This window comes from Amborella trichopoda, chromosome 12 (assembly GCF_054954075.1).
Source record: "Amborella trichopoda isolate Santa Cruz 75 chromosome 12, AtrichopodaSantaCruz75HAP2 v2.0, whole genome shotgun sequence".
NCBI classification, from domain to species: Eukaryota; Viridiplantae; Streptophyta; class Magnoliopsida; order Amborellales; family Amborellaceae; genus Amborella; species Amborella trichopoda.
Window position 1 is genome coordinate 42,569,392 of NC_142347.1, and position 69,779 is coordinate 42,639,170.

At 35.0% G+C, this 69,779-nt stretch overlaps 3 protein-coding genes across 20 annotated transcripts; 2 read left to right on the top strand and 1 right to left on the bottom strand.

The window, feature by feature from the left end:
• The first annotated feature begins 21,798 nt into the window (after nucleotides 1-21,798).
• On the top strand, nucleotides 21,799-23,396 carry LOC18435248 (early nodulin-like protein 17). Its single transcript, XM_006845298.4, has 2 exons — nucleotides 21,799-22,049; nucleotides 22,799-23,396. Exons 1-2 carry the CDS (start codon nucleotides 21,878-21,880, stop codon nucleotides 23,122-23,124), a joined length of 498 nt encoding a protein of 165 aa, XP_006845361.1. The 5' UTR covers nucleotides 21,799-21,877; the 3' UTR covers nucleotides 23,125-23,396.
• Nucleotides 23,397-30,042: 6,646 nt separating this feature from the next.
• On the top strand, nucleotides 30,043-49,877 carry LEW3 (UDP-Glycosyltransferase superfamily protein). 12 transcript variants are annotated; one of them, XM_006845299.4, is made up of 7 exons: nucleotides 30,043-30,679; nucleotides 31,805-32,091; nucleotides 33,632-33,818; nucleotides 40,030-40,098; nucleotides 40,440-40,633; nucleotides 48,810-48,919; nucleotides 49,384-49,877. In XM_006845299.4, exons 1-7 carry the CDS (start codon nucleotides 30,374-30,376, stop codon nucleotides 49,626-49,628), a joined length of 1,398 nt encoding a protein of 465 aa, XP_006845362.2. In that variant the 5' UTR covers nucleotides 30,043-30,373; the 3' UTR covers nucleotides 49,629-49,877. The 12 variants fall into 12 exon arrangements, 9 of the variants coding, with proteins under 9 accessions (XP_006845362.2, XP_088709608.1, XP_088709609.1 ...); XM_088853484.1 differs by having other exon boundaries at nucleotides 30,044-30,679; nucleotides 31,805-32,087; XM_088853486.1 differs by having other exon boundaries at nucleotides 30,185-30,679; nucleotides 40,030-40,300.
• A 3,643-nt stretch (nucleotides 49,878-53,520) lies between these two features.
• LOC18435262 (APO protein 2, chloroplastic) lies at nucleotides 53,521-60,434 on the bottom strand. 7 transcript variants are annotated; one of them, XM_088853491.1, is made up of 4 exons: nucleotides 60,142-60,226; nucleotides 56,296-56,353; nucleotides 55,584-55,942; nucleotides 53,521-55,141 (listed from the first exon to the last, which is right to left on the bottom strand). In XM_088853491.1, exons 3-4 carry the CDS (start codon nucleotides 55,736-55,738, stop codon nucleotides 54,022-54,024), a joined length of 1,275 nt encoding a protein of 424 aa, XP_088709617.1. In that variant the 5' UTR covers nucleotides 55,739-55,942; nucleotides 56,296-56,353; nucleotides 60,142-60,226; the 3' UTR covers nucleotides 53,521-54,021. The 7 variants fall into 7 exon arrangements, with proteins under 7 accessions (XP_088709617.1, XP_020523636.1, XP_088709619.1 ...); XM_020667977.2 differs by having other exon boundaries at nucleotides 56,224-56,353; XM_088853493.1 differs by having other exon boundaries at nucleotides 59,691-60,226.
• Nucleotides 60,435-69,779: the final 9,345 nt, after the last annotated feature.

Genomic DNA, 69,779 nt, shown 5'->3' on the forward strand with positions numbered 1-69,779 from the left:
TCAAAAATTAAAAGGTACAGTTTGCATACATACGGATGCATCCGTGGGTGTAGGGGTAAGGTACACCTTCAAATTTTATCATGCTATATAATTTTCATGTAAAATATTCTTAGGATTATCTCAAATCTATTTTTATATCTAATTATAAAATTTTAAATTTCAAAAATGGTTAAAATCAAGTAGATCTATAAACATATGAAATTATTGAAAATGGGCAGTGTATATAATATGTTGTAAAATACACTATTTGTAAGATTTAAAATCTTTTTATTTTTCATAGTCATACATCTCGATGTCGAGATGATCAATCAAAGGGTTTTTCAGCATTAAAACTATCGTTTCCGATGGATTTTTGAAGGGCATACATAGTTCTACATTATAAGGTAGCATCCTTATATAAACTTTTTTCAAAATTAAAATATCTATAAATTCAAATATATTTCATGGATTGGGACATGAAAAAATAATGTGCGACTTGGACCCAGACCAAAGACCCAAATACTGTTCGGGTCCAAACTGTGGACCCAAACCCAGCCTACCGGGCCCATTTTTTAGACCTATACCCGGACACAAGTTGGGTCTACCCACTAGGTCCCGGGTCCATTGCCACCCCTACCATTTACTGCATTTTACCCATATGTGAGGTTCCAATCCTAAGTTGCATTCGTATATAGCGACCACCAGTTCTGGCGCAACTCAGTTATGCAACTAAAACCGGCATTTCCTAACAAGGTTTTAGTTGCTTATGTTATTGTGAGGGTGAATTTGGATGCAGTCGCGTAGTAATTCTTCATAGTAAAATCGTTGAGTAGAGAAATAAGTTTCGGTGTTAAAGAGTGGTATGGTTGAGTTTAATAATTCTTCCTAAGAATTTTTTACACCAAAATTACATCTTATAATAAAATTTGGAGATACACCTTATTTTTAGTTTTTTTTAGAGACAGTAACATTTTATTACAATTACTGAAGCTGCATGTTACCGAGGTGCACTTTATTTGATTGTTTATAGTTGCAACCTTATACAAACCACACCTTTTATGATTAGGTCTTAAATTTATAAGATTTTTTTATATTTATTTTAAGCTCAGTTCTAAATTCAAGAAATTGATAATTTCAGACTGCCCAAAACATAGAACAAATATTGTTAATTCGGATCAAAATCGCCTAATCTGGATAAAAAATCATCCTGAACGATCCGGATCCAAATTTTGGCCATGTCCCCTAGAACCGATTCGAATCGGTTCGTATCAGTTCTTTGTCAGGAAATTGAAGAGATAATTAGACAGTTCCTAAATGGATCGTGTTTTTCCACATTTTTTCAATAAAAAATATTGTGGTAGCCCACCCTTATATTGCACGTTGTATTTTTCAACCACTCATGGTCTAAGAAGGGTGAAGACCTAAAACTTTCTTTAACCTATCCTATGGTTGTGTTAGGTAGGTAGCCAATGTAAAATTTTGCCAAAACCCATCATGAATCTTGATAAGTTCAAGTGGAAGGACGAATCCCGATAAGTTCAACCACTCATGGTCTAAGAAAAGTTATTGACCTTAAACTTTCTTTTAACCCGTCCCATGGTTGTGTTAGGTCGTAAGCCAACTGAGAATTTTGCTAAAACCAATCATGAATCTTGATAAGTTCAAGTTGAAGGACGAATCCTGATAAATTCAAGTGAAAGGACTTCAGTCTGTGGTTAGAAGTTCAAGTGGAAGGTTTGGAAGGACTGAAGGACGTAGTTAGAAGTTCAAGTGGAAGGACTGAAAGAGGATCCCATGGTGACGTTACGTAGGCAACCAATGTAAAATTTTATCAAAATCATGAGTCCTGATAAATTCAAGTGGAAGGACAAATCCTAATAAGTTCAAGTCGAAGGACTAAAGGAAGTGGTTAGAAATTCAAGTGGAATGACTTAATGATGTGGTTGGAAGTAATCTGAAAAAATATAAAGACTTATGGTCATCAAGATATGGGGACTTATAGTCTCATACGACCCTGACTAGAGCAAAATGGAGAATCAAAAGAATCAAGATTTAATTAGAAAAAAACTATAATAATGGTAATAACACTATCACTCATGGGAGCCACCTACCACTCATATGTGCACCTACTATGAGGCTTACCTCATGGGCAACAGGCTCTCATGCGTGATGTTGGAGAATACCACACAGTCATTTTTCTTGCTTATACAAGAGCCAATTAATTAACTTTGAGAGAAAAATGACTGTGTCAACCTCATGACGGTTTGTAAACAAATTATACAATGGAAAATTAATTAAATTTGAGAGAAAATGACGGTGTGTAAACGAATTAATCAAAGCTAGACCTGTACGTTTCCATTAACATCTCACTCTTGCTTATACAAAGGCAATTTTTATAATTTATAAAAAATAAAAGTACATATAGCTAATTTTTAATTATATAGAATTACAAAAAAAAACTAATATAATTAATTTACAAAAATTAGTATAATTATATTAAAATTATTATTATTTATTTGTGCTGATAACTTAATATAATTATGTTAAACTTATGTCAGTATAATTATGTGAATATATTACATTAAAAATTATGTAAGTACAAATTATGTATGAGATATTAAAAATAGTACAAACCAATGTAGATTAACACATTTTTTCAAAAAGTTTGAAACGCCCAAAAATATAATTAAAGAAATTAATTGTTTCTAAAAATCTCAAAAAATAATTTTTTTTTTTTTTTTCTAAAAAGCTCAAAAATTTGTGATTCAACCCATGCTTTGAAAAGGTACTAGGTAGTTATGAAAGTCAAAAAGAAATATCGCTAATAAAATGGAAAATCCAAACCAATGTATGTTTAAAAGTATCAAACATAAACAAAATAGGCATGGCTCATCAATGTTCAACCCATAAATCAGTAAGAAAACGTTAAAAAGGGAAATAACAAAAGCAAAATTAATAGAAAAACAAGGGTTTCATTAGGAACATTGTTTTGTTTTTATTAATAGAGCACATTGTTTTGTTTTTATTACATAATGTATTTCTTCCATAAAAAGGCCAACAATTATTGATTGTGAATTGCATGTATTGGACAACATACAATCAGACATTAGAGAAGCTTTCAATATTTACATATTATTGGTAAAATAATGAAAAACCATAATGTAACACTAACATTTTTTAGAAATATAAAAATTTATATTTTTTAAGAAATTTTAGTGATTTTTTAAAAATTTAAAGGCTGAAACTAGTAGATCCGATTCACCGATCTGCCTATCTAACACATTTTTGTGATGGCCGATCTGGGTCACCGATCTGTTTTAAAACCTTACATAAAACACTATTTGGGAAATTCAAAAGTACAACTTTGGAAACGATGAAATATTAAAAGAGCAGGCTTTCTATGCTTCTCCTATAGCGTAGAAGTTTTATCCTCCCCCTTATCCAACCGTCCATTCTAAATGGAGGGTTAAGATTGTCCCAATCACAATACCACATCTCTATACCATTTTATTTTTAAATTTTTTTCTATAAACTATTTTGACACCAAATTTTGGACGTTCATTACTCTATTACACTCGCACTAGTGAAAAATATAAAAAAATATATATTTTCAATAAAATAAAATGATCAAAATACCCTTGAAAGTTTCAAGAGATATTTTGATCATTATATTTTATCGAAAAATTATTTTTAATATTTTTTATAGATGCACCCCAATGAGAAGATGGTACATACCAAATTTTCTATTCATACAATTTGTACAAAAAATAAAAATAAAATACTTTGAGATGTCGGATCTAAGATCAAACGGTGAGTGGCTCTCTTGATCAAAATTGGACGGCTAAATGGTAGGAAGAAGATGGCACTTCTATGCTATAAGCGAAGCATACAAACCTTTCCCATATTAAAAGGCTTAAAAGGCTAGGTGTTTGGTCAATTTGAAGACAGGATAAATGCCAAACACACAGTTTTTTGTGATTTCCAAAGTCCTAATTTGATTATAAAGTAAGAAATGGAAAAACTCAATAATTTAGGACCTCAAAAGAATATGGATAATTCATCAATACCGATACTTAATTTGGTTTTGTACATTATTTTTTGTTGGCAATCCAATACAGAAGTTTTCTTTTTTTAATTGGCTGTTCTCAAATAGGTTATTAACAGTGTTAGAGAACATGATCGGGGAACAGAATCCAGCCATGGGCCGGGTCCGGACAGCCGGCCTAGCCAAGCAAATTTCGGCCGGGTTAAAAAGAGTTAAAAAATCTTATTTTTTTCTAAAAAATCCCAAAAATATGAAAATTGTCTAGAGTATAATTTTTTAAAAAAATAGATCCAAATGAGATAAAATAACTAGTGAAAAAATGAATTTTGAAAAATCATTTTATGCGCAGGGATATTTTAAAAATAATTTAAAAGGAAAAAAAATGTAAAGATAAGAATTTTTTGCTAAATTACCTCCTATTTTTTCTATACAATAGAAAACATTAAAAAACTTAAGAGAAACAAATTTTTGTTTTTTAAAATTTTTTATATTTTTTTTAAAATAAAAAATGTTCTTTTAAGTTAATGGGTTGACCATTCTAACCTGCCAAAATTCCCAATAACGCCATTAATAGGAATGCCAACTCCCATAGAGTCGCGCATGTTCCCATTAATATGAATGTTGCCCACTCCTAAGCAAATACTATATGCATCCCCATTAATAGGAGCCCCCACTCCCATAGAACTCTAAACAAAGGACGATGCAAAAACGGATGAGCACAATTTTCTTCATCTTTTTTTGCAACTAATACAAACATTCACCAATATCTTTCATCTCTTCTCTTCTGCAAGTTGTCAATTGTTAGGGTTTTTCCTTGAAGAAGAATCCAAAAGAATGCTCGCAAGTTGTGAATTGTTAGGGTTTTTCCTTGAAGAAGAATCCAAAGGAATGCTTGAATTTGTCAGGGATCGATCGGAAACTTCCATACCTTATTTAAATAATATCGCACTTGGATGAATTTGTCATGATTTCTGTCATTCTCCAATTCTAATACAATCGAATCCCCCATATTTGAAGATATATAGATAGAATTCAGGTCTAAGTTTAAAAAATCCCACCTTTGAAGGACTACATTCAACACCCTGTTATACAACAGCTCTACACTATGCTTCTTATCCACGGATGAAATTGCTCATTAACCTTTCAATTTCCTTAGAAACTGAAGATGGCATCACCAATAAAGACATCAAGTAAATGGGGAGATTGGCTAAAGAATTATTTACCAATGTAATACACCCCTCAACAAGAGCACTTTGGTCTTCCACAGATCTAATTTAATTTGAAATCTGTTCACTATTGGGTCCCAAACCGCCTTCTGCAACTTAGAGTCAGAGATGATGGGCATACCAAGATATGGAATGGGGAACCTATCAACCTTACATCCAGCAGTTACTGCCAAAGACTCAACTAACTCACTGCAAGCATTTCATAAAATTTCGGATCACTTATTTAAATTGATAGTAATCATGATTAAAACACACAATATTTGTCACCTTAAACAAAATTTGTCGTAAAGAATGTTATAATGGTATTTTTTAAAAAATGATTGAAATTTCATATCATTTTACCTCGGAAAAATAGTACAAAAAAATAAAAATGAAAATAAAAATTAATGATACTAAAAAAAAAGACAATAATTCGATAAATTAGAGCTTTGTGCAATGCATGTGATGTTATCTAGTTCTAGCATATTACCCTTGCACTCTATGGAATTGTTGATAAAGTGTGACTAGTTTCTTTCCCATAGCGTTCTTTCTCAAAAATTTTGCTCGCATATGCTTTAAGAATGTGAAAGACCAAACCTAGGATTACAAATAGGGGTGGCAGTGAATCCAGGATACGACATCTAGACCCGATCTAGGTCCGGGTATGGGTCTAAGAATTGGACCCGGCAGATTAGGTCTGGGTCTAAATATGGACCGGGTCTGGGTCCATGTGGCCCGGACCCATCCCAAATAGTGTATTATTATATAATATTTAATTAATATTTAATTAATATTTAAATAATACAATTATATATTGTAGTTATAATATTTAAATAATACATATATATATATATTTAACATAACATATATATATATACTTATTTATTTTTTTATTTTATTTTTTTGGTCTGGTCCAATTGGGTCCAATGCAATCCGGCTCCAGCCATACCCAAACCCGACCTCACCCGTTGCCACCCCTAATTAAGGAAGAGACATCCATGGGGACAGATTGCCACCTTAACATAGAAATGGGCATGGTATTTGCCTCCAAAGTGGGCATGGTTTTTTCTTGGTCATGATTCATGAAATCGAATCCCCATAATTTGAATTCCCTTTTTCATCTTTCTTCAAAGTTGGGTTTGCGCTTGAATTGGGGCATGAATAGTTTATATGGGCAAAGGTAGGGCCTCAATTCATTTTGGAGCGCCGTGCCTGGGCTGCCCAAGGCGCATGATTGTTCTCACTCTCTTGAGACCATAATCTCCTTCAAACATAATCATTTTCTTCCTTTTTACCAATAGAAAAAAAAAAGTTCTTTCAAATTCCAATATACTAACAAGAAATAATAACATTGAACAACGATCCAATACAACGGTTGTATCATAGTATAATGCAATGACACTTCTAGAAAACCATGTTTGTGGTATTTGTATAACCTCAAATTTTACACACACACTTTTTATCTCAATAATCAATCCTTCCAAAAAAAAAAAAAAAGTTCAATTTGAACCCTAGATATGGTTAAAATGAGTTCCTTCTAAAAACGAATCTAGACCATTGATTTTGTGAATTTCAAGATCTTAGCCTTTATAAACTCAAAATCATTTTTTTTCCTTTTTTAACATTGTTCATCTAATGATAATAAAGCCATCCAAAAAAATTGGAAATGAAAAAAAATCCTTCTAATGCCTAGATCTAAGCATATCACCAAAATGAATGGCCTATGTTAATTGGGCTAAAAAAATACTTTTTAGATTGTGTTTTCATTTTTTTCTTTTATTGTGATTATTCATTAGAATTAAAATAGTGTATATTTCAAAATTTTGACTAAATAAATTGCCATAAGATGGTTTTTTAAGATTGTTGTATCATATTACTATACAACAGTTGCATGAAATCATTGCCCAATAACATTACATCACTTTGTGTCAACACCTCCACCAAAATTAAATTTATTTTTGGGACCCTGAACCGTAAAGCATTCTAGCCTAGTGAACCATATGATACATTGAACCATAATCCACACCATGACTATAGTCAAGCTTTAAAATATTTACCAAACATCAAGAGAATATCACCCAAAAGCCCTGGTCGTAAAAGGAGATAAAACACATAGAACCAGAGGACTGGAGTTCATACAAACCCAAAAAAATACATTCTAACTCCAAACAATAAGCATTCACTTCAGCAATCAGGCTAAGGAATTTCTATGATGCTCCGCTTCCTTGTTTAACCATTTCACAATATTCATAGAATCCCTTTCTATCTCCACACGATTTTTCAAATCTTTTACCAATATAACCCCTTGTAGCACCCCACGAAGCTCTGCCTCATTAGCAGTCACCACACCTATTGAACCATGAAACTTCAGCAGCACTTTCTTCCCAATCCTTAACAATACCTCCAATACATCCCTAACCATGATTTCCCAAAAAACATCCATCAAAATTTAGTTTAACCCAGCCATTCCTATGACATTTCCATAATCCTATCCTGATTTCTTTATCAAACTTCTCATTCATTAACAAATTAAGATTATACATCATATCCAATCTTGGAATACGCCACCATTCTTTGTTAATGCTTACAAGCTAAGCTACTGTCACACAAATCTTTTCTATCAATTCACATTTAGATAAACTCTTATTATCAAATTTTCTCCTATTCTTTTATTTTCAAATTTCCCACATCACCATAGCTCTTACAATTTTCCAAATAATTATGCCTTTTTTACTTATCCATGTTATCAAGCAATCCCTCAAAAGAGTATCAATTGCCACAGGGTATGTATTATTCAAGCCCACCCATGCTAACACCCAACACATGGCTTCAGTATAAGAGCACTTCAAAAACACATGCTCAATGGATTCAACATCCTTTTTGCACAGAATGCACATATTTACAAAAGTATATACCCTTTTTTCATCAACATATCAATAATAAGGATTCTTCGCAATTTAACTAACCACAACCAAGCACAAATCTTCAAAGGAACATGCCATTTCCATAATTTGCCTGCATCTTTATTAGACCACCTTACTCTATCTCCAAACAATAATTTGTAACAAGAGCCTACCGAAAAACCTCCTGTTCTACTTGCCACCCAAACAATTTTGTTTTGTTTATCAGGATAATAATAGACATCCTTCAATACATTTAAACACTGCATATATTCATTAGAAACCACGTCACTAACCCTTCTACATGAACGAATAAGTAACATTCCATCTTAAAGAAAAACCTTTTCCATCCACCATTTCACTAATCATACAGTTCTTTGTATTTGTTTTGGCAAACAAATTCGGAAACTGAGATTTTAAATCATATTCCACCACCCATTTTTTATGCCAAAACTTTATAGTATTACCCTTCCCAATAATCTTTCTCGAATTGCTAAGAAAGAATATCCTATGTGCTAAGATACCTTTCCAAATATACAAGATGCCCTTTGTGTTGGCCCCTTTAGCAACCATACCCAAATTCCTCTCTTCCCCATATTTTCACCAAGAAGTTTTCTCCACAACTGATTTTTTTTCATGTGCACATCTCTACCACTACTTGGTAAGTAATACATTGTTTATAAGTTTCAAACTTTTTATCCCTAGACCCCCATCACTTGAGGGAGTACACACTTTTGACCAGTAGCTTACAAAACGGATCGGTGCCCCGATCGGGCGCCCAAAAAACCCATCTGGATCGGTGAATCTATGTTTCGGTTGGGAATCAATCAGATTCAGCCTTAAAAAAAATCCTAAAAAATTATTAAAAATTATTATAAATGTTGCTTTTTAGGAATCCAATAAGAAATGAAGATACTACATTAAAAACTTTTATTTTTTTCATCAATATGCGAATATTAAGATGTTCTGTCTCTGTATGAATAAATTTAAAATTTGTCTTATAATATCATCTAATTTTAAAAGAAATTATTTATATCTATAATAAAAATAATACGTTATATAATTTATAACATAAATAAATAAAGGGAAAAGTTTATATAAGGTTGCAACCTTAAAATGTAGAATCACAGATGCACCTCAAAAATCTATCGAAAATGTTGTTTTAATATTGAAAAATCCCTCTAATCAATCATCTCGACAACAAGATCTATGAATATGAAAAATAAAAAAGTTTTTGAATCCCGGAAATAGTGCATCTTGCAACACATTATCTAGACCGTCCATTTTCAAGATTTTCATATATTTATATATCTACTTGATTTTAACCATTTTTGGAATTTAAAATTTCCTAATTAGGTATGAAAATAGATTTTAAGATAATACTAAGAAATGTTTACAACAAATTACATGTTATGATAAAATTTTAAGGTGCGTCTTAATTGGATTGTTTAAGGTTGCAACTTTATAAAAACTGCACTGATAAATAAATAAATAAAATACAAGATTTGATTATCAATGTATAATTATTAATAATAAACAAAGGTGTGACCTTTACAAATAAATAAATCTGCAAAAATATAGAATTTAGAAACGTAAATTTATAATTATAGGATAATAAAATTAGAAAAATATATAACTATCATACTTACAATGTGGGATAATTGACGAAGCAACTCTAAAATAGATTTTAAAGTAGTTTGGGCTAGTGTTTTTTTTTTTTTTTTTAAATGTCCTATAAACTATTAATTTTTTTAATGGCCAATAAACTAGTATTAATATTATTTTTGTTGTTCTAATATCCTATGAGTTAGTACTATTTTTTTCTTTCTAATCTCTATTAACCAATAACTTAATGCCTAATATCTAATAAAAGGGTTATTTTTTTATAGAAAAAAGCTTAATTTAATTTTAATTATAGTTATCACATTAACACATGGTTTTTTGGCAAATGGTTAAGCCTAATATCTAATAAAATGGCATAGTTATCACATTAACACATCTATCCAGGTTTCCTAATATCTAATAAAGCGGCAATTGGTTTCTCGGCAAATGGTTATCACATTAACACATGCAAAATCTATCCAATTTAATTTTAACAATGGACGTCAATTTAATTTTAACAATGGACGTCAATATAATAGAGTGAATAGACAAAAAAATATTTGCCCCACATCGAAAACATGAGCGAGCTTTTCACAGCATAAAATGCATGGCACAGCATAAAATGCATGGCACAAGCAATTTGAGTTTATCTTTTAACTTTAAGCGGTGTGCAAGATTTTATGCATGAGTTGATGTTGATTGATTTGGGTTAATTAGTTATTGATTGATTTGGGTTAGTTAGTTTGGAATATAAATAGATAAGGTTAAATTAGAGGAGGTAGTTTAGGAGTATAAATAGGATAAGGTTGGATCTAAGGGGGGTTTATCTTCTCACCAAGGGGGCAAAACATGGGATATAAATGAGCTTAATTTTTGGCACGTGAATTAAAAAGAGGGAAAATAGAGAAAATTTAGCACGTGATTTTAAGAGAGAGAAAATAAGGAAGAAGAGATAAAATAGGAAAGTATACACAGAGTTTTTTTGTTAATGTTTATCTTATTTTTTAGTCTATTTAAATGGAGGTTTCCCTTTATTGTAAATAAAAAAGTGGATGAGTTAATAGAATTTGGTTTCGTGAAGAGATTGGGTGGATTCCCTTGCAGATATTGAGAGAGTGTATATTCTCTTAACCTTGGGGTGAGTTCCCTTGGGAGAGGATATATTCTTTCAAAACTTTTCTTTTTTTCTTTTTATGGTGTTATGATTGCTCTGATACTAATTAATGCAGCTCTGATATAAATTGACGCAAATTGATGCATAGTTAGATCTACAGAGACCAAGCTAGATCAAAGCAAGTTAGATCTGCTATGGATGATCGTTGGAAACAAGCTTGGGATCGTTGGGAACGAGCTATAGAAAAAAAATTTAACATCCTAAAGGATGTTCGAACTAAAATACGTGAGAAGAAACAAGAGATGCAGTAGTTGGAAAACAATCTTCCTCGTGAAGAAGAAATTAACAAGCTAGATTCATCGTGTTCTATAGAGAAGTCAAATCCACCACATCCTATAGAACGACCACGAGATTTTGACATTAAAAGCTATCTCCCAAAATTTCATGGTCAAGCGTGTTCATCTGTTGAACTTGGTGTTTTTTTGGAGCTAGACCCATTCCGGGTTAAGAATAATCAGCCCAAGCTCATATTCAATTACTCTTGGAACACATTTGCAAGCATCAGTCTTTTTGAGCTCATGATGAGACTCCATCATCAACTTTTGAGCTCGAGGTCGAGCTTCTCCCAACCCGGAGAGAATGATACAAATAATATTAGGGTAATTTTAATTTTTAATTATTCTTTTGTTTATCTCTTCTGGAATATGGTGTGTAGGGATAATTAAGTGGGCATGAATTTATCAAATTTATCTTGTGCATATTGATCAATTAGATTAGGTTAGTTTAGGAGTATAAATAGATAAGGCTATGTTAGGGGAGCTAGTTTAAGAATGTAAAAGGATAAGGTTAAATAAAAAGTAGTTTTTAGGCTTTGAATAAAAGGGGATGGTACGTGAGGTTAAGGGAAGGGAGAGAAAATATGGAAGAAGAGATAAAATAGGAAAATTGCAAGAGATAAAATAGGAAAAGTGTAGAGAGTTTTTCTTGTTAATGCTTATCTTATTTTTTAGTCTATTTAAAATGAGGTTTCCCTTCATTGTAAAAAGAATTGATGAGTTAATAAAATTTGGTCTCATGAAGAAATTTATTTTGAGGTGGATTCCCTTGCAGACCTTGAGAGATGGTATATTCTCTCAACTTTGGGGTAAATTCTCTTGCAGACCTTGAAAATGGGTATATTCTATCAACCTTTTATTTTTATTTTTTTCTGGTTTTATTTTTAACATTAATTAGTATCAAAGCAAGTCAGATCCTGAGAGTGAGTTAGATCAGAGCAAGTTAGGTCCAGAGTTTACAATGCCACCAAAAGCGAATGAAGCTAATCCTGCTCCTATAGATGATCGTTGGAGATGCATCAGGAGATGAATTAGATGTTGCAGCGGTGGGAGAATAACCTTCCTCGTGAAGAAGGTACTAGCAACCACATTAATCTTGTATCAGGAATTTCATGACAAATCCAGGGTGTTGATTTCAAGCGTAACGAAGATTACAGCTGAGATCCGCGTCATATATAACGACCACGAGAAGATTATAGGCCAGATCCGCGTCCTATAGAGTGACCACGAGAAGATTATAGGCCAGATCCGCGTCCTATAGAACGACCACGAGATTTTGGTATTAAAGTCGACCTCCCAGAACTTCATGGTAAGCTCCACATCAAAGGCTTTTATTGATTGGTTAAGTGCAATTGAAAATTATTTTGAATGGAGTGAATTGTCAGAGGAACGTAAGGTTAAACTTGTTGCTACCAAGCTCCGTAGGTATGCTGCGGCCTGGTGGGAGCAAGTTCAACAATCTCGATTTCGTAGTGGGAAAGGAAAAATTACTGACTGGCAAAAGATGAAAAAGAAATTGAAAGAAAATTTTCCTCTTGCGGATCATGAACAAATTTTCTTTCAAGAACTCCAAAATCTTCGACAGAATGAAAAAAAAACATAAGATTATACGGAGGAGTTTTATCGATTAGTTGCTCGAAATAACCTTCAAGAGACGGAAGGACAAACGATTGCTCGATATGTAAGTGGCCTTCAACCTACTATTAGGGATGAGGTTTTTCTACATCGTCCATGGACTTTAAGTGAAGCTTTTCAAGTTGCTTTACAAGTAGAAACAAAATACCAAAGGACCATCGATAAACGCTTATACCCACAGAAGGAAGTTTTGCGTCAACCGAAATTTAATAAAAAAAAATAAGAATAATGCAAAGTTTATGTGTTATCGATGCAATGAACCAAGGCATCGTTCATTTGAATGCCCAAAAAAAAGATTATAGTACACTTGAGTAAGGAAGGGGAAAGCGTTCCAGAAGATCAAATTCAACAAATCAACCTCGATTGTGATGAAGAAGGAGATCTGCTTTGAATCAAGCTCGAGGTCGAGCTGCTCCCAACCTCGGGAGAATGATGCAAAAAGACAAAAAAAAAAAAAATTGAGTTTATCTTTTAACTTTAAGACGTGCTCAGGATTTTATGCGTGAGTTGATATTGATTGATTTGGGTTAATTAGTTATTGATTGATTTGGGTTAGTTAGTTTGGAATATAAATAGATAAGGTTAAATTAGAAGAGGTAGTTTAGGAGTATAAATAGGATAAGGTTGGATCTAAGGGGGTTTCTTCTCAACAACAAGGATAGAAATGAGCCTAATTTTTGGCACGTGAATTAAAGAGAGAGAAGATAGGGAAAGTTTAGCTCGTGATTTTAAAAGAGAGAAAAAAGAGAAAAAGAGATAAAATAAGAAAAGTATAGAGAGAGTCTTTTTGTTAATGTTTATTTTATTTTTTAGTCTATTTAAAGGGAGGTTTCCCTTCATTATAAATAAAAAAGTGGATGAGTAAATAAAATTTGGTCTTGTGAAGAGATTTTTGAGGTGGATTCCCTTGCAAAACTTGAGATAGGATACGTTCTCTCAACCTTGGAGTGAATTCCCTTGCAGACTTTGAGAGAGGGTATATTCTCTCAAACATTATCTTTTTTTCTTTTTTTCTTTTTTATTTCTCTAGTGTTATTTTTATGGTTTTATGATTGCTCTGCATCGATTTGCGTCAATTGGTATCAAAACTGTATTAGATCCTCAAGTGATAGGTTGTGTTAAATTGAACTTTGATGGATCATCCTTTGGCAATCTTGGCTTGGTAGGTATTGGTGTTGTATGTCGAGATAGTTTGGGCAATGTGTCTTGTGTTTTATAGGGCCTTGTGGATGTGTATTCACTAATCATGCTAAAATGGCAATTTGGTTATAAGGTATTAAAATCTTAAGGGAAAGGCAAATTGAAGACTATTTTGTGTTTGAAGGGGATTCGCTTAATGTGATTAATTTGTATAATAAGGAGGCACGTCCACCTTAAAGACTAAGATCATTGTGGGTGCAAATTATAGTATTAACATCACAATGGATTGTGTCTTTTCATCATGTTTATAAATAGGCTAATGAAGTTGCATATGGGTTGACCAAGAGAAGGGATTTGATAGATTATTTATTTATCTCTGACGTTTTATTTTAATTGTAGCTTTGTAATCCTTCTATATTCAATAAAACTTCGTACTCTTATAAATAAATAAATAAATTGCTTAAGGGTCCAGTCAAAATAGGTCGATTAAATTAGTTGGACTATATTTTAAAAAGGGAAATGACCTTGTGAGACCCTCCCACACCCATGTGTGTAGGACCTCAAAGGATCACCATTAAGTTTGGCACGGATCTCTAGAAAAGTCAAGTCCTACACCCATGTGATAACTTTTCTAGAGATCTGTGCCAAATTTAATGATGATCATTTGGGGTCCTACACATAAGTGTAAGAGGGTCTCATATGATCATTACTCTTTTAAAAAGATAAAGAAAAAAGTAATTATTCAAAAATATAAAATATATCGGTTTAACATATCAAAACTGTTCCACTAACCAAAACCAGGTAAATATTTATTTAATTTGGTTTCTCAACCAAATTCAATTTTTATTTGAACCAAACTGACCAAGGCACGAGTCCACAATCCAACCAATGAAATCAGGGCATACAATCGTTTGACACCTACCATCTTGACCACCTTTGCCTCGAACCCATCCTCAACCATGTTAATGAATGTTGAGTCAAAATCTATTTTTTTCGCCAAATGCATCATGTCGTGGCAATAGTTAACTCTTCACAATTTGGTTCCCCCCTTTCGCCCCCTTTTTACATTCACTCCGTCCTCCAAAGGAGTGTTGCATGTAGTCCATTTTCTTCCTGATCCTGCCACTACTTTTGAGAACATAGTGTGTGTAGGGAAAGGTTTCTATATTTTTTCTACAACACCTACCATTCAGCCGTTCAATTTTGATCAAGAGAGTCACTCACCGTTTGATCTTAGATCCGATGTTTTAAAGTATTTTATTTTTAGATTTTTTTATACAAATTGTATGAATATGAAATTTGGTATGTGTCATTTTCTCATTGGGGCGCACCTATTAAAAATATTAAAAATAATTTTTCGATAAAATATAATAATCAAAATACCCTTTGAAACTTTCAAGGGTATTTTGGTTATTTTATTTTACTGGAAATATTTTTTTAATATTTTTATTAGTGCGAGTTTAATAGAGAATTGGACTTCCAAAATTTGGTGTCAAAATAGTTTATAGAAAAAAATGAAAAATAAAATAGTGTAGAGACATGACATTGTGATTGGGGCAATCTTAGCCCTCCACCATTCAAACTGGACGGTTGGATATGAGGAAGGAAGCATAGAAAGCTTGCCCTTGTTTGTATGCCAACCTGGTGAGTTTGAGTATTCTTTAGTTGAGTTGTCAGATTCAGGGATTTTTTAAAAAAATAAAAAACTAATGAAAAACTAAATAAATAAGAAATTTATTTGTAATATGTTTTTTAAATGTTTTTTATCATTTTGACAAATATTGAAAAGTGCTTTGGTAATGAATACTTATTTCTATATTTTCTCTTCTTTTAAGATTTTTTAAATATTCTCCATTACAAATGGATTATTTTTAAATCTATTTTTACTACTGTTTAAACCTTATTTAGTGATGGTTTATTTAATTTTATTTTAAACAAAATTTTTACTTCTTTTGAAATCTTTTTTTTTTTTAACACTTTTTAGCTTGGCCGAACTAGGCCCCCTCGGGTAGGGACCTAGCTTCATGGCCGAGTCATCTTTTCAAACACTGATGTAACCTCACTCATTTGTGAAACGCAACAAAAACATCTTGAGATAAAAAGTAAAAAATAAAAACTTCTTTTATTCCCAACAAATAAGTGCAATTGTTATGTAATTATTCATAAAGATATGCAAGGTTATTTACCTAATGGGAAAGGTTTCTATATTTCCCCTACAACATAGAAGATCTATGCTTCCCCTATCATCCAGCCGTCCAATTTTGATCAAGAGAGCCATTCACCGTTTGATCTTAGATCCGTTTTTTAATACAAATTGTATGAATATGAAATTTGGTAAGTGCCATCTTCTCATTAGGGCGCACCTATAAAAAATATTAAATATAATTTTTCAATAAAATAAATAACCAAAATACCCCTTGAAACTTCCAGGGGTATTTTCATCCTTTTATTTTATTGAAAATATTTTTTTTATATTTTTCGCTAGTGCGAGTTTAATAGAGGGTTGGACAAACAAATTTTGGTGTTAAAATAGTTTATAAAAAAAATATTACAAATAAAATAGTACAAAGATATGACATTGTGATTGGGGCAACCTTAGCCCTCCATTCAGAATTGATGGTTGGATAAGGGGAAGTATATAAGTTTTATGTTGTAAAAGAAACATAGAAGGCATGACGAATCTCTAATATGGCAATGGTTTTTTCTCTAAAATGTGATTTTTAGCATGCTCAACTGTGATTAGTTAATCCAAATCTTAAACGGTAAAGTTCCTATTGAGGGCCTGAATTAGGCCCCCCCCCTATGTGCGTAATGATATGTGATCGCAACGTTCTCTCTCATGTTTCACTGAGCCAAAGTTCTTACTCATCTCTCTTACAAACACTGACGCACACCCATCACGCCCCATTCTCTTATGTTCACTGTCCAAAGTTTATCTCCCTCCAGTAATGTAAACGGTGCGGGTCAGGTCAGACTCGGACCCGATTTATCAAGTCTGCTAGATCCATTCAGGTTCAAGTTGATCAGATCTGAACTCAACCCACCGAATCGCATAGACTCAGGATTAAAATATAAAAAATATAATAAGTTAGGGCCCCAACGGACTCAACTCTCAAGTCCATACTTCTTGACAGAGACCCAACCCACCGGTTCAAAAGGTGGACCTAAACCCTAACCCCAATTGGATTAACCCATCGGATTTGAAGGTCGACCCGGCTAGATTGACAGTCCTATCTACCTTCCTTCCTCTCTCTAAGAAAACTTGTCTCTCTAGGGAAACACCTATCTACGGATTCAGACGTAGCCGGGACCTTTAATAATTTATTTTGAAATAAAATTTGATCTTAATATATAATTTTTGACATGTAGATTATTAAACTCTAAAAATAAATAAATTTTAAAAATTAAAATTATTAATTTTTGTATAAAATAATGGAACAATTGATTTTACTTTTTCTTTGGGGCACTATTATTTACGGGCCAGTTTTGGTGGATAGATCTCCAAGTCGGCATAGTAACATATGCTCCAAGTCCGCATAGTAATAGATGTGGGTTTGGACACACCAACAAATTTCCCTTAAAAAGTAGGTATGAGATTGAAACTTCAAACTTGGCCTCATTTTTATATAACTATCAAATCAAACCTAAACAAACCCAACTTCTCTCTGTGATTAGCTCACAATATATTTACTTTGAGGGTGTAGTTTCTATAAGGTTGGAACTTTAAACAATCCAATTAAAGCGCACCACCAAATCTTATCATAAAATGTAATTTTGGTATAAATAGTTCTTAGAATTATCTAAAAATCTATTTTCATATTCAATTACGAAATTTTAAACTCTAAAAAGAGTTAAAGTCAAGTAGATCTATGAATATATGAAAATCTAGGAAATGGACGGTCTAGATAATGTATTGCAAGATATACTATTTATGGGACTCAAAAAATTTTTTTTTCATACTCATCATACATCTCGATGTCAAGACGATCAATTAGAGATTTTTTCAACATTAAAACAACATTTTCCGATGGGTTTTAAGGTGGATGTCTAATACTACATTTTAAGGTTGCAACCTTATATAAACTTTTTCCTTACTTTTATAGTTAGGTTAGTTGGCATTCCCTATAAGTAGTAACCGCTTTGCATGTAAATAAATAGCAAGACATATCTAAAGAGGAATTATTTATTAAGGGAAAGCTTTCTATATTCTCCCTACATTCTATGTTCCCTTTATCCAACTGTCCATTTTTTAATGGAAGGCTAAGATTGCTCCAATCACAATGTCACGTCTCTACACTGTTTTATTCTTAAATTTTTTCTATAACTATTTTGACACTAAATTTTGGATGTCTATTCCCATATTAAACTTGCACTAACGAACAATATAAAAAAATATTTTCAATCAAATAAAATAACCAAAATACCTCTGAAAGTTTCAAATAGTATTTTGGTCATGATTTTTATCAAAAAATTATTGTTAATATTTTTTATAGGTGTGCCTCAATGAAAAGATAGCACGTACCAAATTTCATATTCAAAAAAATTGTATTAAAAAAACTAAAAATACATTAATGTGAGACATCAGATCTAAGATCAAACAGTGAGGGGCTCTCTAGAAAATGAATGAGTGGTTGGTAGGGGAACATAGAACTTCTATGTTGCATAAGGATATAGAAAGCTTTCCCATTTATTAATGAGATTATTACTAAGATTGATCAATGGATATAATTACGAGCCCAAAAGACAAATTGAACGATATTGTGCATGCAAATTATAAGGTCAATTTATAATAAAAAAAGGAAAATCCAAAAATCCCCGTGCTCCCTCTCTCTCTCTAGAAGGATGCACTCAAAACGGAAAGCCATCTCTTTCTCTAGATGGGCATTCTTAACAAGGAAATCCTTCTCTCTCTAGCTATTCATTACTGGAAATCTGTGTGATGGTCTGAATATTTATTGTTATTTCTATCTACATACTTTAAAACTTTTAAAACAGTGTAGATTGAACTACATATGAATAATTGAAAATATTAAAAATTGATAGACCAAAAAATGCATTACAAGGTACATTTTCAAAACTTAAAAATTCATTTTTTCTCATGTTGATACATCTTTAGGTCTAGATGATCGATTTTTAGGATCTTTGAGCATCAAAACAACCTCTTCATGTTTGGATGTGCACTTTAATTGGGTTGCTAGGGCCTCACCCTTAAAAACTTTTTCGTGTAAGTATTGAGAATGGCAAGGTTTTTTTTTTTAAGATCTAGGTGTTAGAAATTTTTTTTATGTACTGCGGTTCCTAAAATTTCAGATTGCAGTAATTTTTTTCCAAAAAGGTTTTTGTTTTACCGGAAGAGTAGAAATACACTTTGCTCCCGCGGGAGCATAGTATACTAGCATATATACTCATGGCCAAATGAAGAAAGAAAAAAGGTTGGGTCTATATGTCATTAGTAAGCTAGAATGGGTTATTTTCCTATCACCCAAAATTAAAAACAATCCGTAAAAGAGAGTCCCACACTCTCCCACTCCCCCCTATTTTGACCCGCTTCTTACTCCTAATACGAGTGTTTTAAAACTCGTCGAGTCGAGCCGAATTTCACAAAAAAAATTGGGAATTGCTCACGTTAAGAGAGAATCGGGTGATTCGACTTGAGAATCACTTGCTACCGAGCCAGTTTCACGACAATAATCGCCTACTATCGAGCCGGTTCCACGAAAAAACTGGGAATCGACCGTGTCGATAGAGAACCAGCCGATTCCGAATAGTGAATCGCGAGTCTCACAGAAAAACCGGTATTTTTTTGATTTACACGTAGCAACCTCACATGAGTGACACATGGTCGAGAATCGACCGTGTCCAGAGAAAACCGGGCGACACATGGTCGGGAATCGACCGTGTCCAAGGAGAACCGGGCGATTCCGAATAGTGAATCGCGAGTCTCACAGAAAAAACCGGCATTTTTTTGGATTTACACGTGGCAACCTCACATGAGTGACACATGGCCACACATGGTAACTCATATCACGTTTGCCTCCCTCACATTTCTACTGGCGCAATAGAAAGTCTAATACACATGACTTGATAGAGAATCAAGCAACACTCATCTTTCGATATGGGATAATTCCTACAAAAAGTCATTAAAGTAATATCATTGAATATATATTATTATGGAAGCTAAAAAATCACATGTGACAATGTGGCCATCTTGGTTGATAACACCGAATTTTGGGTGTGTATCTTGAGTTCGAATCCCATAACGAACACCAACAAATACCAAAAGATATTTTGAGTTCAAACCCCCTTAGCGCACTACAAATTTTATTTTTTTTGAGTTCAAACCCCTTAGCGCACAACCAAAAAATACAAAAAAAAATTTGTTGTAAAAAAAATAAACAACGGCATAAAATACTGTTGTAAAAAAATATAAAAATTATAAAATAAAAGGCTTTTCAAGATAAAGATAAAAAAGATAATACAACATTCTTTTATTTTTCTTGTAATAAAAATACAATTTATTGTCAAAAACATAAACAAAAGCAAAAAATATTGTTGTAAAAAAATAAAAAAAATATAAAATAAAAAGCTTTTCAAGATAAAGATAATACAAATTTTTTTTATTTTTCTTGCAAAAAAAATACAAAGTAATATAACAAGTATTTCTTGCAAAAAAAATAAAACAAAAGGCATAAAAAAATAAAATGTAATTTAGCACCATCATTTTTTTATTTTTCTTGTAAAAAAAATAAAAAGTAATACAACAAGCAAAAAAAAATGTAGTACAACGTCTTCTTCTTTTGTCAAAAACAAAAACAAAGATAATCAACAAGTATCATATTTTTCTTGTAAAAAAAAATAAAAGATAACGCAATAAGTGTTTCTTGTCAAAAAAATAAAAGGTATTTCTTCATACAACCTAAGAATAAATGGTTTAATTATATTTTTTATTTTTATAACAAGATGGTCTTTAACAGAAATTTAGTATTATTAATTTAAAGATAGGATTCATACAATGAGGCCATTTAAAATCTCTCTCTTTATACTAACAATCTCTTCCACTAATTTATTCTAGAAACCTAAGAAATTAAAGAAAATTGGTACGCATTCTAATAATTTTTACATTGATAACCAAATCTTTTATTTTATTTATTAATTTTTGTATTATAAATCATGTCAATAATTTTTGTATTATAAATCATGTACTACTTTTCTTACAGTTGTCAATAATACATTTTAAATTAAATGATATTATAAAATATTTTGGATTTGTTATAATTTATATAATAAAATAATTATAAAATATTGTTGGTATATAATATTATAGTTACTTAGGTTGCAATAATTTGGTTTTTTTTAGCGGATTAGGGTTTTCCGCCAATTCGAGATTTTAGTGGCCAAATTTTCATCGATTTAGTCAACTCTCTATTGTAGTCCATATATGATTATATAATTAATCCATGATAATTCTATGATTTCTTTTGTGTGATGTAAATTTAATGGTCAACATAAGTTCATATTGAGAAAGTGCATCTCAATATTCACAAATTGATGAAAAAAATGAAAGTTAATAATGTAGTACCCTCATTTATTATTAGATTTCTAAAAAATAACATTTATAGTGAATTTTAATAATTTTTTCAGATTTTTTTGAAACTTTAATCCGACCGATTCATACGATTCTCGATCCGAATCGTTGATTCACCGATTCGAATCTGTTGTTAAAGTATCCAATCCGGATCACAGATCCGCTTTTTAAACCATCGCCTAAAACCATTCTCCCCATTTAATACCAGCTCTCCTCTTTCTCTCTCTACCCATTCTCACTCCTTACCTCGACGAAATCAGGGTCTTAGAGAGAGAAGAGAGAGGGACTTTATTGAGAAACAGATAGGCGAGTCTAGAGAATAATTCAGGCCACCTTAATGGAACCGGCTCTTATTTTCCGTCGACTTTTTGTCGCTATTGTGATTTTTGCGGTCGCTCTTCCGGCCAATGCCACTGATCACATTGTCGGTGATAACCATGGGTGGAATCCAGGGATCAACTATACTCTATGGGCCGGAAACCATACCTTCTTTGTCGGCGACCTCATCTGTAAAACCCTAACCTAATCCCCTTCCTTTTTCTCTTTTTTTTGGCTTTATTTTCTCTGTTTTCTTTTGGATTTTGAAAAGCATTGTAGCGTTGGAAAGATGTGATGAGAAATTGAGAGTATGGCATCTTGCTCAATTTTTCTCCGATTTTCTCTTTTTATTTGCTACTTTTTTTGACATCTGCTACATACGCGTGGAGCTTCGTCACTCATATACTTGCATTCTCTGTTTTGTTGGCGATTTTTGCCTGCATTGCAGTTTCAGTAAGCTCCTAAAGCTTAAGCGCTCTCTGATGTTCATCATTTCACTATCTTTGTTTTAGTAATTTTTACCTGCATTTGGATTATAGAAAGCAGCTTGAGCCCAATTTCTCTCTACTAGTCTCTTTTCACCTGGTCTTCTCTGTTTTTTCATTGTGCTTTTTACTGCAGACAAAGCTTACAAAACCAGATCTCTCTCTGTTCAGCTCTTGATCAACTCTTCTGAGCCCTTCTAACTAGTGGCTAAATTCCTAAATCTCTCTCTCTCTTTCTCTCCAATTAATTTTCTGCCATTTTTCTATGCATTCTCTTTCTCCCACCTCCTTTTCTTCTTCATTATTCTCCATTCTTTTCGGTGATTTCTTTCTCCCTCTCATTTCTTCTAGTTCTTCACATTTTCCTCCCTTTCCTCTGCAATCTCCTTCTCTCTCACACACATCTTTAACTCTAATCCTTCACCATTTTTCTCTGCTTTCTCTCTCTACTTCAGCTTTCAGGTACCAAAGGAACCAGTACAATGTGTACATGGTGAACAAAACTGGCTACGATAACTGCACATTGGAGGGCGCGCTTGGGAACTGGAGTAGTGGAAAAGACTTCATCGAGCTCAATGAATCAAAGAGATATTACTTCATCTGTGGCAATGGCCTCTGCTTTGGTGGAATGAAGGTCACTGTGTTCGTTGCAGAGCTTCCAACTTCCCCTCCTCCTTCCCATTATAATAATCACACATCAGGAGCTCAATCAATATTACGGCAATTTGCTTCAACTGTGCCCGGAATTTTGGCCGGAATCTTCACCGGAATTTGGATCTGATGATCGGTTAGATCTGAGACATTAGTTTTTTTGGGCTTTTCTTTTTATATTTTTTGTGGTTCTGTTTTTCTTTTTTATCTTTTATATTTGGATTGGAAATTTGGGGTTTACTTTGTGGTTTTTTTTCTTCCTCCTCAAACCCTAACAGTGAGGAAGAAATTACGGAAATGGCCCTGTTTCGTTGAGAAAATTGTGGTTGCCTCTCCTTTCGTATTTTACTATTTTTGTTCTTTTTTTATGAATTTGAAATGGGATCGCACGTGTCTTTCACATGGATGTCGCGTCAGAATGTTCTGGTTCTTTTTCTTTTATTTGTTTTGATGTGAATGGACGGCCCAGATTTAAAGGTCGTTATGGAAACAGTGGGACTGTCGATTGGGAGGACAGACCGGTCACGGACAGTTATGCAGTAGGGTCAGTTTGACTGGACGGTCAGGATCATGATCTGAAATGAAAAAGATTTAATGTTAAGAAATATTTCAGGAATATCATGCTAAAATGAAGATATACCATTTCCCTGTGTACTTTTTCATTTTATTAGTTGGCATGTGCATATAAAAAAGGGTGCGGTTTGTGTAGCGCCTAGGCACTAACAATTAAATGCCTAGGCACTAACAATTAAATTAGATCCTACATTCAAATAGTGTTGAGAAATATGGATTCAACTCTAGAAATCTTTTTGATAGCTTTAAAATATATTTTCATCTTTATTTATAAAATTTAAAGCTTAAAAAATAATGTAGATCGAGAGATATATAAAAACTTGAAGATCTTTAAAATTGACAGTCCAAAAATGCATTATAAAATACATTATTTTCAAAACTTGAAATCTAATTTTTTCTCATGTCCATGCAGCTTGATGTTCATCTTGATGTTGAGATGATCAATTTGAGGATATTTGAGTATCAAAACAACCTCTTCTAGTGAAAAATTTGAGGTAGGCTCGAATTTGATTGTTTAGAGCTTCGCCTCTATATAAACATTTCCCTATAAAAAAAGAGTATTTTAAAATGAAATATCCAATATAACAATGGTGGGATTTGTATAGAGCGTCGGTTCTAAACAATCAAATTAGAACCTACCTTCAAATAGTATCGAGAAATACAGCTTCAATACTTGAAATCATTGTGATAGCTGTCAAATATAATTTTATTTTTATTCATAAAGTTTAAAGCTTAAGAAATAGTGTAGATCGACATACCTATGAAAACTTGAAAATGTTGAAAATTGAGGTGTTCCAAAAATGAGTGACAAAATACATTGTTTTCAAAACTTGAAATCCATTTCTTTTGTCATGTCCATGAATATTGATGTCGAGATGATCGATTTGAGGATACTTGGGATCAAAACAACTTATTCTAATGAAATTTTTGAGGTAAGCTCTACTTTGATTGTTTAGAGCCTCGGCTCTATAAAAACTTTTCCCCTGCTTTTTCTTTCCTAACAATTTTTTAAGATTATATAATTCTCTCAGGTACCGTTTATTATGAATTTGGTCCCTTAATTGGCGCCGGATGATAATGAATATTCGAGATTTCTCTTATCTTGGAAAAACAACCTGGAAATTTTTGGCATTAAATGTTTCGAAGACGAATGATTTTCTTACGTGTTCAACGAGTGTTTCATAAATCACATCGACCAGGTGAACCGGCCTCTCATAACTCCATTCTGGATTCAATAAATCAACAATCGGGATTTGTCGATCTAGATTGCCTAGTTTCTTGAAATATTTGATCGGTTCTTTGATGGAACTAGTCTACGAGCTGGTCTTAAGAGGAATCGTACATCGATTCCTGAGTTTGAATATGAATGGGTTGGTCCCCCAATCTGGATCAGGAATTTGAGACTAAATTAACAATTTGACCTTTCTAACGATCATCTCATTTGAAAAAAAATGCATTAGAAAAAGTTCATAAAAGATGTCAACCTTCAATAGTAGTAAGACGCACATCAAAGATTTATTAAAAAAAGTTATTCTTGCGCTTGAAAACCGTCTAATTGGTCATCACAACCTCAATGAAAATCAAAATTAAAATTCCAATCCAAGAAATAGTGCATCTTGTAAAAGTTTATATAGAATTTTAAAAATTCCAACTATTTTTTTAGATCTTCTAGATCTACACTAGTTTTAGAGCTTTAAATTTCAAAAATAGATCGGAGGTACTCCTTACTTTTTTGGGTGATTCATCACAAACCCTTACACATTTTTCAATTTGTTTTTTTTTAAAGGTGTTAATGGGACTCCACAACCCCACCCCTTTTCGAATGTGCGGCTTACCGTTTAAGATTCGCGTCTTGTAATTTTTTAATATTTCACTAACTTTCTTTTTAATTTTAAGAAACCATTAGAGCAGAGTCATGGCTATTTAGAATGACTGAAGAGGCCTTTTCCACTTTTTTCCACTCCATCGGAATCAGTAGCTTTCAAATTATTAGATGCGTACTCGAGAGCTAAATGCTCGCTTGCTCTTTTTATATAAATCCCAGTCGCTAGTAGCATTTTTACTACTGAAATTTTGGCAATGGAAGTTAAGGAACAATATGCCTATACAGAAAGGGCAGTAACATTAATACGGCTTCTGGAATTCAGTGGAAAAAAGGGAAATGTTTATATAGAGCCGAGGCTCTAAACAATCAAATAAAAACCCACCTCACAAATTTCACTATAAGAGGTTGTTTTGATGCTCAAATATCCTCAAATTGATCATCTCGACATCAAGATGCGTAGACATGAGAAAAAAATAGCTTTCAAGTTTTGAAAATAGTATATTTTTGTAACGCATTTTTGGACCGTCAATTTTCAAGATTTTCAAGTTTTTATAGATCTGTCGATCTACACTATTTTTTAAGCTTTAAACTTTATAAACAAAGATGAAAATATATTTTAAGGCTATCACAAAGATTTCCAGTATTGAAACCGCATTTCTTGACACTATTTGAGGTTAGGCACTAATTTGATTATTTAGAGCCTAGGCTCTATACAAACCGCACCTAAAAAGGGAAAAATCATGTTGCAGGATAAAAAGAAGAAATTCATTAAAATAAGCCTAAAAATTGAAATGTGCATTTTACTTTGATGTGTTATTTGATGGACCAATTGAAATTTGATAAAAAAAATAATGGAATATTTGAAACAAGATCAAAAACTATTTATAAGTTATTAAATAGTTCAAATGTTAAGGTCTTGTTTGGGCAAATGGATTTGGGGATATGGACTTTTTAATATATTGGATATTACTAAAGTCAGCCGTTTGGTTAGCTCAATAGCTAGGATATTAAAATTATGTGAAAATTAGATCTTGAAAAACCACCTAACTTTTATACGATTTCATTTCACTTCAAAACCTATTGTGTTTTAATTTCTTAGGTCTCTCTCTATCTGTTCCATAGGGTTTTATTCTCTCCTTCTAAACCTCCATTGTTTCCTCAAAAAGATAAACTTTCTAACTACACATTTTTCAAAAGATTCTTTCTAACTCAATACAAAGATAAGTTCTTATCCAACGTACCTAAAAAAACAAAAACTAACTCTTCCTTATAAAACATGATAACCTTCTTAGAAAGAGACCTTCCCAAATATAACCCATCCTAAATTTTAAACAACTTTTTAAAACTCATTATTCTAAATTCTAAGAAAAAATACCCCACAAAGAATAAATTTAAAATTTTGGAATAACTTATTTTTAACCTAATTAGTTTTTCCTTATTTTTATCCCCAAGTCAAAAACAGTTGTAATTTTTATGAAGAAACTACCCTTTTTAGTACATGAAACCCAATTAGTGCCGCTCAAAGCAAAAATGGGAATCAATCCGACACAAAAATTGCCGGACCTGTAGAATTTGCCCAAAAAGACGGTCAGGCAAAAGCACAACAAAACAAGTTCCCGCTAGGTAGAACATGGCAAAAAATTTGGTATGGTAGAAACATGTGTCGGACCCGTTATCAAAAGCTACAGACCCCACATTTTTTACCATGTTCATCTGGTATGGCACATTTCTTGCCAAACCATGGCAAAAATACTAAAAAAATGCGTTCCAACACAGAAGTGTGCCCAGTAGTGAGGTTTCTAGAATTCAAAACCTGAAACCACTCCGACATATTTTTTATGCTGGATTGGATTCTGGCTTAAAATTCTAGAAGCGTTACTACCAATCTAGCACACATTTGTTCTGGACCACACTTTCTCATTTTGGGCAGGGAGGGAGAGATAGTGTGTGTGTTAATGGATAAGGGAAGATTGAAAGGTAGTTTAGTCTTTAACATATCAATTTTTTTAGGGGATGGGTGGGTGGGGTGGGTGGGTAGGTTAAAACAAGAAAAAGTAGTACTTGGCTAAGGGTATGATATGAAAAATATTGGGGGGATGGATATCTACAAAATACATTTCAGATGGTCCAAATTTTGGATGACCAATGCTGCAAAAAGTCTAGATATTTATAAAAGAGCGTGTATGTTATGTTCCCTAAGGAGCATAGTTGACTTCACTGCCCTTGGTCAAAGGACTTACGTGGGAGTCTTTTTCTATCTAAATTTTCGTTACTTAAAAATAAGAATTACCAGATGATTGTACAGAAAAAAAGAAAACGAAATTTGAGGGTCTCTAGTCAAACTTCATACATTATTTTTTACAAATGCATAGAGGGTAAAATTTGAAGAAAAAAAATATTGAGCTTAATTTATAAGTTGAAGAGTTGCATCCCTAAATTTGTGGTCCTAAAATTAATTCTGGCATTTAACTCGAGGGGATAAATGAACATTATACTCATGCAAGAATATAGTATCTTTTGGCTTATAAAAGGATATTACTAATTCTCAAATGGGCACCTATACGATGCTCCCTTGAGAGCATAGTTTACTTGTACTCCCTCGGTCAGAAGACCTACTTGGGAGATTTTTTTTAATCTGAAATTTTTAATTTCAGAATTACTTGATGATTATTCTAAAAAAAATGAAATTTGAATTTTCTAATATTTAGATGTCACCATCTAAAAATTGGATGTTCTCTATTCAATTTCAAGACATTACGTTTTTCAAGTGCATAAAAAGCACAATTAGGAAAAAAAATTTATTGAATTTAATCTATGAGTTGATGTTACATCTCCAAAACTTGGGGTCCTAAAATTAGTTCTAAATGGGGTTTAACCAAAAGGAGTAAATGGACATTCTACTCCCACAGGAGTAGAGTATGATTTGGCTTCTCAAATGGATCCCGATTTTTCAATGGAGAAAATCCAATTACGTGGACCATTTGGTATTCGTAGATATCAATGCCTCACATGGATGGTTTAGCTTTGATGGTACATATCACCCCTCTAATGATTTTTTTGGCCCTTATAACACTTAGGGATTTTTTGAAAGAATGACAAAAGAAGTGGATGAATCATTAAAAACAGAAACACTAGGTTGTGCTTTGATTAAAACTTCCCTTGAAAGTTTTTGATTCGAAGTAATGGTCCTTAATCCTGGCAGCATAATAAAATTACTAATTGTGATTACTTGGGATTTATTAGATTAACGAGGAAAATAAAGGTGATTTATCAATACAGTAGATATGTAAAATCTTGAAAATTATAATTTGGAGTCACTGTAGACCGTAGACTAGTGATAGGGCTGGTAATGGGCCAAGCGGACCGGACTGGCACAGCCCTAAAAATGTTAAGACTTGGGCCAAAAAATGTGGCCAAGAGCCAGGTCTGGGTCATGGCCCCCTTAGGCCTGGTTAGGGGTGGCAATGGACCCGATCAGACCCTGGTTCGGGTAATGTTCCAAATTTTGGATTCGAATACTATTCGAGTATGGGTCTAGGTCCAGCTGGACTCGAACCGAAACTATAGTCATAGGGTTATGATGGCAATCATGTGTCTTTAGGCATACGCTAGGTGTTGATATTGTCACAATATTGGAAGCATTTACAATATTATTAAAAAAGAAAATGAAATTTATAGTCTTAGGGTTTATGATGGTAAAAAATATGGCAAGAAAAAAAAAAAAAAAACTCATAGTCATAGGGTGCCAATGGATCCAACCAAACTTGGGGTCCAACAAATAGACCTGGGATCTGATGGGTCCGGGTATGGATCCAAATTTTGGACCCAATTAGTATTTGGATCTAGGTCCGAGTCTAGCTGAGTTCCGTTGCCACCCCTAGGCATGGTTAGGGCCGGCCCTATAGGGACTAGGGCCAAGGCTGTGCCTGCTCGCCAGCCCTACTCTAGAGCAGTGTCAAAAAATTGGAGCAAGCTAACTTGGATGAGTTGGGTGGTCCGACTTCAAGATCTTAAAAAAAATTCAAAAAATTATAAAAACCTAAAAATAGGAAATTTATTTTGAAACCACCCCACTAATACCTTAAAAAAACAATTTGTTAAATTATTTGAAAAAAATGGGTAGGGACATGTCTCCCGCACTAGCATAAGGTTGCAACCTTCAACAATCCAATTAAGGCACATGTTTAAATTTTATCATAAATGTAATTTTGATGAAAAAAATTCTTAAGATGGTTTGAGAATCAATTTTCATCTCTAGTTATAAAATTTTAAACTCTAAAAATGATTAAAGTCAAATATATCTATAAACCTATAAAAATCTTGAAAATGGACGGTCCAGATAATTTGTTACAAGATGAACTATTTTAGGACTTGAAATCTTTTTTTACTTTCATATTTATACCTATCGATGTCGAGATGATTTTGAGTTTAGAAATAATACATCATGCATCGCATTATCTAGACCATCAATGTTCAAGATTTTCATATATTTATATATCTACTTGATTTTGACCTTTTTGAAATTAAAAATTTTATAAGTAGAGATAAAAATAGATTTTCAGATAATCCTAAAAATTTTTACATTAAAATTAAATATAATGATAAACTTTGCAGGTCCCCCTTAATTGGATTGTTTAAGGTTGCACCGTATATGGTAGACTTGACCCACCGGATCAATTAGGCTTCGCCTTGGCGGTAGACATATTGGTTCGGGTAGGGGAGCTCAAAGGGCCACACCATGTCACCAAAAGCCCCAAAAGACATATACACATTGGGTCGGGTAGAGATGTTCAAAGGTCCACAACTCCACACCATGTCACAGAAAGCCTGAAGGGACATGAACCTTTTTGACCTTTTTAATGTCCATGTTTAGGATTGAGTTTTCTGCTGCCCTCCCTCTATACTACCGCTCTCTCTCTCTCTCTCTCTCTCTCTCTCTCTCTCTCTCACATTGCATCTGAAAATCTGGGAAAAAAATTGAATGGCGATCCCGTTCTGTCGTTTACTAGGGTCTCTGATCACTGGCTTTATTGCCATTGTTTTGAGCTATTTCGCATTTCTTATAATGAAGGGAAGGATTTCCAGGAAAAGGGCTATTGGGTTTTTCCACCCTTACACTAACGATGGTGGAGGAGGAGAAAGAGTGCTATGGTGTGCTGTTAAGGCAGTTCAGGAATTAAATCCTAATCTTGACTGTGTTGTATACACTGGTGATGAAGCTTCTCCTCAGAGCTTGATGGCTCGTGCCTTGGATCGTTTTGGTGTGAAGCTTCTGCAACCTCCTCAGGTGTGGCAACTGAACATTTACGCCTTTTATTTGTCATTAAATTGTGATTCTTAAGAATTTTATCAATTTTTTCTTATTTGTGTACTCAGAGTCTGATAATCGATAGGAGCGATGTTCTTTCTTTCTTTGTTGGTTTTAGTTGTTTCCTCAATTATGATGCCTCCTTTACTTGGTTGTGAGTTTAATAAGGGCAATTGTTTTGTTTCTGGTTTATGTTTATGTGCTTTCTGGTTTTGTTTGGTTTTAGGGAAATTAGGGTTAGGGTTGTCGCCGCGATCATGTGATGGATTGAATCATGTGATAAAGTGGTCTCGTGGATTTTTGACATTGAAATGGACCACTTTTATGCGAGTCATACTTTTGTTTTTCTAAAGCTGAGAATTGAATTTCCTAGTGCTTTCATGATTTAGTGTGGAGGCACAGGATTCAATGAAATTCTCTTTTGGAAGGCAGTTCCCTCATGAAATTATTGTGTTCCTAATTGATTGGCATAATTTGTTGTTTGAGTTGCGCCTATGAAATAAAGATTGTTTGAATCAAACACATGGTGATGAGATTTAAGGAATTTTTGTTGCAATATTTTTTTTTCTCCCACCCCTTTCTCATGAGCTCATCTGTTAACCCAAGCAAATTTGTCAAATCTGGTTACATGAGGGGCTTTTGTTACGTTGAAATGTTCTAAAGGCCCTCAAGCAGTCCCGTTTCTTAATTAATGGGAAGAAGTCTTCTCCTCCATTCTCCCCCCCCTCCTTTTCCTCTCTTTGTTTTTCCATTTATCGTAGGGATAAGGTCCTTTTGTCATCACTACCAGCAATTCAGTAATTTCAGGGCTTATTTTTTCTCCCCTATCCATATGCAACCGATCTATTTATCAAATTGGTAGAGTTTAGTACACTTGCTAGTAGGACAACCTTCAGAACTTTTCTTTTATGGAAATACTTGTAGGAATTAGTTCATAATTACTTTCTGAAGAGGTTGAAAAGATCGGATCTTGCAGTAAATAACAGAGCACTATGATGTGTTCTGGCCACAAATTTGTCGGTTAACATTGTTTTATTGTGTAAATTATTTCCTTTGGTATTTATTAACTAGAAATATATTTTTTCTTGTTATTGTGATGCTCAGGTGGTTCCCTTACACAAAAGAAAGTGGGTTGAGGAAAGGACTTACCCCCATTTTACTATGATTGGACAAAGCCTTGGCTCGATTTACTTGTCCTGGGAGGCTCTAAATAAGTTCACGCCATTATTTTATTTTGACACAAGTGGCTATGCGTTCACTTATCCACTAGCACGGGCATTTGGATGCAAAGTTATATGCTACACACACTACCCAACAATCAGTTCAGATATGGTTTCTCGTGTTCGTCAGCGCAGTTTCATGTACAACAATGACAAATCAATTGCAGGCAGGCATGCTTCTCATAAGATTCTTGTGTGAACATTGTTCGTAACTTTTTCTGTAGAATATTGGATGCCGTTACACTTATGCATATATAGACATATATAGCTGCATATACATGTGCACACTTTCTAAAGATACCATCCCTCCCTCCATTTCAAAGAATATATATATCACTCTGTGTGTGTCTTTTTGGTTTTTTGGGGGCGGGAGGGGAGGGGTCGTAGTGCGTGTATGTCGGGTGGGCTTGCATGTGTGAGTGCGTGCGTGCACATTTATTCACCGTTAGGCCTAGGTATCTAATATACAAAGATACATTTGAACACATGTGATATTAAATCAGTACATCTTCATTTATTACTCTTATGAAATCCCATAGGGTGATATATCGCACATCTGCATCTCATGCTCCATCACGCATATTATAGATATATTTTTGTGTTGTGATGCATTATGCCAAGGTCCATGTACTATGTGGCAGAATAAAATGTGGCCATCATGAATGTTGATGATGATGTGCAAGTTCTTTGAGCAGTTGTTTGTTTATTTATTGACTTTATCAGCTAATGAATTGTTTATTGCGATAACCTCTTTTGAGCATGACCATTCCCATACAATCACCGTAAAATAGCGGCCAATGGCTCATCAAATCAAAATGTGAAGTCAAGTAGTGAAATGAGAGACTTTCAGCCATCTTTTTTGGAATTCTAAACAAGACATGAAGATAGGAAAAATGAGATATCCCTAAATGGGCATGAAAGGCTTATTTCTTTCCTGCACAAATGACACGGATAATCCCAAAATGAACCTTTTACCAATAGAAAAAAACAATAATATTTTTCAAAGAGCAAATGAATTAAAAATGGTTATTTAATAAAGATATACTGAATAGTTTAATAATAAATTTGGTAATTATATATTATTTTGTTTTATAGTAAATATACTACAGATAAATTATGTTCCATTAAATGTTTTTCGATAAGAGATGCTATACCCGCTATCTGTGCTCAGAAGTATAGACATGAGGTGGAGTGGAATTATTGCTGAAGGTGATTCCAGTAATGTTGTTGCATGGGCCAGTGGAATCTATTCCTGCCTCTGGAAACTTCACCCTGTTTTGAAGAGATTCGGGAATGCTAGAAAATTGCAGATGGACTTTCTTCATACGTGTAGAGAGTCAAATGTAGAGGCAGATTCTTGCAAGAGAGTGGTTAGGCAAGACTTGGTTGTGACCATACTTTCAAGAGGTTGTGACCAGTCATTCAATTTCATAATTTCTGTGCTATATGGACTCGTTATTGTAAATGGGATGAAAAACACATACTTGTAAATTAATTTGTTTAATGGAATTTTTTACCAATCAAAAGAAAAAAAAAGTTATAGTAACAAATTTACAGACTATAAAAAAAGTGCCTAGCATGCCCCACAAACTAGATACAACTATTCATGATCAACCACAAAATGTCTGCTGCAGAGAACTTTCTCTATCTTTTTTCTCATTGTATCCATTTGTGTTACATAATGCAACAACTCAAGAAACTATTTTGGCAGCATATGGCTCTCTAGATGCAAGGTGATCTACTACACCATTTTTAGCTGGATGTATGGATTGGTGGGCTCATATGCAAATATAGCAATGGTAAATTCATCATGGACAAGATCTCATATCGAGAAGCTTTGGAAAATCCCTGATCGCACCAGAAGAGTTTATCCTCCTTGTAATACTTCGGAACTTCAGGTGTGAAATATGTATCAATTCTTTCCATTAAGAGGCTGTATTGTTGATGATCAGTTTGATATGTTTTTACCAGTGTTCCCAAAATCGAACCGGAACGGTTAATCGGACTAGGGGCCGGTAGTGGTTTAGCCGGCCTAACCGGTAAACCGGCCGATTCAACCGTTCTAATCAGGCAAGTCTCGGGCGGTAAAAAATTGTTGAAAAAAATAAAAAAGATACAAAAAAAATCTATGAAAATATGAAAAACATATAAAGAATGATTAAAACAAAACACATTCAAATGAAGTTGAAAATTAATAAAAAAATGGATTTTAAAGAATCGATTTGTGCCTAGGGGTATTTTTAAAATTTTCTGAAAAAGATGGAAAAATATAAAAGTGAGTATTAATAACAAAAACAAATTTTAATCTTTACTATAATGGCAATAAATTAAATTATGTATTACAAACCAAATTTCTTATTTTTGGGATTTTATAGACATTTTTTTGAAAAAAATTATTTTTAAATACTGGCAGATGACCAAAACCGCCCGAAACCGGAATTAGCCAGGGGCCAGTTCTGATCTAACCGGACGGTTACCTGGTAGATCGCCCGGTTTTTCTAACATTGGTTTTTACTTCCTAAGAATAGGAATTTTCCATTCAGTAATTCCCTTGATTGTAATGGTATGTTGCAACTAATCTTATCACATCTTATGCACTGAAGTATTAAGGTAAGATGCACATTTTATTCCATATTTGATTTTAGTTATGTGTGACATCTGTGAGTGTAGAATTCATTTAGTTGTGTTGTCGACTTCTCAAATTCTTTTACTTAGAAGCCTTAATAGAAGTAGGTGGTATAGTAATTCTTCATTCATAGCATCTAGTTAAAACTTAGAATCTAGATTAGTTGTGCATGTACATCTCACATTACTTCTATGGGAAAATGACCAGGCCCTCCCTCCAAAAACTATCAGGTCAAATATCCCCATGCACTTTTTGACTGGACTGCCCACCCCCACCTTTTCAAGTTGGTGCCAAAGACCCCCCCTCCATACAATATGGGGGTTTCATTTTATATTGACAGTTATGCCCTCTCTCTCTCTCTCTCTCTCTCTCTCTATCTCTCTCAATGAAACACATTGTCTAACTTGTATTTTTGCCCCTCTCTCCCCGGTCTTTGTTTCTTAAACAGGTTCTTATCCTTCAATGGCTGTTATCCCCATCACCCCAGGATGGTCTTTTTTCCTTTACCTGATGATGGGCTGTTAGTTATGAATTGGGTTCTTGACTTATTGTAATTCTCTATTCTGCAATCATGTATTGAGAGAGACAGTTTATTTATTTTTATTGATTCTCAATGTATAAAGAGAAATTGTGGCCAATTTCCATGGTGAAATGGTGCTCTTGTAGAATTATGGCAGTGTCAATAACACAGGTGATCAACCTCTAGAGAAAGAAAATGCACAACTCTCATGCATTATAACGACATTAAACCTCACAAGTGATGACACAGTTCTCTGTTACTTGTTATTCAACTTTTAGAGAGAGAAAACACCTAGTTCTTTTTAATTTTTCTGATGTAGAGCCTCTAGAGAGTGAAAATACATAATTAGGAAGACCCAATACTCCAAAAGTTATTTTCTGTCTGGGTAATCTTATGCCTGCACAGATATTGAAGTAGGATGATAAAATAATGGGGAGCCCTTTTTATGACTAATCCTGTTTAGGAACTTGATAAATTCCATTTAGCCACATGGGATCAAGGATTGGAGTCTAGATTCAAAAGGAAGGGAGGAGGAGGGGAGTGCTGGTAGGAAAAGAGGAGCGAGAGCAGAGAGAGTGATACAATGTTTTTTTTTTTAAATTATTAATTTTATTTTCTAGATTTTATATTTGGGTTTTAGTTTTCTTTAGGGTTATTTTTGTCTATTTTGTTGTTGTAGATATTTGAGGGGTCGAATAGGAAGTTTTCAAAGGGAGTTAGTTAGGATATATTTTGTTAAAGGTTGAGGATTGGGTGGTGCGTGAGATAGGTAGGGGCTTCCTAAATCTAGGGGATTCAAGTGAGTAGAGATATGGGAGAGTTAAAAGGATTTCTATGTGATTAGAAGGGAGGGTTATTTGCTGAGATTATGGCATGAGATTGAGAGAGAGGAGGAGCAAGAAAAAATAAGTGGGAGAGAGAGGGAGTTTATTTTGTGGTTTTTTATTATTTCTTGAGTTTGTATTTAAAGGGAAGAAAGTCCCCTTTTGAGAATTGGTTAATCTGAGAGTGAAAAAATTGTTTGATATTGTGAAGAGATCTTTGGGTGGACTCCTTTGCAGACCCTGAGAGTGTATATTATCTCAACTATTTATTTTCTATTTATTATCTTTTCTTTGCATCATTTCGTATTAGAGCCTTGAGATCCATAAATCATGAGGCTTTCACAAACAAGTAATGATCCATATATGGAGCTCGTAGATCAAGTATTTGAATGATTTAATCAAAAATTTTAGATACTTATAGAAGTCCTTGGCAGAGTACTATTGCAATGTCTACAAGATCAACTTAGTAGATTGCAATAGGAGGAAGATGAATATGAAGAGGTAAATCTCAATGAAAAAGGTGTTGAAAATTATGAATAAGAAGATACGCTAGTTGCGGTACGTGAAATACCACCATTTGAGATTGAAGGAGAAATCAAGAATAAGTTGGGTATTCTAGAGTTCCACCACAAGCTCAAGATTAAGTGTTTGATCAATTATTTCATTGAATAAGGAAAGGTACCCAGGAGAATGGCAAGACTTTATCACCAACTTATGAGAAGACCTCTAAAAGATATGAATTCAACATGCTCGAGGTCGAGCTTTTTCCAACCCAGGGGAATGAAGCAATGGTTTTGTTATAATTTTTTTTTTTATGTTTTTTAGGTTTTAGATATGGGTTATTTACTTCTTTGGCTTTTAGTTTTCTTTAGGGTAATTTTTGTCTTTTTTGTTGTTCTAGAGATTTGATGGGTAGAATAAGAAATTTTCTATGGGAGTTAGTTAGGATATATTTTCTTAAAGGTAGAAGATTAGGTGGTGCATGAGATAGGTCAGGGCTTCCTAAATTAAGGGATTCAAATGAATAGAGATATGGGAGAGTTAAAAGGATGTCTACGTGATTAGAAGTATGATTATGGCACGAGATTGAGAGAGGAGAAAGAGAATACAAACATGGGAGAGAGAGGGAGTTTATTTTGTGGTTTTTATTTTTTTATTATTTATGTTTAGTTTGTATTTAAAGGAAACTTGGTGGTGGAGTGATGAACTTCATAAGGCTATTAGCGAAAAACGATCATGTTATAAAACTTGGTAATGTAATAGAAATGATCAAAACTTAGAAGAATATAAAAATGTTAAGAAAACTACTAAACAAATAGTAAGCAAGGCTAACCTTAAGGCCTATGATAGTCTATGCTGTAAACTGAGAGCGAGAAAAGATGTCTTTAAAATAGCAAAAATGAGAGAAAAAAAAGTGTAGGGATCTAGACCATATTAATTGCATTAAGAGTGAGGATCGAAGGGTGAAGGATGAAGATGTCAACAAAAGGTGGAGAGTTTTTTTTAAAATTATTAAATGACAAAACACAATGGGAGCATAGCAGTAGAAGGAAGCGTTAGCATAAATAAGGGTGGAGATCATAGATACATTCGTAGAATTAGGATATCGGAAGTGAAAGAAGCTTTGAAGAGGATGAAAATAAGAAAGGCTTTAGGACCAGCTGATATCCCGATAGAGTTTTAGAAGTGCATGGGAGAGATTGGCATTGACTGGTTGACCAAGCTGTTCAACAAGGTTTTGATAACAAAAAAAATGCCAGATGAATGGAGGAAAAGTATTGTGGTACCCATTTACAAGAACAAAAGAGACAGAGAATTGTGCGAACTATCGAGGGATCAAACTTATGAGCCACACTATGAAGCTGTGGGAGAGAGTGATTGAACAATGATTAAAGCATGAAAAAAGTATCAGAAAACCAATTCAGTTTCTTGCCAGGGAGGTCAATAACTGAGGCTATTTTCCTACTTAGGCAACTGATTGAGAAGTTTAGGGCAAAGGGTAACGACCTCCACATGGTCTTTATTGATTTAGAGAAAGCTTATGATAGAGTACTTTGATATGTGATTTGGTGGTTGTTGGAAAAGAAATGAGTCTCTAGGCACTACATTGACTTGGTGAGAGATATGTACGAGAGGGCGATAATTAGTGTACAAACAACTAGTGGAGAGACAAGTGAATTTTCAGTAACATAGGTCTATAAGCATTGAGCCCATATCTCTTTGTCGTAGTTACGGACGACTTAACAGGGCACCTACAAGATAAAGTACTGTGGACGACATAGTTTTGATCGATGAGACTCAAAACAGTGTCAACACAAAGTTAGAACTTTGGGGGATGCTCTAGAATCTAAATGTTTTAAAATTAGCCGAGCTAAGATAAAGCATATGGAATGCAAGTTTAGTAAAAATAAGAGTAGAGACGAGGATGTAATTAAGATTGACTGTCAAGAAATACCAAAATGAGCTCACTTTCGATATCTTGGCTTGATAATCTGGAAAAATGGTGAGATTGAGGAAGATGTCACACATAAAATTAGAGCTGGGTAGGCAAAGTGGAGATGTGCCACCAGAGTTTTATGTGATCGCCGCATATTAATGAAGCTGATAGACAAGTTCTATAAGACAACTGTGAGACCGGCTTTGCTTTATGTGGCGGAATGTTGGGCGGTCATGAAACAACATACCCATAGTATGAGTGTAACTGAGATGAGGATGTTGAGATGGATGAGTGGCAATATAAGAAGGGATAGAATTCGAAATGAATACATTCGGGAGAATTTAGGTGCGGCACCAATAGGCGATAAGATGAGAGAATGTAGACTTAGGTGGGTTGGTCATGTGCGGCACAGACCTAGTACAACACTTGTTAGGAAGTGCGAGTTAATTCAAGTGGAAGGCTAAAAAAGGGTAAGGGGTAGGCCCAAAAGGACATGGTTGGAAGTAGTGAGAAAATATATGGGGACATATGGCTTCACTGAGAGTATGACCCTTAATAGAGTAGAATTGCGGACTAGGATTCATGTACCAACCCAAATTAGTTGGGAAAAGGCTTTGACGATGATGATGATGATTTAAAGGGAAGAAGTCCCACTTTGAGAACTGGTTAATTTGAGAGTAAATAAATTGTTTGATCTTGTGAAGAGATCTTTGGAGTGGACTTCCTTGCAAACCTGAGAGAAGGTATATTCTCTCACCTATTTATTTTTTGTCTTTATTTTTTATTTATTATTTTTCCCTGTATTAGTGAGAGGATGGACATAATTGTTAATAAAAACTATGAGGAGGAGAGTGTTGGCAGGGGAGAGAGAGAAGAGAGACCAGATGGCATAACTATGAATGAAAAATATACAAACCCCTTAAATTGTACGTAAGGGGGGTCTTTGGCACTAATCTAAAGGGGTAGGGCATAGAAAGTCCCCACAAAAAGTGCAAGGGGATATTTGATCCATGAGTTTTTATGGGGGGCTTGGTCATTTCCCTACTAGCTACCTATGGCTACTAAGCTCGGAAAGATTAATGCATAATTAGAGGCCCTCTTTATGGCTCATTGGAGTGAAATTTATATCTCTGGTATTAGCAACTACGACATGGGAGTTTTATCATTTATTAACTTTTGATAATTAATTAGGTGGGGAAACTGAGGTCAGGAAAATCAGAATCTCGTGAATTGAAAGCCTATACAACTTAAAGCTATATTAATATTTTACATCTTCAAAGTTCAGTCTCTATTACTCAATCATGAATGACAAGTTAATTTTTCTCCATGTTCAGTGTGTGGATCTTACATCATGATATATTTAGCAATTTGCATAAACTAATTGATTTCAGATCATTGAACTCAACAGGTTCAGGTTTTGCGATTGCCTACTGCTAAGGTGTTGCAACGTTTTCAGGATGGTTAAATTGCCATTCTGAGGCTCCTTAGTGTTTTACTAAATTATTGAGAATTCTGTGATTTTCCGTATTGTTGCACATTTGGAATTGCCTATTCTATTATTCACTTGGCTTCGTTGGGTTTTATATTTTTAATTGTCATTCTGTGTATCTCGAGAAATCTTGCATCTTTTCCCTTGTATTTTGAACCTTCAGGGAGTATGAGTTTTGGTATGGAATATTGATGAGACGTCTGAACCAAACAGGTGCTTCCATTGGAGAGGCCAGATAGTATCAGGAAATTTATATCCGTTGCTCAGTTTCGTCCTGAAAAGGTGACATTTATTGAATACCGTGGCAAATAATAACAAACGGGACAGCATAGTATAATCCAATGGACTGTTAAAAACTGTTATCTGTTGGGATCATCACCATTTGACTATCCAGTGCAATGTGCCAATGACAGAAGGTGACCATTTGGTCCCACTGTCTTCAATTCCCTCCAATACTTCATTGAGGGTGATGACCCAATGGACTGTGAGTATACCTTAGTTTGCTGGATTATATCATACTGTTCCCATAGTCCATTAGGTGCTTGTATTTGAAGTTAGTTATCCACCATAAGCTCATCTTCTATTTGCCAAAGCTGACTGAGCTAGATCTTGCTTTATTTTAGGCGCACAGTCTTCAACTCGAGGCATTTTCACATGCCATAAACAAACTTGAATTGGAATATCCTAGACCTAAGCTTCAGTTTGTGGGTAGTAGTCGAAACAAGGAAGACAAAGAGAGGTTGTCCAAATTGAAGAGAAGGTGCATCGAGCTGGGGTTAGAAAAGGATGTGGAGTTCTATGAAGATTTGATGTACAGGCATGCTTAAACTCACCATTTTTACTATATATTTCTGTCCACTACTTTATAGAACAATGGGTAACATGATTATTTGATAGTCATATTCTGTTATTTACTTCGCAAACTGATTTAAATAATTTCTTTGCTATGATTTATTTATATATAGGTCACTTGGATTTAGGCTTCTCAGTAATCTATTTTAAGTACTTTGTCATGAATTTATTGTGAAGTCCCTATCCTTTGAGGATGCCCTTGTCATTATATCCTTATATCCTTATATATGTACACAACTGCCTCCCATGATCTCAATTGTTTAATCGTAACAACTTGTATAATGCCAAGATTGCACCCAACGAGTCATTTAGAAAGTCCACAGATACTTGAAAGGATCCTTGAAAGTTTGCAGATACAATACGCATGCTCTGAGGTTATTCATCACTACATTATCATAGCTAGGAATTGTGAACCATGTTACTAATAATTTCCAATTCATGAAACCAACCTTGCATCCTATCCAAACTGTCCATCTAAACATAATTCTAATTTTCATATTATGGAAGAGATTTGTTGTAAAAATCCTTGAGCAACTTCTCGAAGTCTTGATCCAATCCGTCCCGAAAACCATTTGCCTGCTTATAAAGGGGGCTCGTAAATCTTGCGACATTGGCAACAAGCTGAGTGCAGCAATCCGGAGCAACCCCTTTACACTTGACCAGCTCCCCCCTATTTTATGCTCACTTGAGGCAATTAGGTCTCTCACCTGGGAAACTGCCTGCTCTTGGGTGCAATTGGGTGGTGGTCCCTCATATAACAGGCAATGGCTGTTGCCATATCCCCCTGCCTCGACTTTCTCTTGATTGTAACAATGTCATTGTGGAGGTGGCAAACTAAGCCTACCAGATAGAGCAGCCTTGAGTGAGGACCTATAAATTCCAGAGCTTCATCGGATACTTTCTCCCCTATCAAGAACATGGTGCTCATGATACATGCTTCAGCCGAAACTGTAATGTGTGTAGTCATCAAACGTTGGGATGTAACCTGATCGCCTTCATTCTGCATCTTTCACATGTGAGGATAACAAGTTCACTGACTGTCACAAGATTCAAATAAATAGTTACCCACTGTGGAGATTGTTCGCTTCAAAACATAAACTCTAACTTAAACAGGATTCGGACATCTGCGCTCAAAGTGATTCAAAAACTACCCAAACATAAATAGAAGTTGCCGGCCATAGATGGATCATTTCCAATTTCTTAGCTAATCAAGGTTTCATTGTTATTCAAGAATAACCTAATCCTAGTTACCAAATGTGAATATTTAGATATCTTAAAAAAAGTTAAATGAGCTATATACCATATGTGTCTCTTTCCCATATCGTTTTCCCCTCTCATTGTTTTCTTTTCTTTTCGGTTACTGTGTTTTAAACTAATTTGAGGGAAAAAACAGAAGAAAAACTTTCCAATCGTATTTCCATTTTTTAATGGGTAACGAGCAACCATAACTTACCCGTTTATGGGGAAAGTCTTCTTAGCCCTAAGCACCAAAAACTAGAGAGGCACCAGTCATCAATTGTTCCTTTAGAGAGAAAGAGAGCCATCAACACTGAGACCTCCATAGTCACATATGGCAGTGGTGCTGATCATGGCATTTTAGCAAAAAGGTGGTGTTGAAGGTCTTATTTTGGTAGCAATGGAATGATGGTGTGCATGGTAGCGGTCTTTAGTTGCAGTGAAAATAGGAGTCTCCCTCTCTCTCTCAAAATTCCCCGCCGTCAATTTAAAATGGCCTATGAATGGGATGGGAAATCAAAGATTTTCATATACGAAAGAAAAAAATTTGATGGTATTCATTTGGACCATCATCCAAATGAGGGGCTTTAAAAGTGTCTCTTCTGGATGAGGGGCTTTAAAAGTGTCATTCATTTGCCCCTCGTCTGTGTATGAATGAGGGGCTTTAAAAGTGTCTCTTCTGGAGAAGTGATTAGGAGCTCCAAACAGCTCCAAATCCACAGTCTGGCGCCTCTTCTTCTAATTGTCAAACTACGATTTTTATTTATTTTAAAAAAATATTACCATTATGTTTCATTTGTCCTTTAGCCAAATCCTTAGTCAAGTAACTATTAGATATGTCTTGGCCCCTAAGCTTTTTCCAACTTGTTTGTTGGATTTTTGGCCATGCATATACTCCCTTATCTTTAATAAACACAATACATATACCAAAAAACAAGTACTTATCATATTCAAATGACCATAATATCTAGCGTTCTTAAAATCGTTGAGCCAGCTTGGAACAAGTAGGGTACTGATCTGGGTCTAACGTCCTTGGTTCTGCCTAGGTTCCCACCAGTTCTAAGCAAACCTTTTTATTTTTTAAAATTTATCCAACTAAAGGACCCTGGTAAATTGAGGCTGTTCTGAGCAGGATGGTGACCTGTTTGCCGATCAGTTCAGTTTCAAAATATTGATGGCATTCAAAGGAGGGGAAGTATATAATGTGATAATTTTCTTTTAGTGTAGGAAGATTACAATCGCCCGTACCCGTTAGATATGAAACAGGACAACTGGGGGCGGGCCATTGATTGTATCGGAAGTCCAATAAAAATTTAATTGAACTTTGTGGCACAACCTTAACAACCCGATTTCCATTCCAATGGCTAGGAGTGAGCGTGATCGTCCATACAATCCCAAGAATACAACAGGACTGGTCAACCCAAATAATCTAATGAATACCCAATGACCAAATTTGTCTTGGGTGCCTTTTGGCATTCAATTGCAAATCACTTCTTGTTGTACTTTTTCAAAAAGGGCAATCATGTTCTAGATTTAATTGTTGAAAATGCTTTCTTTCGTGAGTTCTAGGGATCTTTGTGCAGTTAAAGAAAACAGTCTTAGGTTGTAGAAGTTGTGGAGTTGAAACCTACTATTTCCCTGAATAAAGGAAAGAGGCCTTGGGCCTCACTGCATTGCTTTTCCATGTCATTCAGAGTGTTATAAAAGCAGATGGATGTGAGTGACATATGCTTGGGAAGGCAATCTAAGCAAGATAAGTCCCATCTGCAACAAATAATGAAAATGATAAATCTTAATCAAAATACCTTTAAGAAAATCTATCCAATTCAGGAAACATCAAAAGAAAACATTTTAAATGTTTGATGTCAACATGGATATAAAAGAAGGGAACATATCATAGTCCACTCTCTTTTTCTGTAACAATTATTTTTTCGATATTTGCTTAACATCATCCGATGAGTCTGCGTCTGTGCCTTCTCCCTCTTTTGTTGGATCTACTTTTGTAGACAACATGGATAAAGCTTAGGGGGATATCAACTCTGTAATGAAGGTCATGGGTGTGGGCTAGAATGGACCCCATGAGGCTCTCAAAGCCTTCATTTTTTCTGATCAAGAACTCCATTCCAAGAACGCGACTAAAGGCAAACAAGAGCTTGCCAATCTGGATTTTGGGGTCAGTTATGGGCATACAGTCGCTAGTGATCAGGGGACCTCTTTGGATCTCACCTCAACGCGGCGATCATCCAAGTTGTGGATGGGGTTGGGCTGGGCAGGGTATTGACTCCAAAAGAAACTTCAATGCCTTAAAAGGTCCCTCAAAGCTTGGAGTACCCAACTGCCAGGAAGCTTTGGGTCCCAAAAGGCTACTCTTCTCCACACGATGCAACAGTGGGACTCTACCGTTGAGCTCCGTCCCCTTGCAGAAATTGAGAGATCTCTTTGATCCAATGCCAAGTTTGAGCTCCAACTTCTCTTAAAGAAAGAAGAAATATTCTGGGCCCAGCGATCAAGAGTGAAATGGCTTCAACATGGTGACCTCAACACCGGTTTTTTCCACAAAATAGCCAACTATAGAAGAAGGGACAATACTATTACCCAGATTAAAGTGGGTGATATTGTGGTTGTTCAGGCACTTGTGATCGAAGATGCAATCACTGATATTTTCCGGAGGCACCCAACACCCTAGACCCTTTTTGGATGACCTTTCTTTCCAAACCATTACTCCCATTGCTGCTGTTTGGCTTGAGTGGGCCATTGAGGAGTCCGATATCCTAAAGGCAATCTTTGATCTTGGCCAAGATCGTGCCCCGGGTCCTGACGGATTCCCGATTGCCATTTTTAAGAACTTTTGGGAATTTTTAAAAAAGGATCTTCTCACCTTCTTCCACGAATTCCATTCTAGAGGGATCATTCATTGCGCAATGAATGCTACCTTCATTGTGCTTATTCTTAAACTCGAGGGAGCTGAGGAACTCAAAGACTATAGAGCAATCAGTTTGATCAATAGCTCATACAAGATTCTTGCCAAAGTTCTTACCTCTAGACTGCGAGAGGTCCTTAGTTCGGTCATCTCGCCAACTCAAGGAGCTTTTGTTAAAGAGAAGACAAACTCTCGATGGAGCATTTGTTGCCCATGAGGCCATCCACTGTTGGCATCGTGCCAAGCTACCCGGATTAATTATCAAACTCGATTGGGAAAAATCCTACGACCATGTCTATTGGTCCATCCTTGATGAGACCCTCCATCGTATGGGCTTCGGTGTTCAGTAGAGAACTTGGATCAAAGGCTGCATTTCAGGTCCTCACTTCTCCATTCTAATCAATGGCTTCCCCAAAGGCTTCTTTCCCTCCTCTAGGGGACTCTGCCAGGGTGATCTTCTTTCCCCCTTTTTGTTTGCGATTGTAGCTGAAATTTTCAGCAGATCAATCTCTCATGTATACCAGGCCGGCTTGCTCAAAGGCTTCAAAATCAGCAACTCTGGACCGTTGATAACACACCTTCTATACGCTGACGACACTTTGTTGTTTTGTGAGGCATCCCAAGTGCAACTTGACACCCTCCATCTATTCCTCAAATTATTTGAGATGACAACGGGCATTAGGGTTAATAAGGTCAAATCTAAAGATAAGTGGTGTGGCCATGGACTGATCCATCGTGAGAACTTCTGCATAGAACTGGGGCTGTTCTTTGGAGGAATTGCCGTCCTCCTACCTGAGACTGCCCCTATGCATAGGAAAGCCTAGACTGAACCTTTGGAGCCATATCATAGATAAATATGATCGAAGATTTCTATCCCCGGCTGGTCGTCTTACCTTGATAAAAGCCACCCTTGAGCATACGTATTTTTCAGATGTCACTATTCCATATGCCAGCCTCGGTGGCTCACTGTTTGGAGCAGCTTATGAGAGATTTTTTGTGGTCTAGTAATGGGGAAAGGAAAATCCATATCATCTTTTGGCATAATGTCTGCAAACTTAAATCTCTAGGGGGGGTTGGGCATACGCAACCTCAAAGACAATAACCTTGCACTACTTGGGAAATGGTGCTGGTGTTTAGCTACCCAAAACAACCATCTCTAAATACCGCAGTTCTAACCCCTCTTGGGTCCCCTCCCGACGAGCTCATAGCAACTCCTCTGGGATCTGGAAATCCATACTGCACTCATACCCACACTTTCAGTCCAAGATCAGGTACAGGCCTAGGCAGGTCGACAAAACTCTCTTTTGGATCAATAGTTGGCTGGAGACTGCACCCCTTAAAGATCTCTATCCCAGCCTATTATTGGTGGCCTGTGACCTTAATGCAACTGTCGAGTCCCAATTCCAGCTGATGGGCACTAGGAGGGTGTGGAGTCCCATCCTCAGAAGACCCCTTTCGGACCTTGAACTCCAGGACTTCACAGCTCTCTCCAATACTCTTTACTCTGTTTTCCTGCCTCACCGGGGCCAAGGCAGTTTGATTTGGATCCCAAACCACTTGGGATCTTTCTCGGTGGCCTCCTTCTACTCCTCTCTAGCCCACCCCCAAAGCCCCGCCGATTCTTCCATTTCTGTTGTGAACAAAGTTTGGATGCCTCTAGTCCCCCCCCCCAAGATTCAATTTTTCAATTGGATAGCTGCATCCGAGAGGGCCCTCGCAGCGGATCAATTACAAAGAAAGGGACTCCAAATCCCAAACAGATGCATAATGTGTACTGAAGATGAGGAGAGCAATGCCCACCTGTTCATCCACTGCAAGTTAGCCTCGTCCATTTGGGCTGATATCATTCAGTTATTCCAATGGCAGTAGGTAACTCCACCTGATGTCCTTCATCTCCTCAGTTCAACTTTCTCAACCCCCTGGCCTAAGGCTGGCACACTGCTGTGGCAGGCTTTGGTGGCTGCCACTCTTTGGACAATCTGTACAGAGAGAAATGCCAGAATATATTGAAGCCAAAAATCTTCTTTGGATGCTCTAGTAGAAAAGATCACAGCCGTTGTCATTTTCTGGGCTACTCACCACAAGCACTTCAGAAATATCTGCCACTCTGATTTTCTCCACAATTGGACTTGCATTCTCTCCTTTAAACCTCAGAGGCCCCCTCGCTTTTCCCTTTGGAGACCACCCAGAGTAGGCTAGATTAAACTTAACTTTGACGGGTGTTCTCTCGGAAATCCTGGCCTTGCAAGCATAGGTCGACCACAACAGCAACACCTTTCTATTCCTATAGGTATCTCAGATTCAATAGTTGCGGAGGCCTCAGCTCTCCGGGGCGACCTCAGAAAATTAGACACTAATTGAGGGCATTCAGTAATCATCGAAGGTGACTCTTACAGTGTAATAACCTGGGCCTCAGGCTCTTCCCCCTGGTCTTGGAGGCTGGACAGTATATTCAAGGAGATCTGTCAACTCACAAGGACCCTACAAATCTCATGGAATCACATTTGGAGAGGCAAATGGTGAGGCTGATTCCCTAGCCAAGGTAGCCGCAACCGTGTCTCATGCCAATCTGATGCACCACTAGGGAACTGTTTTGTGCTTGGTTTCTCCATCACAGTTTGGAATTGATCTCCCTAATGGTTCAATTCAGCAATGTAAAGCATTTTTTTTGCCTACCCATGGTTTTTGTATAGGGCACGCGTTTGAGGGTAGCCTATTTTTTTGGGAGGAGCCAGTGTTGTGGGTATCCTATCCCTCTCTCTTCACACAGTCTTTACTCACTTTTAGCTTAATACAGTCAACATATTCAAAAAAATATAACTGGAGACATAATATCTTAGAAGCTTCAATATGATATATTTGGTGAGCAATCTACCTGACTAGTTCTTTTTTGGCTCTTCCCTCTCTATGATCATAGTTTGTGGCATTAAACTATCCCCAGAAACATATTTAAGCCCCTTGATCTATTTTGATGTAATTTTCAGCTGTTTTTCCCATTGAACATGAACAATCTACCTGACTAGTTCTTTTTTGGCTCTTCCCTCTCTTTGATCATAGTTTGTGGCATTTAACTATCCCCAGAAACATATTTAAGCCCCTTGATATTTTTTTGTTTTAATTTTCAGCTGTTGTTCTCATGGAACACTCCTTTTCCATGTCTTAAGCTTGATGTAACCAACTAGAATATCCATATGAAAAATTTGAATCACTTAGGAGGAAAATTTTGGGAGTTAAATCAGCTGAGAATACATAGAGAGTTTGCAATGGTGAGCTATGTGCAAAAACATTTGAGGAAATGTTATGCAAACCCACCTTTATCCCCAAATTTCTCATAGTTTTCAAACTTTTTTCAAACCCTTTTACCTCTGGCCTTGCTGTGATCTGCCACTTTGAAAGAAGGATATGAACTGGTCAAAGGTGCATTGCAATAGTTTTACTAGGGAATTCTTTCTTTATGAGCGTTGTCTCTAGGAATGTCTCTATGTACTTCATTGCTTTTTTCTCAATTATTGTGATTACCAGTGTGTAATATGTTTTCTTTCTCTTCTATGGTTCTTCAACTGTTCATTCATTTTTGCTTGGGGTGTGCGCTTTAATTTGGGTGATACTCATAACTGTCACGTCTTTTGATGATCCCATTTGTTCCTTTTAGTTTAGGATTTATAACCGTGGTGTCTTTCCTTAATGTTTTTCTTGATTCAATTTCATCATAATTCCATACATGAAACCATTTTAATTGTCAATTCACGTAGTTGTCATGAAGGAAATTCCACTAATAGTTGTCCCCTAGTAAATAAAAAATAACTAGTTAGTTGGATTTTGGAATGAAATCCTTCTCAAAGATGAAGAGAAAATGTGATCCTTTTCGAAAGAATATTACATTTTGTTGTTTCGGCAGCATTTAATGTCAGTGGTGTCTCAAGACAATACAGGTATGTCGTCACTGTTGATCCTAATGTTTTTAAGGGTTGGATGTTGTAAGCAGGGATTTGGTTGAACTTCTGGGTGGTGCTGCTGCGGGGTTGCATTCCATGATAGATGAGCATTTCGGGATAAGTGTTGTAGAATACATGGCTGCTGGTGCCGTTCCAATTGGTTGGTCTCTAATTTTTAATGGGTGTATCGCATTTATAGGGATTTGGTTTATAACTTCACGTGTTGTGAGATTTGTCGATGCCCATCAAAATATTTTTTGGACTCTCATTAAAGCAACTCTATATTTCAAAGTGGTTATGGTTGGGGTTTGTTTCCTTCACTTTGTAACGCAAATGTGAGAGAAGCATTTAAAAAATGCGTGTTCTTTTTGGTTGCAGCAACAATTTAATGGCTGTAATTTTAGTTCATAGTTGAGCATAATATGCATTTTTTCATGTCCATGACAAATGATTAGGCCAACTCGAAGTAAACTTGTAATAGGATGCAAAACTAAGTTTTTGTCTCTCTCTCTTGTTGGTAACAAAGTTCACTGTGGTGGTATGTCGAAACTCTTGTTATTATTACTGTTAATATGGTTCTTATTTTCTTAAATCTCGATTTTCTCGCTTTTTGCTTTTTTCTAGCCCACAACTCAGCTGGTCCAATGATGGATATTGTGGTTGAAGAAGATGGACAAAGGACTGGATTTTTGGCTAAGGAAGTGGCAGAATATACAGATGCCATCCATAACATCATAAAAATGCCCGAGCCTGAACGATGCAGAATTGCAGAGGCTGCAAGGAAGAGAGCGAATAGGTTTTCAGAGGAAAAGTTTTACAAGGATTTCGAGGCCGCAGTTTCTCCCATACTTTCATGTGCCTCTTCATAAAGTTATATGTTAATTATGTTATAATTTTTTTATTGAAAAGGCCTGATTCAATGTCAAATAGGTAAAGGTTAGATAGGCCCAAATGAAATTTGGGTTGGTTGGTTCTCTGCTAATTTATGAAATCTTAAGTTTGAGAGCACCTATTTGTTGCTCTGTTTTGTATTTTGATTAGTTTTAGGGACTTTGAAGTTGAAGCCTACAATAGGACCCATTTTGGCTTCTCTTAACACAGTTTTTTCATTCACCAAAGAGTGATTTGTCTTCCAAAGGTTCATGCATCACTGTTAATGGTACTGTTAATGGTACACCCTATCAAAAAGTGATGCAAGATGTACTATTTTTAATATTTGAAATATTTTTGCTTTTCATATTTATATCTCCCCAACACCAGAACAACTTTTTTCGAAAGATTTTAGAAGTGCACCTTAATTCTACAATTTTAAGGTGTTCCTTGAGTAAATTTTCTTTATTTATTGACTGCTTGCAATTTCATTTATTATTTTACTTTACTGCATGTTTACACGAGTTTTCGAGAAACCAAAGTCTGGAAATGCCTCGCCTTGGGGATTAGATTGGCAAACTTAAGGAAATGCCTTGTGCCTAAAATTTGCAAGGGTTTTGAGAGTCGTGTGGCATGCTCCTAGGCTATCTTCAGACAAAAGGGCTATAATTCCCCGTGACGAGCTACTTGTTTTGTCATAAAATTTTGGAACCAACCTGAGAATCAAGAATTACTCGAGGGAATTACTTTGTCTGAATTTTTACTATCTAAGAATCACTAGATGATTATTGGGTGGTTGCATAAAGTGTCAACCTTAAATGATCGAAGCAAGTGTAGCTCTAAACTTCATAAAGAAAAAAATGTAATATTGATGTCTGAAAATTGAAGACTTGAAAATCTATTTCACATCCACTAATGAAATTTAAAACTCTAAAAATAGTACAAATCAAACCGAACTATACACATGTGAAATAGATGATCCAAGTAATGTGTCACAAGATGCACCAAAAGGCCGGAAATCCATGTCCATAAATCTCGAAGTTGAAACACAATCAATTGAAATATTTTTCAACATCAACATAACAAAGTTGAAACACAATCAATTGAAATATTTTTCAACATCAACGTAACTTTTTTTTGATGGATCTTTAAGACATGTCTTCACTTTACACACTTTTTGTATAATTATTTTTTGAAAAGAAGTAAATATGTACAAGTGCACACCAAGCACAACATGCTTCTATCGCATTTGCACTTTACATGCTTACATCAAACAAATAGGTAAGACCTCTTGCACGAATCACATGGATGTGAGTCGAGCATCGAGATTCATATGTAAATAGCTCTTTAAGTATAGTTTTGATATAAAGTTCTTTTAAGATGGCACGAAAGTCTATTTTAATCTCTGACTATAAAATTTTAAACTCCAAAAATAGTTTACATAGAGCAGATAAAATCTTGAATTTTTCATGAAAATAAACTGTCCAAATAATATGTTTCAAGATCCACTACTTTTGGGACTCCAAATCTTTTTTTCTTATGTCCTATTCATATATACATCGCGATGTTGAGATGATCGATTACATGATTTACATTAAAACAACCATAGATTTTTTACGTGCACCTTAATTCTACATTTTAAGGTTGCTACCTTAGTTTATTCTTTATTTTTTTAGTGCGTAGGATATAATTAGGATGTTTTTCTTGTTGGTTAAGGATTGAAGAGCATCCCAATATTTATGGTAGAATGTCCATTTATTCCCTCCGGTATCAAAATAGACTTGGTTTCTTTCGTAATTCTTGAGTGGTTGCAAATCTCAACCACATAAAGACAACAAAAGAGTCAGGTCATCCAAAGCATTCGAATGGAAATAAAAAAAAAAAAAAAAAAAAACCAAAAAATAAAAGGCTTTTAGCATAACCCAAAATTACATTAGTTCCAAAATTAATGAAAAAAAAAAAGAGAAAAAATGCTACATCTAGCTGCACAGACAAAGTCCAAAAACCATCTTCTATCCCACTTCCTGCTTTTGACCCAACAAAAATCTGGAAAAAAAAATTATTGTCAAAAGAAAAAAAAAAAAAAAAAAAAAAAATTTACAAATGCCAACAAACCACCTCAAAAAACTCAAACGATAGAGAAAGAGAGACCTATCACTTAGAGTGCCTGGTTTTATCGGCATCGGTTGCACCAGCGGTGACCTTAGCAACCTCAGATGGTGAGGCATCAGGCTTGGCTTTCGCGTAGAGAGTGAAGTAACCAATGGCACCCAACACTAAGAAACCCGCCAAAGCCATACCCATATACCCCGTCTTTGAAAATGGCAATCGACCTCTCTGGTGCAGAACCCCACCAGCAGGGTGCTGTTCCACATTACTCTTCACCTCCTCCCCTGTTTTTGCCATCTCTCTCTCTCTCTCTCTCTCTCTCGCTAACCCAAAACCAGTGCTCTTTCTGTCTTAGAAAACAACGGCCTCAATACCCCCTCTCTCTCCATCAAATGCAGACTCCCATCAAAGATAAAAGCTCTCAAAACCAACTCTCTCTCTAAACTCTCAACACCAAATCTCTCTCTCTCTCTCTCTCTCCCCTTTCAGGGCCACGATCTCACCATGCAGTTAACCACGTCGAAGGCTTGGAGTGTAACACGTGTGTCGTGTGACTATAGACATGTCATTTGTTTCACACGCGTGTGGCTTTATTCATTAACTGAGCAAAAATACCAAACTTCTCATGAGCGTTTTTCTGTAGTGGGAGTGTTGGATCAAGTGGTAAACCAAATGAGAACATTTCAACAAGTCCTGTCTGTTGCCCTCAGTATTTGCTATAATATCCGAAATAACATTCCCACTTCTTATCGCAAGGCCTGTTTGATAAAAGGAAATTTTAAAAGTGGGAGTGGCACATTCTACTTCCATGTTTGAAAATGCTTCGAGGAAGCACATGGGAAGGCCTGTTTGATAAGGGAGTGGGACATTCTACTCCATGTTTGAAAATGCTTCGAGGAAGCACATGGGTGGAAGGGACATTCTGCTCCCATATTACACTTATGTGGTATGAATGAGGCTGAACTATGGGCTTTAAAAGACAGCGATCCCACACAATGGAGAGGATAATAATAGAAGGGAGAGGATAATAATAGAAGGGGATTCAGCGGATGTAATAGAATGGTGTTCAGATCCTTCTTTGATCCCTTGATAACTGACCCCTATTATGATTGAAATAGAGTTCTTACAATCAAACAGAGAGCTCATCTTTGCCCAATTTAGTTTCTTCGATCCCATGACAACTGACCCCTATTATGAATGCAATAGAGTTTTTACAATCAAACAGAGAGCTCATCTTTGCCCAATTTAGTGGGGAGAAGAATAGAGAGGCAGATAGTCTAGCAAAAATGGCTATTGTTTTTCCTATAGTGCCCTTTTCTGTCAATTACCCTTAGTTCTCTATAACGCACCAATTGTTTTCCTGCAAATTTCATAATTCACATTATCTACTTGGAATGCAATTGTTTATAATTAAAAAATAAAGTTTGCACAAAGTTGTAACTTTAAAATGTAGAATTAAAGATGCACCTCAACAATCCATCGAAAAAGGTTGTTTTAATGTTGAAAAATCGCCTAATTGATCATCTTGACATCGAGATGTACGAATATGAAAAAAAAAAAAAAAAATTTTGAATCCCACATATAGTGCCCCTCTTGTAATACGTTATCTATCTGACCTTTTCAATATTTTCATATGTTTATAGATCTACTTGATTATAACTGTCTTTGAAATTTAGAATTTATAATTAGAGATAAAAATAGATTCTCATATAATCCTAAAAAAAATTTACACCAAAATCACAAAACATTTGGAGGTGAGCCTTAATTGGATTGTTTACGCCCTTAAAAAAAATGAACCTCGAATAGATTGCTTCCAATTCTGTCCTGACAATATGCAAAAGTAGATGCATAAACACACTGAGATAAGAAGACAATCAGCTCGAATACTTCGAACTATTCTTAAACATGGTAGAATTTCCACTATTGATTAATGTAGGTAGGGACTCTCCCATACCGACTCAAGCTCTCATCCCCTATACTAAACCTAATCTACTTGGTAACTTTCTAAAAACCATGCTAAATAAATGATCCATCAAATGTAGGTAAGAGAAGTTCCCATCCTTGCTCAAGCTCTTGCCCAAATCATTGGTACCCCAACTATAAGTGCAACTCCCACCTTTTAGCAACCTGGTTTGGATTCTACAGTCTCCATCAGTCCCAATTTCCTCCTCTTGAGGAAAAGGAACCTCCTGCATGACTGATGCCATGCCCTCGATTTGCCAACCCAAAGTCTGAGCCGAGACACCAAAAAGACACAAAGTAACAACCAACTTCTCTACATATTCACACAACCATTTCAGCCTCTCTAAGATTACTAGGGATCCCAATGTCCAACCTCATTGTCGCCTTGTACTCTTCGGGGATCTCAGCCCCTGCCTGTACGCAAATCTCCACAACAGCAGGGGCTTGCCCGTAGAAACTCTTCAACTCTCTTTGCAATGGTGGCCCACATACATCAGGCACGTGCCATACATATCTAGGTGGTATCAAATCATCAAGAATTGCTGCCTGCCAACCGTGCTGCCCATTGCGTTGTTGGTGTTTGTAAGCCCCACAGTTTTGAGCTCGGTGCCCACTCGGTCCCACATGAACCTCGGGACAGTACCCACATGCTCTCACTGCATATTTCTTCATTAATTTGTTGGCTCCTTTCCTAAGTGTATCCCATGCCTCGAGTGTTTCATATGCGATCTCAAGTGTTTCTTCAGAGGTCGAAGGGGCGTGGAGTTTTGAATTGGGTAGCTCAGGTAGAATGGGTTTTCGGTGGGGTTCAGAGGGGTTTTCAACCGATGATTTCAACAGTTTCTCATCATCTTCAGCTAGCATTGGTGACTCGTCTAGGAGGTTGTCATCAACTAAGATTGGGTTTTCGGTGGGCTCGAGAGCTCTTTTTGATAGGTCGTAATTGGCGAAACTTGGCATTGGGAGTGGTACTGAACCTAATTTTGGTGATTTTTCCAGTGGCTCCTCATCTGAAACTGGGTTTTGGAGTGTTTCGAGAGAACTTTCCAGCAAGTCATAACCAGCGAAAATAGGCATTTGATTTGGTTCATGGCCTATTTCCTGCAGGTCTGGCAAGTCATCCTCATTGGCATCGATAATCTCGTTCTTTCCAATTCGAATCACTGGCTTTCGCCTCCGCTTAGTGGGGAGGTCAGGAAGGTCAACTCCTGCTTGAATGCATAGCTCCACAATAGCTCGGATCCTTCGTATTGAGAACCTCTCTTCGTGGGTGATGCGTTTGCCCAGGCGGTCAAAGAGGTGGTAAGCCTCAACGGGAACAAATACGTCATCGATGTTTGCTGATGTCCATTCGTGTAAGCCTTTTCGAGCCTCACACCGTGGGCCCCTGCACGACTTGAATGGATGGCCAACTGGTCCCACATGTATTTCGGTGCAATAGCTGAAAAAATAAAGTGCAACCAAGGATCAAAATTTGTGTGAATTTTGGTGTGAGAAAACATGACAGATTCCAAAGGGCCAGTTGATAGTGTAAGGAAGCCCACTTTGTACACATATACAAACATATAGGCACAACACACACAAATGTGATGCTTCTTACATTTGTTAGGAACTTCAGTGAATTTCAGGGTGAATGGATGATGCATAGATGTTGGCTATTATATCCATTCAGTGTCAGCCAAGGACCAAAATTGAAATTCACCAAAATTTCCACAACTGAAAACCATGGGTGAAACATCACATGCACAGGGATGAAGGAACAAGAAAGTCCTTTATGATACATGCAATACACCTTCATTTGTGAATCCTCAAATTGATTAATATGCATCTAATACTGTGCCCAAAACAGAACAACAGTCGCAACATGAAGCAAAGCAAAATACCCGCAAGCATGTACAGGCACCACTTTCATAAGCTTCCTGAGATTATTTATGAGGGTAGTCCTTGCATTCAACACATCATATGCTACAGGTATTAGACGCCAAACTAATAGCCCATTTCTCGGGGCAGATGGAGGTTTCCTGGGCTTGCCCCTCATGCTCTTTGCCCTAGCTCTTGCAGCACGCCTTAGCTCAAGCACAGGCACAGGAAAAGGCCTCTTCTCCTTCTTTGAGTAGTAACGAGGAAAATCTGCATTTTGGGGAAGGCTTGCTCTGAGAGTAAAGGCATTAGTTTTGGGTTGAGTAGAACGTGGAGCTGGAACTCTAAAAGTCAATGAATTGTTTAAGTCTTTCCCAAAATGCTGCAAATGAGAGCAGAAGAGTGTCTTTTAGAAATTGATAAATAGGGTTCAAACAGTTGCATCAAGAAAATGTCACGCTTGTGTGTGTGTATCATGGGTATATGCTAATTATATGTAGAACTTCATCCCATGCTAGTGGGACCAGTGATTGTTAGCATAGATCGTAGACTAGTTAAAATAGATAAAGAATTTAAAATCCAAACGAAATTCAGGCAGATCTGATTATAATTGGTCACAGATCTGTAGTCTACTCCATATCCTTGCACATAAGTAATAAGTACCTCTCCTATAAACAAAAAATGATGAAATCAGAACCGAAAATAACTATTTTGAAGGTGCTTAAATAATGGTACACATTCTTAGTGGCAGATCAGCATCCTTAAAGGGAGCCTTCCTCATTGAAATTATCACCTGATAAGAGAACATTGAAAAGCACAAGAAATTCCTGAGAATATAATGATCACCATTTGAAGCTACAAAAATAGAGTAAGTAAAAGAATAAGCTTATAAGTTACAATCAACAAGGCAACACTTTAAAGAGAATATAAGGACTATAAGTGCAACATAAACTAAGATTTATCAAAAAACACCCCAACAAACTAGGAGCAGGAAGTTGCAACTTATGGGTGGAAAAAAAAAAGCACACATTGTTCCACTAAAAACTAGGGATAATTATGGATCCCCCCCCCCCCCACCCAAATGGAACTTTGTAAACATTCTACATTAATATCACACTTTTTCTTGCTTTTACCCCCCCCCCCCCCCCTCCAATCAAAAAGTCATTGTTCTATAGACTAAACTACCCTTCCCCTCCTTTATCCTACCCATTAAACCTCTCTCTCTCTACCTGCCCTCTCTCTCTCTACCCAGGTAAAGAGAGGGCAGGTAGAGAGAGAGATTTAATGGGTCGGGCAAAGGAGGAGAAAGGTAATTTAGTCTTTAAAACAATGACTTTTTGATTGGGTGGGGGGTTAAAAGCAAGAAAAAACAGCAACTAGGTCAAGGGTGCGATACTAAAAGTATTGGGGTCGAATGTCTACAAAGTTCATTTTGGAGGATATCCATAATTTACCCTAAAAATTAACAGCTTTTGCCTCCATACATGTGTTTCTAGAATCTACTGCAACTGGTACATGCACCATACTCCTCAATCAGATTGTTCTACTATAGAAGGAACCTACCTCCAACTCATCATTCCCGAGGACTTCAACAAGAGGCAAGGACTTATTAGGGTCAATAAGACCAATTCACTATAAAATTATTCTTCCACATAACACCAACAAATCAATAGAAGATTGCTCTTCAACTCTCATATTAAGAATGATAAAGAAACCTATACCTTTTAATATGGAATTGTATTGATAACCAAACACTGGACCATTTAAGGTAAGATCCACATTATGGAAAGTCAATCCATGACTGCATAATGCTTTACAACCGTCACATGGCCCTGATATACCTACACCATCCTCTCAAGGAATCCAATAACAATAAAGTTGCCAGTGCAAGATCCAGTACACAAGGTAACCCACAATCACCAATAGCATCATCCAATAGAGCCTGGATTTCAACATGGAATCTCAAAAAGTAGAAGGCATAAAACTACAATCATCAACCACCAATAAACTCTTGAAATGAATCATCTTTTTGAGTTAAAAGATTTCTTTTTGAAAGAAGACTTCCCTCAGAAACAAGAAAGGTCGTCAATTTTCTTACTCTGATGATCTGATCAACTTAAGAAGCCAGTGTGTCACATGCTTTACACCTTAGGATACTGAAGAAGCTTCCTGTGGAAAATGGCCCATCTAATTTCCAAAACATACCTAACTTATGCCAGGAATCCCCAATGAATTAGACATTGCCTTCACTTTTAAAGTGCCGAAGTCTCGATTGCAATAAAAAACCAAACCACACTAGTGACTCTGATTTATTTCAACAAAACAATAATAAGACCCTTTCATCTTTCAGGTTCTTATCCTCATTACGTGGTGACAACACACGCAACTCCCCCAACTCATAGTCCTCAATTAATTCCATTTAGAAGCACAAGAGAGAAGAGTCTTCGCAACAAACCTTCCTTAAAAAGTGGCCAAGGCCTAGCACTTGCCTCCCGTGAACACAACATAATTTGCAAGATGTGGTATAGCACTTGCCTATGCATCCCCACCTCGACAAAGAAAACCTTAAGTGACCCTATACAATTAATTCTCATGACCCTCAATGCATGATGACATGTCATCCTACAACAAGGAAGCAATGCATAGAAAAAAACCTCGACTGAGTGTAGAACACATGGGAACCTTACTAACCACACATTTGTTAACAGTTCCATAGACAAAGAAACCCCACTCTTCACCATCTAAGCAGTTCTGTGGAGGTAAAAATAGAATGTACAAGTTGGTTATACGCTCTAATTAACTTTTAATCACCCAAAGGAGCCACACAATGGACCCCTTTATCCTTGACAAGTTCATGGTCCATGGAAAGAGCAATCACTAACAACCTCTACGAAGGGCTATATGAAATAATCTCTCACTCATTATACTAGGCGGACCATGAATCTCATAATTCTTCCAAGGTCTACATACTTATTGACAAATAGTCCTTGTTCCTTCACATGTACCCGGTGCTAGCCAAAGCTTGTCCAATTTCATAGACTCTATTGTAGTCATTAAATTAACTTGGGTTTCTCATAAACAACAACTTGTTTTCATGACATAAATAATCCATCTTTTAAAGGCCCAAACAATGACCCAAGTCACTAAAAACAATGACACTGACTATTCTCAAAGATGACTCATTATGAGATGGCTTGAAGATCATATCTCAGTTAGAACTTTTAAGCTTTACATGTTCTTTTACGATCTTTTATCGTTCATAAAATTATACAAACACATCATCTACGAAAGTGTTACTCTAATGTGAAAATAGTCAAGTATAGCAACTCAATTTTTTGACAAAGTAGAGTGGATGCAGGAAAGCAAAATCATCCCCTGCTTCCACTTTTCGATTGTAAAATGAACTACTCATCGTAAATTTTCTTCTAATGAAGCAAAACAACTTGACTGAATTATCATCAATATACACAATGCTAGAACCACTGCTATTAGTGAACTCGAGCGAGCCTTGTCCATAGACTTGTGTGTACAACTCGAGGTAAATAAAATTTTCAAAAAATCCAAAAAAATTTGAATATGATTTGGATGATTTTGGCATAGATTGGTGAGTGTTTTTCTTGCCATAATCCTTATTTTTATATTTTTCCCTTTTTTTGGATTTTTTTGAAATGAACCCAACTATAAATCAGTTTTTTAAATTTATTTTTACTATACTTTTTAAAGCATATTTGGACCTTGTAAGGTTGTTTTTGGTTTTATTTTAATTTTACCTTCATTTTATTTTTCATAATTTTAAAAAAAATAAATTCTAGGGCTTTTTGGCCCTGTAAAGAACTCAGCAGAGTAATTCGACTTGGCCAAGGGCAGCTGATCTTCTAAACACTGAGTAGAACCATTGCAGAACCATCATTGAGTGTAAATGCCCTCCCCAACAGAAATTTCAAAGGCGAATCAAACAGATGCTAAATGAGAACCAAATTCTTTCTTAATTCTTGCCTAATACAGGGGAAGCCAATTCCCTTTTAATAATGCTTCAGTACAAAGTTGAGATTAACCAGAGAAATAAATTACAAAATAATACTCAAATGAATCAAATTCTAATAAGAAGTACATGATTTCTTCTTGATTACCTGCCTCTGGAAAAATTCAAGCTTCATCTTTGAGCAGCAGAAGAACCAAATATGCGCATGTAGAATAAATAAAACATTAAGAAAAGATAGCATAAATCAAAGGTAAAATTACCCAAATCTAATAAGGATTATACACCATTTATAATTGTAACTAAGCACAATTATAATCACGAGGTCCTGCTGAAATGATACCAGGAAAGGATACTTGATTTACTTGATAACACAACAATCAAATATAGAGAAAAAGGGAATGATAATGGCGGATGAATATACTTCAAGGTTACAAAAATTCATGAATTTTGTGCGCATTGGAAAAGATTCTCTCATGAATAATAACAAAATGCAAAACCCACTAAGTAAAGATAGCGGTATAGACGAGGAACTATAAAAGCTTTGCCAACAGGAAATCTCTGGAAAGAAGAAGCCTTTATGAGAGAGAGAGAGAACTTGCCTTTGAGAAGGTGAGGGGGTGAGGAAGGAGAGTTGCAGCCATTTTGGTGGCTGAAGCCACCTCCAGATGCACACCGCCCTTTCCTGAGCATGAAAATATCTCATATACTTGGTTAACTCTTCTCAAAAAAAAAAAAAAAAAAATCTCATATTCTTCGAATTTTACCAGGCCGTCTTTTATTTTTCTTAGGGATTTTATTTTAGATAAGATTAAAATAAGGCCTAAAGCTATATGAATAAAAAGTAAAGCTCCGTCCAGAGATCATCGAAATGTTATAGCTTCACGGTCCAAAAACCTTCAAATCCATTATACGGATCTTGACCATTGTATATATGAAAAAAAAAAATTAGATTTCTAAGTTTTAAAAATGGGTGCAGTTGGCATACGGATGCATCCGTAGCTGGAGAAGTAATGTGCATCTTCAAATTTTATCATGGTATATAATTTATTTTATCATAATTTATAATTTAATATAAAATATTCTTAGGATTATTTTAAAATTGATTTTTATATTTAATTATTCAATTTTAAATTTAAAAAATAGTTAAAATCAAGTAGACCTATAAACATATGAAAATCTTGAAAATGGACGATGTAGATAATATATTGTAAAATGCACTATTTTTGAGACTTAAAATATTTTTATTTTTCATGGTCATACATATCAATGTCAAGATAATCAATCAAAGGGTTTTTCAACATTAAAATGACCTTTTTCGATGCATTTTTGAGGTGCATCCGTAGTTCTACATTACAAGGTTGCATCCTTATATAAATTTTTTCTTTTAAAAATAGTGTATATTGTAACATGTTATCTATCTATTTTTAAATATTTATGTATTTACAAGATCTATACCTTTTTTGAGCTATAAATTTCATAATAAATAGTGGAAATAGAGTTTTTGAGCCATGATAGAAGTTCACATGCCGGAGATGTTTTTCGGGTAAAATTTTAGATTACTCTTTTTCTTATAGAAATTACATCCCCAGATATTTGAGTGCAATTTGTATAAGGTTGCAACTTTAAATAATTCAATTACGGCCACATCTAAGTTTTATCATAAAATGTGATTTTCATGTAAAAAATTCTTAGGATTGTCTAAAAATCTACTTTCAACTCTAATTTTTAAATTTTAAACTTCAAAAATAGTTCAAATCAAGTAGATCTATCTGATAATCTTGAAAATGGACGGTTTAGATAAAAAGTTACAAGTGCACTATTTATGGGAGTCGAAATCTTTTTCTTTTTCATATTCGTACATCTCGATGTCGAGATGATCAATTAGAGGGTTTTTCAATATTTAAACAGTATTTTCCGATGGATTTTTGGTGTGCAAACTTAATTCTACGTTTTAAGGTTGCAGCCTCATATAAATTTTTTCCTTTATATTTATACTTAAAATATCCTCAGTTCGGTAGTCCAAGTTTTGTACTATGGTGTTCTTTTCTTGATTAGTGCTAGATTGGGAATGCTAAACTGTATTTATTTTATTTTATTTTTGTTAAAAAGGCAGTTGGTAATATGTACTTCCAAACTTATTGTTGCTTACGAAGAATAGAAAAAGTAAAAACAAACAAATCCGATGAACCGGTTTGAAATTTGAAGAACATGTGAACCCGATTTTGACCTATATTTTTTTCGAGTAAGCGTCACAGGACTTTAAGTTCCAGGTTGTTTGGATCACCTAGATAAGGACAGTGAACTATGATTGAGCGATAGTGGTGGTCGAGGTGAGAGAGAGAGAGCGCTAGGGCTTCAAAATGGAGTTTCATTCGAGTTAAAGATCGGTTAAGAGTTTCAAACCGCTCCTTGATAGTCGGCATATATTCAAAATGTTATTTTTCATGTCTGGCACAAAGTGTAATTCAGAGACAAATTGAGAGCACCATTTTTCATTTCAATTAACTTTTATCTTTGCCTTCTACTAATCTCCAAATGTGCTATACCCTTAAGTTGATTCATTCAACTCCACAGGCAACTCCAAATGGGCTATACCCTTTCGACCACAAATGTGGTTACTTAAGTTGATTCACAAGGGTTTGTTTGATTCACTATGGTATCATTGCATGCCAATAGTAAAGTTGGCTCTTTTTTTTTTTTTTTAAATAAAATTGTTTCATGCATGTTGGACTGCATTTCTACAATATGCGGTCCCAATGTATAAAGCATCCAGATGAATGCAAATAGGTGGTCCATCTAAAAACAATTGAAACTAAAGATCCAAATGTTTTCTTCATAAAATCATTAATTTTATTTCTTAAAATTTATTTATTTTTTATATTCATGATCTCCATGTTAGAGATTACATGTCCATAAAATTGGGTCTCAACTCCATCTCAAAAATAGATTTTTAAGTGTCGAATCATTTTTTACATGGACTCATAGAAATCATGTCCTTTTTTATTCTATTTTCGACAAAATTAACTTTTCAAATATTACATGGAAACTAGCATCTACGCTAATGGCAATACTTTTTTGCAATTATAACCATGAACATTGGATTTTCATTACATTTAGTGATAATAGGGCCTTGAAAAATTACATCATCCTCATCCGCATTAAGCTTATGGCTTTTGGCTTCTTTAATCTCTATAATTGAAGTTGTGCATTCCTCGTCCACTCCTTCCATTACCACGACCACTTTGGTGTTTTCCTCTACGAGATTCTTCTTTTTCTTATTTCATTGTAAGTATGGTTTGAAGTGCTTGATCTAATGAGCATGAAGCCTTATTAAATGATCTTTGCTCATGGGCTTCTAGGATCCCGTAAACTCCTGAACTGTCATAGCAGCTAAATTCTTTGATTCTTCAATAGCTATAATAATATGCTCACACTTACAATCAAGTGACCACAATATTTTATCCATCACTGAAGTTCTTCTATTTTTTCTCCAATTTCATCTCAACTGGTTTGCCACAACAAGACTATTGATAAGTATTCTGAAATACTTCAAATTCATTCATGTGTAATGCCTCAAACTAGGCTATAAGAGTTTGAAGGCATGCATTCTTCACCTTATCGACTCCCATGAATGAATTTTGAAGAATCTCAGGCGCTTGCATTGAATTTGTAGCCAAAGCAATTTTCTCAAAGTGGCTTCATCTATTCCTTGGTATAAGAACAAGAGTTTTTCTATCCAACATCCATGACTCCTAGAGTAAACTCCTTGATTTTGATCCAAAGTTGTTTCATCTTGAGTTGTTGGTTCTACATGCTCTTTTTCCGCTGTATCTATTGCATCTTAAGACCCTGAAAATGTGTTCATTTGAATCTACCAATTCTCATTGTTGTCTTTGGTGACAAGGGGTATTTGTGGTCGATCAAGGGAGTTGTTCTTATGCATTGGGCACTGATACTACTTGTTGGAAAGTAGGGAAGAATCAAGCTTTAGCTCAAAGTTCGTGCAAAATGCAAATTAAGCCATATGAACACAACAGGCTCGAATTGCATCCGCCACATTACAAAAATAATATGCATTTATATATATATATATAGACATTTGAGGACCTTCCTATACTTGGACTCCATCAAGATCTTTGTAATGAATTTCTCTCCATCTTTATATGCACTCAAAAGGACTTGGACAATAACCCATGGAATAATTTAAAAGACATATTTCTTGGCATGCATTGCAACAAAAACAAATCAACCTATTCGAAATCCTTAAAGAGTTTGCAGTTGTCATTCCTTTTTACTCTTAGGGTCCATTCTTAAACTAATTTTAAATTAAAACAACCATATTGCCAAAGACCACGTCGCCCCCTCCCCTCTGCCACTCAATTGAACTATAACCGGGCTAAAATGGCCAAAACCACCAAAAATCTCTGAACCTGCTCCTAACTTGGGCATAGTGGCATGCAAAGGAGGCAACAAGCTCTTTGGAGGAGCAGAATCACAAACACATCTCTTTGTAGATGATGCATTGGACAAAGACAGAGGGCCATTCTATAACACACTTGAAGAAACCACTGGGCTGTTTGATGGGGCTATGCTGCTCATTAGATGATTATGAGAAGTTGCATTCGCCGCTTTGGCCTTGTCGTGACCCAAGACTACAATGCTGACCTTCTCTTCTACTTCACAGTTACTCTTTTCTCCACTGATGAAGAACGCGAGGGCTTGATCTATTGAATCTTAAGTCTGTTCTATGCTGTAGTTGTTGTACGATGCGATAGGAGACGAGGTATTGCACGGGTTGTAGTTGTTGTATCAGACTTTGAGAATTATTGCTATAATCTCACACTGCAAAGCCAAAACCATTAAAGAAAAAAGATCAAGAAAAAGAATTGGAGAAAAGAGATCAAGAAAGTGGAGTGACAATGAGAGGACATCCGAAGAAGAGAGACACCAGATAATACCAAAGAGTGTAAGCATAGGATTGATTATGATTCAATAAACAAAGAAAATATACAGAGAGAGAGTAGATCCAACTTGGAAACTGATTTATTAAAAAGGACAACTGATGTATCAGAAGGAATTAATTGTATGTTTAGTTGCATCACCCTCCCTCTATCACCATCTGACCTTTTTGAGGGAAGGTGATTACCCTCATGACCATACATTCAAACATGGTAAGTCATGATATATATCTTTTAAAAGTTGAACAAATGGATGCGTCACCCATTTTCAAGAGTCTTATCTATTTTATTCAGGGTTCACAAACTCGGCTTAGGCGGGACACATGCCCTGCCTGAGCAAGTAAATTGGGCTTATCTATGTTATTCAAGGTTCACAAACAGGCTTGGGACTTGGGCCCTGCCCGACAAGTATATTGGACAATATCAAGTGGACTCGCTGGAGTTGGGTGTGGGTAAGGAAAGCTTAAATGAATATAAAAAAAACAACTGTTAAAAATAAAATAAAATAAAATAAAATAAAACTAAACTAAAAACACTTGCCGGAGTAGTGTATGGGGTAAAAAAAGCTTAAAAGATTTTTTTTTAAAAAAAAAAACTGTTAAAAATAAAATAAAAATAGCAAAGTAAAATTAAACTAAAAACAGCATAAATTTACAATTAAAATAGATTTTTAAAAACTGATTTGTTGCTGAAGACATTTCAAAACTCCAAAAAAACCAGAAAAACATAATAATAACGCATATGACCAAAAAAAAAAAGTCACAACTCATTATTAAAAAACCGTATTACATGCAAAATATCTATTCGTTTATTCCATAATTAAATATAGTTTTTATGGGTTTTTAACAGAAAAAACATAACAATAAGGCATATAACAAAAAAAAAACATCACAAACCACTATAAAAAGACCTAACAAAAAAAAAACATCACAAACCACAATAAAAAAACATAACAATAAGGCACATAACAAAAAAAAAACATCACAAACCACTATAAAAAACCCACTACAAAAAAACCTAAGTATCTCGGCACAACAAGGGGCCAAGTCTGAGTTTTCAATCACGCATATTATTTCTTAAAATAACACCCCTGATAATGTATTTATTTTTTTGAAAATAATGGCATTGCAAATGTTATAACATTGCTGTAAAGTTCATAATATTCATAATTTTTATTAACATCGGTTAATGATAATTTTTTGGTAGAGCAGGATGACAGACTAGAATTCATATAGCCAACCACATATAATTGGAAAGAAACTCTAGATGATTATATGTTATAATTATGGAAAAAGTTTATATGAGGATGCTACCTTATAATGTAGAACTACGGATGCCTCTAAAAAATCCATCGAAAAAAGGTAGTTTTATTGTTGAAAAACCCTTTGATTGATCATCTCGACATCGAGATGTATGACTATGAAAAATAAAACGATTTTAAGTCTTAGAAGTAGTGCATTTTACAACATATTATCTACACCGTCCATTTTCAAGATTTTCATATGTTTATAGATCTACTTGATTTTAACCATTCTTGCAATTTAAAATTTTAGAATTAGATATAAAAATAGATTTTGAAATAACTTTTACATCAAAATTATATACCACAATGTCTACATAGACACCAACGGATGCATCCATATGGAAACTACACCCTATTATTATAATTATAGTCCGATATAAAACATGACGGGAGCAAAACTTTATGGAAAATAATAAATATTTGTTACAACCTATAATAATAGTCAGATATAAAACATGGAGCAAAACTTTATGGAAAATAATAAATATTTGTTACACCCTATAATTATAGTCCGATATAAAACATGACGGGAGCAAAACTTTATGGAAAATAAATAAATATTTGTTTCGAAGATAAAACATGACGGGAGCAAAACTTTATGGAAAATGAATAAATATTTGTTTCGAAGATAAAACATGACGGGAGCAAAACTTTATGGAAAATAAATAAGTATTTGTTTTGTAGATTCGTGCGGTGAGCGCGGATCGAACATGTAATCTTCTGATCTTCAGTCTGACGCTCTCCCAACTGAGCTATCCCCACAAGTGATGTTATTGTGTCTGTTTTTATTAATAAAACCATTAAAAATGCAAAAAGACGCATACACGTACTTTGAGAGAGAAAGAGAGAGTAAATTACTCGTTGTGAAAAGTAAAATAAGAATCAAACCGTCAGCTAAGAGAGAGAGATTACTTCCTTTTTTTTTTATTTCTTACTTAAAAAGAAGAAAATTGTTCTGTATCCGGGGATGCATTCTACATTTGTATCTCCCGAGATATAAAGCATCCATCTTAAAGATGGATGCTAATGGATTGTCCATCTAAAAACAATTGAAACTAACCTTCCAAATGTATTCTTCATAAAATTATTATTTTAAATTTATTATTTATTCATATTCATGATCTCCACATTAAAGATTCTCTATCCTTAAAAATTGTCTCAAAAATAGAGTTTTAATAGGAGATCCGTTACTGCATAGACTCGTAAAAACCATTTCCCAAAAAAAAAAAAAAAGGGATATTCAAGAGAGAGAGTATGTTTTATGTGAAGCCTTCATCAATATCAGATCCATGTTACACATTTGAAAAATATTAGAGCCAAGTTACGATCCAAAAAAAATATAAAAAGCAAGAGAAAGAAGAGAAAATACACAGAGATAAATTACCTAAATAGTCGCCCACCTTGAACCTGTTATTCTCTGCCCAATCACGGACGGTGGGCAAACTCATCTTGTCCTCTAAAGTTCATGGTAAAGATGCTCAATTATTATGGATGGAGGTATACTATTGTTTTTTAAAATATTTGGAAGAACTCTGGTGTGGCATCAATATATGGTAAAATGAGATAAAGTAGATCTAGATAAGGCTGGTCATTTGTAGTGCAGATCCAGTACAACATTTGTTACGAGGTGCAAGCTAATTCAAGTGTAAAGCTCAAAAAAGGCACGGGCTAGACCTAAAAGGACATGGTTGAAACTAATGAAAAAATATAGGAAATAACTCTTGATAGAGAAAAACAGTGGAACAAGATTAATATAATTTACCCCAACTAGTTGAAAAAAGGCTTTTAATAATGATAATAATAAAAATATTCTTTTAAACAACAATATTATTTCTTAGGAAATGTCTTTCTTAAACAAATCTAAGCACGTAGATTTCTCTAAAGAAAATCACTTTCTTAAACTATTATTTTTCAAAGGTTTATATAATTGGGTTTGAAAACGGCCTTATAAGTTCGGTTCTACAATCAACTCTCCCATGTAATTGTGGATAAAGGCACAATATCAGTATAAAAATAATTGAAAAAGGCTTTTGATGATGATGATGAAAAAAATATTATTTTAAAAACAATATTATTTATTAGCAAATCAATGCATAAAGAGATTTCTTTTAAAATTTTTTTTTTTTTAAAATATTATTAAAATTAAAAATAATTATGACCTCCTTGTATCAAAGGTAAACAATCTTATTATATACAATCCCTTATATAATTGGTTTAAAAATAGCCTTATCAGTGCATTCAACTCCCATTGTAATTGTGGATAAAGGCACAATTATAATCCCTTATGGAGGCCCAATGAAATACGCAATGTCCTGAGAAAAAAAAAAAAAAAAAGTAGGGTCCAAATTTTGGAAAAAGTTGGTTAGGTGCCAAAAACCCATTAATTTTTCTGACTTTGTAATTAAATATTTAACATAAAAAAGGATTTTCGAACCTAAAATTAATATATTTGTAGTATATTATAGACTATTCATTTTTAAGTATTTTATATGGATAGGTTGAATCTGCACTATTTTTAAATCTTCAAATTTGGATGCAATTTCTATAAAGGCTTAGGCTTTATGAAAAAAAGTAAAGCTTCACCTCAAAATATTAACGAAAAGACATTTTGGGTATGCGAAATGCCTAAGATGGCACTCTAAAATGTATTTTCATCACTAATAATGAAATTTTTAATTCAAAAAATGGGACAAATCCGGTGGATCCAATAATACTTGAAAATGGACGGTAGAGGTAATGTACACTCTATTTTACAGTTTGAAATCCTAATTTTTTTGGAAAAATTATCTCAGTGCACCCGATTTTGGTGTTCCATTTTCTTATAGACCTTGTGTTTTAAAACCATTCTAGCGATGTAGATTCTCTAAAAAATATATCTTTTAACTCCCTAGTCCCAATTTACCCATTTTGATTGCTCTTTTTTGCTCAAACAAAAACTAAAAAGACAACTTTATATGTCAAGTACACGTCTTTATTTCTCAAAGAGCAGACAAAGGGGGCAGTAAATTGGGTTAAAAAAACCTATGGCTCTAGAAAGACTTTAAAAACCCTAGGTCTATAGGGAAATGATGCACGAAAATAGGGTATACGAATATATTTTCTCATTTTTTTGACAATCATAGTAATCAAGTAGAATCAAAACACCTAAAAAATCCATCAAAAAATACTATTTTGATGTTAGAAAACCTAATTGATTATCTCGAGACATCAAGATGTAATGGATATGAAAACAAAAAAAGGATTTCAAAGTCTTAATAATATTATGTCTTGCACAATAAATTAACAAGAGCATCCATTTTCAAAATTTTCATGCGTTTAAAATTGATTTGAAGCATTTTTAAAGTTTAAAATTTTATAATTAAACACAAAATTTTTACACCAATATTGCATGACAATGTTTAGGTGGTGTAACATTGGAACCAAACCTCAATAGTACTTTTTTCCATAAACCATTGGACTTGTTTACTTTAATCTTTTTCTTTTTAAAAAAAGGTTCAAATTTGAAACATCGTATTAAGTCAATAAATGTCTACTAGAGGACCTTTGAGGTCAATTTCAAGAGTGTGAAAATGGTTCCTCCAAACCATCGTAAAAATCTCTTAATGGTTGGTTCCTCCCAAGGCCTTTACTCAAGGTACAAACTTCACCCACGTAGTGCCCACTCTGTCAAGTGTTTGTTTAAAAAATATATTTACCTACCAACCTAAGTTTTCTTTCACTTTCTTCCAAAAAACACACTCGATTTCTATAAAACTTACCCCTCCAACCTATAAATTGTTCTCTCATTTTTTCCAAAAAAACACTCAAAACACCCACCAAAAGAAAAAATTCAACAGTTTTTTTTAGATAAAAACGTCCTTCTTCGTAATAAAAATCAATTTGGCTAAAAAATCAATTTGACTAGATTTGAAGTTAACTTTCGGAGCTCATTGTCAAAATGAGAAGCCCGGTGATGCACTGCCGAAGCGTACATAGA

Excerpts from the sequence above, each read along its gene's own strand:
- LOC18435262 (XM_088853490.1), bottom strand. The coding sequence starts at position 59,783 with ATGCTATCTTTTCTTAATGTTTTATTTATTCTACATGCGCATATTTGG. Across the intron at positions 55,943-59,690 it reads TTGAATTTTTCCAGAGGCAG|CATTTTGGGAAAGACTTAAA; the intron begins GTAATCAAGAAG and ends TCTCATTTGCAG. Across the intron at positions 55,142-55,583 it reads GTGCCTGTACATGCTTGCGG|CTATTGCACCGAAATACATG; the intron begins GTATTTTGCTTT and ends TTATTTTTTCAG.
- LEW3 (XM_006845299.4), top strand. The coding sequence starts at position 30,374 with ATGGCGATCCCGTTCTGTCGTTTACTAGGGTCTCTGATCACTGGCTTT. Across the intron at positions 40,634-48,809 it reads TATGAAGATTTGATGTACAG|GGATTTGGTTGAACTTCTGG; the intron begins GCATGCTTAAAC and ends TGTTGTAAGCAG. Across the intron at positions 48,920-49,383 it reads TGCTGGTGCCGTTCCAATTG|CCCACAACTCAGCTGGTCCA; the intron begins GTTGGTCTCTAA and ends GCTTTTTTCTAG.
- LOC18435248 (XM_006845298.4), top strand. The coding sequence starts at position 21,878 with ATGGAACCGGCTCTTATTTTCCGTCGACTTTTTGTCGCTATTGTGATT. Across the intron at positions 22,050-22,798 it reads CTTTGTCGGCGACCTCATCT|CTTTCAGGTACCAAAGGAAC; the intron begins GTAAAACCCTAA and ends TCTCTACTTCAG.